The following is a 72,089-nucleotide window of genomic DNA, read 5'->3' on the forward strand; positions in this document are numbered from 1 at the left end:
AAATTTTTAAAAAGAAAAAAAGAAACCTTTTAAAATAAAAGGTTATAAAAAAGAACAATCATAAAGAAAGTAGAAGGTATATAATGAATTGAGACAAAAATAGATTATAGATAAAACTTGTTGGAATAATAAAGCAAGGGTTGCTTCTTGGAAAAAGTAAATCAGAAACATTGATAAAACTGTGGCAAATCTAGTAAGGGGAAGAGGAAATTAATTCCAATACTAGAAATGAGAAATGGAATGAGATTCTGAGAGGATAATATTCAACCCCAAGTGGAATTATTTTTGTTTCACGAAAGGAAGGTTTCTAATAGAAAAGTTGTGAATCCAGCCAAGCAAAACCTTGGGTTAGTGAAAGAAAGGGAAGGAAAGAAAGGAAAGGAAGGGAAAGGAAGGAAAAGAAGGGAAGGGAAGGGGAGGGAAGGGGAGGGGAGGGGAGGGAAGGAAGGAAGGAAGGAAGGAAGGAAGGAAGGAAGGAAGGAAGGAAGGAAGGAAAATGTCTCAATGGATGTTGTAAACTATCCAATAAAACAATTCTCTTTAAATTTTAAAGATAGAAATAGAAATTCATTAAGCCATATACTCATTACCTCTGATGGTAAAGCATTTCTAATTAAACCAAGAATAAGAAAGCCCATTTACACATCATTTAGAAGTCCTGGCCAATGCAATAAGATTACAAATAAAACTAAAAATATGCCATGTTATTGGTGAAAAGACAACATAGTGAAAACACTTTTTCAAAAAAACATTTTATTTCTATAATTGCTAATTTTACTTAAAATTTTTGGCAACATTAATAAAATAATAAATTTTATCTGAAAGAACAAGCAAAATAGACAAGGAAATTCACAAAGGGCAATAACAAAATAGTAATCTTGACAGATAGTCAATATATTTGTAAACAAAACAAAGTGACATTGCCTTAAAAAAATATAGAGGTATCAATAGAAAAACAGAGAAAGCTCTTGAAAGAACTCAACTCACTATTGTCTACTATTTGCAGGCACAGAAACTGACTCAAGCAAACTCAATTCTAAGAGAGAAGCAAAGCCCTTGATAATTATCTCTTCCCAACTTTTTGTGAAAACCTAGGAAATTTAGACTGATAGGGAAGAAGAGTGTGGAGACTTAAAGTGCATTTAGGAGGAGGAAAAAAAGGGGGGTGGGTTGGAGATTTCACTGTGTGATTTTAACAACACTGGTGAAGCTCAATATACCAAAGGAAGTGTCAAACAATTAAATGAGGTAGCAAGCCATGCAGGCCTAGGGGAAGAGCATTCCAAGGGAGAAAGCAGTTACAAAGTCTTTGGATTGGGAAGAAATGGAATTTGCTTGAGGAAAAGCAAGGCCAGTGTGTCAAAAATAGTGCACCAGTGGGGAAAATGGCAGAGTAGCACGACAGAGAATGGAAGAGAGGAGGTAGTCAGGGGCCATATCACTGGAACTTTAGTTGGCAATAAATAACAACTTGTACTCCTTAGGAGCATACTTCAGAGCAAACAACAGTAACAGGGTTGATAACACTAAGCAACCACAAACACAAAGAACTAAAACACTTCATATTTTTACCATAGAAACAGAATAAGGGAGATAAGTATGCAAAAGTCTGCACATCTATTTATATATAGAAGTTTCCACCTGAGATCAGCACACACACACACACACACACACACACACACACACTCTCTCTCTCTCTCTCTCTTTCTACACCTAAAGAAAGGGGTTCAAGCTGAAATTTTACCAAAGTGCTTTGGCCCAAGCAAACTAACTGGAAAGGCCTAGTAAAATATTCAAAGTGCAAATCAAGCAATTAAGCATTGAGCAAATAAATACAACAGAATCTACACTCAGGAAATTATCTAAAATATGGATGATATACTCACAACAACTTTGTTATCTGTAGTCCTTCCTCCTCAATTCTAAGAGGGATGCTAACCCCTTGATGATTATACCTTTCCAGCATTTTGTGAAAGCTTAGAAAATTTAACTAGATTGAGGAGAGGGAAAAAGGAGTGGGGAGAGATAAAGTACCTTTAAAGAGGAGGAGAAAGCAACAGAAAAAGGGAGATTTCTCCTGGCACAGGTCTACAGCCAGGATCCCAGATTCCTTGAGTGGTGCACAGAGGCTGCTAGGTACCTGGGCTGGAGATGGAGCGAGAAGGGATGGCACTAAAACATGCCTAGGGAGACTCAACTCCAGGAGCCCACAGAGGCAACCAAGGCTGCTGATGTTCAGGAACCAATACTTAGAGGGTACCCCAGTTCTGTGAAAGAGCCCTTGGAGATGGCAAGGAAAAAGGTTCCGGCAAGTATATTCACAGATTAGACAGTTGATAGATCAAATGAAGGATAATAACCCTATAACCTGATAATTACTGAAATAAATGAGACATTTCTGGCACATTGGAGTGCGTCAAGTAAGACCCAAACCAGTATTAGTTTGAAAAAAATGGGAAATTATACACACAAAGAATTAACTGTTAACTGTAATACATTCATGTCCAAGGCAAGATACAAAATTGCAAACTTCACATGTTCAAGTAGGGTAAGATACATGTAATTGGAAATGTGTTAGGAAAAGTCCTATAATGAGTTTAATCACTCTTAACTATTTTTATCCACTCACTATTCCTACTTTTCTTGGACAACCCCATTCCAGCTTAAGGGTAAGAGAACTAAACTTAGCCCAATTCATAAACTGGACAGATTCCATGTGTTTGGCCCTTTTCAGTTAAAACTATGGGTCCAGTACAGATCAAACTATGGATGTCAGGGATTTTTTTCCTTGGGAACCTTAACTTGCTTTACTGCTGTGACTGAGAGAGATATGGCTAGTCCATTCTGACTAAAGGCCAGCCAGATGGGAGAGGTGAGAGAACAAATCAAATTCCCCTTTTGATCAGTCAAAAGGAGGTCCCCTGGCACCAGGTCCCATTCTATTAATTATCTCTACTTCCCCATCTGAAGCCGACAATACACAGTACTGCTTGATGCCTGCAGGGGCCCCTCACCAAACACAGGCATTTTATTTTAATGGTTTGGCTTCCTTGGATGTCCTTGGGCTAGGTAAAGACAGTCTGAGACAGTGTTCCTTCTGCCTTGGCTCCAAGCCTGGAGTGAATGTGTGCCCCTTCCTCAACTGGGACAAGGAGCCACTGCTCTCAACTGACTGAATTCCCTGTTTCTGGTCCCCATTCACACCACAGGGTCTCCGTCAACTTCTCCACACCAAGGCTTTCAGAGCCAGGTTATTTTAGATCAGCACAACAGAGGCACTTCTGAGAGTTCAGCAGCAAACGGGACCATGCCATAACAAAGCCATTTCAGTCTGGCTATAGTTAATATTGAAATCTTCAAGGCATGGAAAAAGTTGAAAATAAAATTAAGTTGTTAAAAAAATTCTACAGATTATATGTATAGCAGAGCTTTCAAACTTACAAATAACACGAAATACCAAAATAATATAGGTTTTCACTTTTCTCTTTCTCTCTCTTCCCACCCCCATTCACACACACACACACACCCCTTTTATGTGTTAAGCCAGATAGTTATATGAAAATCAGGTAATATATTTTTAAATAATATCTCAAAATTCAGATCAAACAATATTGTACTTCATGAGTTTTTAGAAAAACCTCATAAATGATCCATTGGTTTCACTATATTTGATGTTATTGAATAATGTTATGATTTGGATTTTTGTTTTTAGTGGGGTTTTTAACTTTGAATGAAGTATTTGCTTCAGATTTACTGAAAGTAGAATTAATGGGTTTTTTTTGAAATTCTACTTTTAGACCTGGGGGGTGAAGGTTCAGAATCAGATGTGTTCACAGTAATGGATGCTAATTCCACTGATCCTGGTTCAAGAGGTCCTAGTGACACCTGGATAACAACTTTTGTTTCGGGAGGCAATCCTTCTAGTTGCTTAGGCTTCTTAAACATTTGATGACGCTGGGTCTTGTGCTCCATTTTCTCCTTGAAAGTTAAAAACTGTAACCGGCATTTGGAACACTGGTGAACAGTCTTTTCCCAGTGTCCTCTATAATGACACATGTATGGTGTTGCAGTTTTGAAAATTTTGAGACAAAATGGGCAAAGCAAATTCTTAGTGTTTTCGTGGTATGTTCTGAAATGTGTTTCTACATCAGCAAAGGCTGACGATCTGTAATTGCAGACCTGGCACACATAGGGCATTTCGCCAGGCTTATGATTGTCCTTCATGTGCTGTAAGAGAACCTGATCTGTTTCAAAAGACAACTCACAGATTTTACAGACTGCAGAGGGCTCCTGGAAAGTATGGACACTTTCAATGTGACATTGCAGCTGGAAGGGAGTGGGAAACTGGCGGTGGCAGTGCTGGCAGGTAGTATGGTTTTTCCAGCTGTCACCCCTCTGCCTTTCAAGTTCCAAATGGTGCTTCATGTGATTCATAAACTTGACATTTTTAAGAACTTTCAAGCAGCTGAGGCATTTAAAGGCTGTGTGAGTCTTCTGTTCTGGCTTCCCATCTCCTGCATGCTGTCCATAGTAAAAGTCACGAAGTAACACGATCAGATTTCCTTTCGTGGGATCAACAGTCTTGTTTTGACTTGCTAGACTCGAAAAGTCTGTTTTTGCCAGTCCATTTTCCCCAAAAGGACTTATAGGCTTGCACTGAACACTGTCCTTTGGAAAAGCTGTTGGACAAGGTCCTCCATTATGAACATGGCTTAATGAGGTATGAACACTGTCTGAGGGTGTGCTTTGCTGAGCTGTCATTGTATGAAAGATACCTGAAGGGGCCAGAGCTAAAGAGTGTCCCCCTATGATTCCATTACTGAGTTTAGGCCTTTGGGGATTTGTGCTATTTGTTTCAGAAGTGGAAAGTCGTTTTGTTACATGAGGACTTTTATTCATACCTCCTGTAGAAAGTGCTGCTCCTACTGGATGCTGCAATGAACTTGTGAAGGTAATCAAAGGAGGAGAACATAACTCTGAAGAGCTAATAGGCACGACTTGTGGTGAATTATTTTTATAATCAGGTTTAGACAAAGGCTCAATAATAATAGGACTATCTGTTGATCTTGATTCAGAGTCAGAAACTGGTAAGACAGTCATTGCTTCTGATGTAGGCATCACATGACTTACAGGCCGCAATTTGTGAGCATTATCTTTTCTGAAGTGACCAGACTGTTTTCTCCTTGAACACGAACCTGGGGTAACTCTGTTCAATATGTTTGAAACGACTGGTTTTGAATTTGAGGTCATCCCAACAAAGATCAGCTCAGCATCTTCATTTACATGTTCCACTCCAACAAAGATCAGTTCAGCATCTTCATCGTCTACTTGTTTGGTTTCCTCTATGCTTTTCTGTGGTTCTGGCTCTTGTTCTTCACATAACATACATGGTGGTTCCATTTTCTAAATTTTTTAATTCTTGAACGGTGTGGCCACAGGTTCCAGTGCTTTCTTTATATAAACTGCCACCTAAGTATAAACATACTACACATCAGTTAAGTACAGAAAAATACATTATTTATTTCTCTCCAAAACTCTAGGGTATTTATAAACATCCTTATTTTACAGATAAGGACACTGAGAGTCAAAGAGGATAAATGACAGCTTAAAAACCTATGATTACAAGTCTATACAACTCTAGAATCATAGCTTTACCCTATGCTGATTTTGGTCTCTTCTATTAAAAAAAGAAAACTCAAAACTCCAACAACTAATCACTAGGTGAAATCACATGCAAAGTATGAGTATTTTTACAAAAGCACCATTGTGCAGTGTTTAGAAACATGGGGTCTGGAGTCAAAGAAGATTAAGCTGGAATTCTAACCAGCTAATCGTTTTTGGAAATTTTGTAACTTTTAAATGTGCTTCTGTATCTTAAAGGCAAAAATCCTTATTTCTTAGACTTAAAGTAACAGCTCTTTTTAAAAAGCATCAGGACTTCCCTGGTGGCGCAGTGGTTAAGAATCCGCCTGCCAATGCAGGGGACACGGGTTCAAGCCCTGGTCCAGGAACATCCCACATGCCGCAGAGCAACTAAGCCCGTGCGCCACAACTACTGAGCCTGTGCTCTAGAGCCTGCGAGCCACAACTACTGAGCCCACGTGTCACAACTATTGAAGCCTGTGTGCCTAGAGCCCATGCTCTGCAACAAGAGAAGTTACTGCATTGAGAAGCCTGCACACCGCAACAAAGAGTAGCCCCCCCTCGACGCAACTAGAGAAAGCCGTGTAACAACAAAGACCCAACGTAGCCAAAAAAAAAAATAAAAATAAATAAATAAATTTATTTGAAAAAAAGAAAAAGCATCAAATATTCAATGGCATCTTGTTTTGTAGTAGAATTGGAAGAAAATTTATATTAAATGCACATATCTAAATTGATTCACACATACTGATTTCATATATGTTAATATAGAAAAGTGTCAGCTTCAAAGAATAGAATAAGAGTATCTACATATGGTCAACAAATAGCATAATTCAATGTCAAGCACTTAGCACAGGCCTAGCAAACTGGGAATGAACTCTCTTGATAATCTCACCCCAACTCAACACTGATGTCTCCTAAATTTCTCCCTCTAATCCTGACTTCCCCACTAAACTTAAATCCAACAGTGCTTTGTGCCTCACTCCACTGTCTCTTCACATAGCAGGCAAAGTAATGATGTTTAAACAAATTAGACTGCATCACTGCTCAGCTCAAAACCTTCCAATGCCTTTCTGGTTCACTCAGTAAAAGGCCAAGTCCTTCCAATGCCTATAAGACCACACTTCCAACCCTACATACTGTCCCCTGCAATTATCTCATACTCCTCTCCCCCATCCACTTCACTCTAACCACACTAACCTCCTTGCCATTTCTTGAACAAACTGAACACTTTACCTTAGAGTCCTTATATTTGTTGTCCCTCTAATATGAATGCCCATCATCCAGATACCTACATGGCTGGCCCCTCACCACCTTCAGGGCTCTGTTCCAAGCCTTCTTCTCAGAGAGGTTCTCAAATACTCCAACCAACCTCTAATTCACATTCCCAATTTTTCTTCCCTTCTCTTCCACCTATAAGCATTTATCACCACCTAATATATTATAAACATTATTTATCTTGATTATTTTCTATTGTCTATCAGTAAAATGTAAACTCCAAAGGGCAGGAATTGTCTTTTGTTGACTGCTGGATCACCAGCATGAAGAACATTGCCTAGCATAGCATAGGAGCTCAACAAATACAGAATTTGTTAAATGAATTAATAAATAGTAACTCTCATCAATATGAACCTTTATTTGTTGTAGAGCAGAGTGTGCTCCATTAATTCCATGTTTTCTATCAATTTACTCTGAGAACCTTGTCCGCATCAGAAATTCACATGTTGAAGCCCTAACCCCCAATGTGATGGTATTTGAAGATGGGGTCTTTGGGGGATAATTAGGTTTAGATAAGGTCATGAGGGCCCTCATGATTGGATTAGTGCCAAGAAGAGACATCACAGAGCTTGCTTCCTTTCTATTTCCCCCAACACCCCCCCAAATGTGAAGACACAGGAAGAAGGTGAAAGAGAGCCCTCAGTGGGGAACCAAATCAGCCAGCACCTTGATCTTGGACTTTCCAGCCTTCAAAACTGTGGGAATACATTTCTGTTGTTTTTAAAAAATAAAAATAAACTGGGTTCCAATAACATTGCTGAACTTTCACCTAACTGATCTTAGTAGAATTTTTAGCTGTTGACCATACTGATTAACTTTTCATCCAACCAATCATCCGAGATGAAAAGTTAATTAAGAGTGGAGAAAGAATGATACATAAAACAAATAAGTTAATGAATGCGTTCATTTAGAACAAGAGTAACAACAGACCATGGGAATTTTCTTATCACTTCTCCTCTAGTGTCCTTATTTCCTACAATTACCAGAATCTTGAGAATTCGGGGTAGGGAGGTTGGACATGCCAAGACATGCTAGATCTAAGGGATAAGTCCTCAAAAATCACTTCATTTCCCCCACCAACAAAGTTGCCAAGGGCTGTGCAAGGAGCCAATGAGACATTTCACTCCAAAAATAGCTGAGAGAATAGTGGGTGATGACCCACCTCCCAGGTTATTCCTGTGCATTTCAACAACGGCCCTTTAAATGGGTTTTGTTATAGCCACACACCAGATTTTTTCAGGCATCAGTCCCTCTTAAGTAACTTCCTAAGATTACGCCACTAGGACTCCTCTGGTACCTACCCTCACCATTTTCCCTTGCCCCTGACTCTTTTCACCCATTACTACTCCTCCAGGTTCTTGTCCCAACCCCGTCACTCTCTCCCCACCACAGCACTCAAGTCCCTTCTCCACCACTCCTTCTTCCCTCTACTCCATTAACCCCACACAATTGCTGCCTTAGAATTTAACATCCATTAAACACAGACCCCTGGGGGAAATGGGAGTTTCACAGGATCCTTAAAACTGCCATAAACATTTGGATTCTATCCTAGGGCAAGTGAGCAAAACAAAAGTAATTTTTTCATAAATATTTTTTAACAAATATTTTTTCACAAATAAGCTCAGGATGATAAAGGAATGCACAAATAAAGTCTAATCTAGCCTGGGAGTCTAGGAGGAGAACAACTATTAAGCCAAGGTTGTTCATTGTCAAAAAACATGACTATTTCTATAGAATGGACTGAGAGAAAAAGTAAGGATTTACAGACCCTCACCACCATTTCCACTCTTCTTTTTTTATTTTATTTTTGAGGTCGCCCTGACATAAACCCCTTCCTTCGCCTGAGGGCTTCTCTCTTTTAAAAATTTTATTTATTTATGGCTGTGTTGGGTCTTCATTGCTGCGCACAGGCTTTCTCTAGTTGCCATGAGTGGGTGCTACTCTTCGTTGCGGTGCACATGCTTTTCATTGCGGTGGCTTCTCTTGTTGCGGAGCATGGGCTCTAGGAGCGCCGGCTTCAGTAGTTGTGGCACGTGGGCTCAGGAGTTGTGGCTCGTGGGCTCTAGAGCACACGCTCAGTAGTTGTGGCGCACAGGCTTAGTTGCTCCGCGGCATGTGGGACCTTCCCGAACCAGGGTTCGAACCCATGTCCCCTGCATCGGCAGGTGGATTCTTAACCATTGTGCCACCAGGAAAGTCCCACCATTTCCACTCTTGCTACCTCTCTGACCTCTCCTCTCTCTACTCTAACATTCATTCACTCCAATCCAGCTACAGTGGTTTCCTTGCTGCTCCCTTCAAAGTCTCCACCTGAAATTCTTGTCTTCCAGATATCCCCATGGCTAACACTTCTACCTCCTTCAAGTCCATGTCCAAACCTACCTATTCCAAGAGACTTACTCTGACCACCTTATCTAAAATCACAACACTCCTACCTACCCAACATTCAATCCTATGACCCTACTCTATTATATTTTTCCTAATTTTATAACATCACCTTTTATTTCACAAGAGAATTTATATATTTATTATATTGACTATCTTTCTTCCTCCACTGAACTGTTAGTTCCTTCCACAGGAGAAATTCTGTTTTGTTTTTTAGTTTGTTTTTGTCTGTTTTGTTCACTGATTTCTCCCAAGGGCCAAGAGCAGTTCTGGCATACAATAAGCACTCAAATATTAATTAAAAGAAAGTAATTATCTAGAAGGGGATAAAAATAATTCAACAAAAGAAGGTAGGGTGAGCAAAAAGGTAGGAAATGTTCAAACTTGGGATATAACCAATTTTCTTCAAGTCTGGGAGCCACTGAGGTACACTGTTATACCAAATGTGAGAGCCCTGCAATCCTGGGATTCAGGAGGATGACTATGGCCAGATCTCATCATGGGGACCAACAGTTTGGGGAAGGCTTTTCTTAGAACAGGATGGTTAGAGTACTACATTTCACCCAGGCAGGCAGGAGAGAAATTCAGCCACTTTCCCTTTTCCTTCCTTTCCTCCCAAGAGCAGCATTTTAGAAGAATCCACAAAGGAGATATGAGCAGGGTAGGAGTTCAACCTAAAAGTGGCAAGTTCTGAGGCAATTCCTTTCACTAAGGCTAAGAATTTGGAGAGGGTTTGGAAGTATCAGGTGAGTGGAGAATGATTTAAAGAGAGGGGTTGTGGAGGACCATAAAAAAGACACCTTAAAAAAAAATGGGGCTTCCCTGGTGGCGCAGTGGTTGAGAGTTCGCCTGCCGATGCAGGGGACACGGGTTCGTGCCCCTGTCCGGGAAGATCCCACATGCCGCGGAGCGGCTGGGCCCGTGAGCCATGGCCACTGAGCCTGCGCGTCCGGAGCCTGTGCTCCACAACGGGAGAGGCCACAACAGTGAGAGGCCCGCATACCGCAAAAAAAAGAAAAAAAAAAGACACCTGCCTGCAGAAAAAGCATTTGACTAAATCTAGCACCTTTTCATGATGAAAAACAAACAAACAAACAAACAAACAAAAAACCCTCAACAATTAGGAACAGAAGAGAACTTTCTCAATTAAAGGGTACCTGTAAAACACCCACAGCTAGCATCATACTTAGTCGTGAAAGACTGAAAGCTTTCCCTCTAAGATTGGGAACAAGACAAGGATGTCTACTACTGCACTTTGACTCAATATTATACCGGAAGTTCTATAACCAGGACAATCAGGCAAGAAAAAGGAGTTAAAAAAAAAAAAAGAAGTAGTAGCAGCATTCAGAATGGAAAAGGAAAAAGTAAAACTATATTGGAGATGACATGATTTTGTATATACAAAATCCTGAGAAATCCACAAAACAAGTATTAGAATTAAAAGGTTGCAGAATACAAGATCAATATAAAAAGATAAATTATGTTTCTATATAGTAGCAATAAATGTTCTGAAAATGAAAGTAAATAAACACTTCCATTTACACCATTACAAAGAATACTTATCAGAAAGAGAAAGACAAATATCATTATGATATCACTTATATGTGGAATCTAAAATAAGACACAATTGAACTTATCTATGAAACAGAAACAGACTCACAGACACAGAGAACAGACTTGTGGTTGCCAAGGATTATGGGGAGGGATGGACTGGGAGTTTGGGATTAGCAGATGCAAACTATTACATATAGAACGGATAAACAACAAGATCCTACTGTATAGCACAGGGAACTATAATCAATATCTTGTGATAAACCATAATGGAAAAGAATATGAAAAAGAATGTATATGTACAACTGAATCACTCTGCTGTACAGCAGAAATTAACACAACACTGTAGATCAACTATACTTCAATAAAATAAATTTTTGAAAAAAAGAATACTTAGGAATAAATTTAATAGAAATGCAGCACTTTTTTATTCTGAAAACACTGAATTATACTAGATACATTGTTGAAGCAATTAAAGACCTAAATAAATGTAAAGACATCCCACATTCATGGATCAGAAGATTTAATATTGTTAAAATGGCAAGACTCCCACAACTGATCTATCAAAATCTTGGTTAGCCTTCTCACAGAATTGAAACTCATATGAAAATTCAAGGAACTCAGAATAACCAAAACAATCTTGAAAAAGAAAAACTGAAAGATTCAGACTTTCTGATTTCAAAACTTACTACAAAGCTATAGTAATCAAGAAATGTGGCACTGGCATAAGGATAGAAACAGATCAACGGAATAGATCAATGGAATAGAATTCAGAGTCCAGAAAAAAACCCATGCATTAATGGTGAAATGATTTTCAGCAAGATTACCAAAATAATCAGTGGGGAACAGATAAATCTTTTCAACAAATGTTGATGGAACAACTGGACATCCATATGTGAAAGAATGAATGAAGTTGGGCCCCTGCTCACACCATATATATAAAAAGTAACTCAAAATGGATTGTGAAACTAAAAGTAGAGCTAAAACTAAAAAAACTCTTTAAAGAAAATTGGAGTAAATGGTTTCTTAGAGAAGACACCAAAAGAATAAATGACAAAGGAAAAAATAACAGGACTTTATCAAATTGACAACTTTTGGACTTCAAAGGACACCGTCCTGAAAGTAAAAAGATAACCCACAGAATGGGAGAAAAATGTCTGTAAATCATATATGTGACTAGGAACACATATATATGTGATACATATACATTGATATGTTATAAGGGACACATATAGATACTAACATATGTGATAAAAGAATATATAAAGATCTTTTATAACAGAAGAATAAAAAAACAACGCAATTAAAAAATTGGCAGAGGACCTGAATAGAAAATTCTCCAAAGATGATATAAAATGGCTAGCAAGTATATGAAAAGATGTTCAACATACTAATCATCAGAGAAATGTGAATGTAAACCACAGTGAAAGATCACCTAACACCTATCAGGATGACTACTATAAGGAAGGAAGGAAGGAAGAAAGGGAGGGAGGGAGGGAGGGAAGGAAGGCAGGAGAAAGGAAGGGGAGGGGAGGGGAGGGAAACTGTTGGCAAGCATGTACAGAAACAGTATCCTTGTGTGCTATGGATGGATTGTAAATAGTGCAAATGCTGTGGAAAACAGTATAAAGGCTCTTCAAAAAGTTAAAAATAGAATTACCATATGATCCAGCAATTCCACTTTTGGATATAGATCCAAAAGAAATGAAAGTGGGGTCTCTAAGAGATATTTGCACATCCATGCTCACAGCAGCACTATTCACAATAACTAAGAGGTGGAAGCAACCTAAATGTCCATCAACTGATGAATGAATTTTTAAAATGTGATAATATACATACAATGGAACATTAGCCATAAAAAAGAAATTCTGCCACATGCTACAATATGCATGATCCTTGAAGACATCATACATCATGCTAAATGAAATAAGCCAGTCATAAAGACAAATACTATATGCTTCCACTTATGTGAAGTATCCAAAGCAGTCAAAGCAATAAAAAAGAAACAGAAAGTAGAATGGTGGATACTATGGCCTAACAGGAGAGGGAAAAGTTTGTTGTTTAATGGGATGGGTAGTTTCAATTTTGCAAGATGAAAAGGTCTAGAGATCTGTTTCAAAACAATGTAAATGGGGAATTCCCTGGCGGTCCAGTTGTTAGGCGCTTTCACTGCAGGGAGCCTGGGTTCGATCCCTGGTCGGGAACTATCCTGCAAGCCGTGCAGCGTGGCAAAAACAAAAAAACAAAAAAGAAAAAACCAATGTGAATATATTTAACACTTAAAAATGGTTAAGATGGGGCTTCCCTGGTGGTGCAGTGGCTAAGAATCTGCCTACCAATGCAGAAAACACGGTTCGAGCCCTGATCCGGGAAGATCCCACATGCTGCGGAGCAACTAAGCCCGTGTGCCACAGCTACTGAGCCTGCGCTCTAGAGCCCATGAGCCACAACTACTGAAGCCCACGTGCCTAGAGCCCGTGCTCCGCAACAAGAGAAGCCACTGCAATGAGAAGCCCACACACCACAACAGAGTAGCCCCATTAGCCGCAACTAGAGAAAGCACGTGCCCAGCAACAAAGACCCAATGCAGCCAAAAATAAAATAAATATAATAAATGAATTTTTAAAAAAATGGTTAAGATGGTAAAATTTATGTTATACGTTTTTTACAACAATAAAAAAAAATTTTTTTAAACAGGCAAAGGATTCAAAGAGACATTTCACCAAAGAAGATGCTATACAAATGGCCAATGAGCACAGGAAATACTGTTTAACATGATTAGGAAAATGTAAATCAATCACAATGAGATACCCTTCACACCCACTAGATTGGCTATAATCAAAAAGAGAAACAATAACAAGTGCTGCAGAGGATGTGGAGAAATTGGAATTCTCATATATTGCTGGTGCAATTGCTACAAAGTGGTACAACCACTTTGGAAAACAGTTTGCCAATACCTCAAAAATTAAATATAGAGTTACCATATGATCCAGCAACTTCATTCTTAGGTATATACCCATAAAAACTGAAAACATTAAGTTCACGCAAAAACAATGTTAACAGCAGCATTCCTCACAATAGCCACAAAGAGCACACAATCCAAATGTCCATTAACAGATGAATGGATAAACAAAACTGTGGCATATGCTTACAATGGAATACTATTCAGCCATAAAAACAAACAAAGCACTGCTGTGTACCTATGACATGGATGAACCTGAAAACATGCTAACTGAATAAAGCCAGACACCTAAGGTCACATATTGTATGTGAGAGAATTGTATGTAGAGGAGAATCAGGAAAGAGAAGCATCCTGTAATCTAAATGAAAAATTATTTTCAGGGAGGAGGAAATGAACTACTTGGCCTCTCCCGTTGCGGAGCACAGTCTCCGGACGCGTAGGCTCAGCGGCCATGGCTCACGGGCCTAGCCGCTCCGCGGCATGTGGGATCTTCCCGGACCGGGGCACGAACCCGTGTCCCCTGCATCGGCAGGCGGACTCTCAACCACTGTGCCACCAGGGAAGCCCGAAATGAACTACTTTGATAAATGCTGCCAATAAATCAAATAAAATAAAAACTAAAAATTGACCATTGAGTTAAACATTGTGGAATTCATTAGTGACCTTGACAAGAATGGATTTAAAGGAAAACGAGAGACTTGGAGATAACAAGTATGGCCAACTCTGTAGAAGTTTTCCTGTAACTAGCAAATATGAAATAAAACAAGCAGAAGGGGGATGTGCCATCAAAAGATGGATTTTTTAATGAGAGATGACATTATAATCAGCCTGTTTGCTGATGAGAACCACCCAGAGAAACAGAAAACTTAATCCGAAGAAGAGACTTGCTAGAATATCCTTGAACAAACAAGAACTGATTGGATCTAGTACACAAGAAGTGTACACAAGCCAAATAATTCACTCATAATAACAGACCTGAGACCATATGAAGAAAGGCTGGCATGGTGGATTAATGGGTATGGTAGCCAGCCTCCAAGATGGCTCCAAATGAATCCCGCCTCCTGGTATTCCCAATCCTGTGTAGCTCTCCCTCACACTATCACAGGGTTGACCTGTGAGACTAAGCAAAGACAGAAGTGAAGGTGTGTAATTTCTGAAAAAGACTCTGCACTTCATCTTGGGTGCAAATTCTTTCCTGAATCACTCGCTCTGGGGGAAGCCAGCAGCCATGACATGAGCAGCCCCATGGAGAGGCCCAGAGAGTGAGGAACTGAGGCCCCTTGCTAACAGCCAAGTGAGTGAAGTTAGATTCAACGAAAGTCATGGAGAGACCCTGAGGCAAAACCACCCAGCTAAGCCACTCCTGGATTCTAGACCATGAGATAATATGTTTTTTCAAGCTATTAAGTTGTGAGATAATGTGTACAACACAGACATTTTAAGTTACCATATCATTCACATGTCGTACTTGCAACTCTGAACTGTCTTACACAGAATAGCTCTCCTATAAATACAGCAAAATTTAAAAAACAAGCAAACGAAGAAAACAAAACAGGAATTCTCTGGCAGTTCAGTGGTTAGGACTTAGCACTCTGACTGCTGGCGCCCCAGGTTCGGTCCCTGGTTGGGGAACTAAAATCCCATAAGCCACGCGGCGCAGCCAAAACAAAACAAAACACGGCAAAATTGACATGCCATGAAGCTTGTATAGTCATATCAAACTTGTATAGTCAAGCCAAGGACTCAAAGTTGTACCAGCGATAGATAAGTAACTATACAACAGAGCTGTATGCACAAATTGCTGGGCATAAAGCTACCTATAGTCTTGTTTACTGACATGAAGTGAACGCAGATACCCCGCCCATCCAGTCACATTCAATTACTTCATGAAATAAAACCCTTAAGGAAAAGGGTACAGAAATGAACAAACTAATCCCATGGAATCATGTTAAATCACAACACATTTACTCCGAATGAACCACTTTATTTATTTATTTATTTGGCTGTGCCACGTAGCTTGTGGGATCCCAGTTCCTCGAACAGGGACTGAACCCGGGCTACTGCAGTGAAAGCCCAGAATCCTAACCCGGAGGCCACCAGGGGACTCCCATCACTTTATTATTTTAATACATTAGCTGAAACCTTAGGCCACGTGCATCAGCCCACGTTAGCCTCACTGTGTGGTAGAAGTCAGCTTTACACAGCTTAAAAATCCATGGTGTTCTTACTTTTTTCCACAGCAGGTAAAAGCCGGCCCCCAGTCCCCTGCCCCTTTTTTTTTTTTTTTTTTTTTTTTTTTTTTTTGCGGTACGCGGGCCTCTCACTGTTGTGGCCTCTCCCGTTGCGGAGCACAGGCTCCGGACGCGCAGGCTCAGCGGCCATGGCTCACGGGCCCAGCCGCTCCGCAGCATGTGGGATCTTCCCAGATCGGGGCACGAACCCACGTCCCCTGCATCGGCAGGCGGACTCTCAACCACTGCGCCACCAGGGAAGCCCCCCTGCCCCTTTTTAAGGCTGCAACTCAGAGGGCTCCAGAATGAGCTGAACCAATGAGTGCCCTGAAGTCATCACACACATACTGGGTCGGTTCCTACCCACGCAGGAGAACGCTCTCTGGGCAGCAACGTGTTAGCCCAGGAGAGAACAGGAAAAACGCTAAGGGTAAAAAAGATACCACTCTGGGGGGTTCTCTGGTGGTGCAGTGGTTAAGAATCCGCCTGCCAATGCAGGAGACACGGGTTCAAGCTCTGGTCCAGGAAGATCCCACATGCCACGGATCAACTAAGCCCGTGCACCACAGCTACTGAGTCTGTGCTCTAGAGCCCGAGAGCCACAGTTACTGAGCCCGTGTGCTGCAACTACTGAAGCCCGTGCACCCTAGAGCCCGTGCTCCACAACGAGAGGCCACCGCAATGAGAAGCCCGCGCACCACAACGAAGAGTAGCCCCCGCTCGCCACAACAAGAGAAAGCCCATGTGCAGCAACAAAGACCCAACACAGCCATAAATAGATAGATAGATAGATACCACTCTGGTCCTCATTAGAAAGACATCTGTCACCTTACCTCAGGCGCGCACTGAAAAACTGGGGGCTTGAGATTTTCCAGGCAGGAGCAGGTCGCATCCTAGAGACCAGCAGAGAGGAGGGTCAGGGTGAGTCACGTGTTATGGGTACATTCTATCCCCCAGGCCCTAGCTGGTCCTGCCCTGAGCATGTTTACCAGGTGTCTCACACTTAACCAGAGAACAGGATCTCGAACAAGCCTCTTCCTCCAACCTCCCCTCTCTCAGTAAAAAACACCTCATCTGCCACCTGCCCAAACCAAAAGCCTGGACCTCGGGCGCCCAGGGGGGCTCCCACAGGGGGCGGGGGCGGGCCGAGGCCCAGTCAACAAGAAAATAGCCCAGGCGCAGCGGCAGGGGAGAAGCCACTAGATCGATTTTTGTGTTTTTTTAAACTGCGCCCTCCTGACAGCGCCTGGGTCCACGGATCTCCAGAACCCCGCCGGGCCCGGGTCACAGAACTGCCCTGACATTGTTTTGTGTTGTAATGTATGAGGAGACCTCGGCGGGGGCCGGGGGCTTGACAGGCCCTTCCCCGGAGGCCGGCTCGGCGCACCCCTGGGGGAGGGAGGCTGACGGAGAGCGGCGCCCGCCCAGATTGGGGAAGGGAGAGGGTGAAAGGGATCTCAGGGCCTGGGCCTCACCCTCCCTCCTGAAGGCCCGCGGCCCCACACAGGCCGCCGGGGCCGTGCCAGGCCCGGCGCTCGTGAGGACCCGAGAAACCCTCCCCTCGGCCCTCAGGGACCGCTCCTGCCGCGCCACGGTCCCCGTCGGCAGCGTGGCCAGAACGGCCGGCAGCTCACCGGCCCCGAGGCGCTCCCCTGGCGAAGCCTGAGGCGACTACGCCTCCTCAGGCCTCCGGCGCCGCAGACGCCGCAACCGCCGCAACCGCTGCAACCGCCCACGCACCCGCTCGCGCGCCCGCTGTCACCTGTGATTGGCTGCCAGGTGCCGGCGCGAGGTCGGGCGCTGCGGTCTGATTGGCAGCGAGTCCGGGTGGGCGCATGCGCGCTCTCTAGCGCCCCCTCGGTGGCAACCGTTGGGGGCGGGGTCAGGCTGAACCTGTGTCTCAAAGGTCTTGGGCTGTCAAGACGCCGGAGTTCGCCAGGGCTCAGGGTAAAGAGCGGGCTCGCAGTCCCTCAGGGGAGTCCAGCCCTTGCAATCCTCAGGTGTGATCCCTATCCCGGCCCCTTGCTTAAGGAACTTGACCATGCAACTGGGTGTTGAAGCCCGTCCTCTTGGACTTGCATTTGGGGCCAATCCAGTGCAGCTTGCCACCTGTTTTTGTACAGCCTGCAGCGAGCTAAAAAAAGAGCTTTACAATTAAAAAAAATTTTTTTTTATTTTAGAGCTTTATATTTTTTAATGGCTGGGGAAAACCACAAAGATTATTATTTTGTGACAAGTGAAAATTATATGAAATTCAATTATCAGAGTCTTTAAAGTTGGAACGGGGATTTGCTTTTTCCTTTTGTTATCATCTATGGCTGCAAAGTAGATTAATTGCCAGAGATCATATTTGCAAGCCTAAAGTATTTATTATTTGGTCCTTTACAGAATCTTTTTTTTTAAATTAATTAATTAATTTATTTATGGCTATGTTGGGTCTTCGTTTCTGTGCGAGAGCTTTCTCTAGTTGTGGCAAGCGGGGGCCACTCTTCATCGCGGTGCGCGGGCCTATCGCGGCGTCTCTTGTTGCGGAGCACAGGCTCCAGACGCGCAGGCTCAGTAATTGTGGCTCACGGGCCCAGTTGCTCTGCAGCATATGGGATCTTCACAGACCAGGGCTCGAACCCATATCCGCTGCATTGGCAGGCAGATTCTCAACCACTGTGCCACCAGGGAAGCCCCTACAGAGTCTTTTTTAAGTGCCCTGTTCTGCTGGAATCTCCTAGTAATCGTTTGAAAAAAAAAATGTTTTTGGTTTAATCTATAATGCTATTTTCTTCTCTATTATATTCATTTTCCATTCTTTATTATTTCCTTCCTTCTTATCGCTATAGGTTTGTTCTGTTGCTCTCTACAACTTTTTGAGATAAATGCCTAACTCATTTATTTGTAACTCTGACCTCTCTTGTATGTAATGCTATAAATTTACCTTAATTTACTAAAGTACCGATTTAACTGTCCCACAATTTTTGCTTAATAATATGTTCATTATCATTCACTTCCAAGTATATCTTGATTTCCATGTATATCCTAATATCCTAATATTCTCTTCTTAAAACAAGGGTTATGTATTATATACTAATATATTTATTTTCCAAATCTATGGGATTTTATTTTATTTATGTATTTATTTATTTTTTAAATTTTTTAAAATTATAGATTTAAAAAAATTTTTATTTATTTATTTATTTATGGCTGTGTTGGGTCTTCGTTTCTGTGTGAGGGCTTTCTCTAGTTGCGGCGAGCAGGGGCCACTCTTCATCGCGGTGCACGGGCCTCTCACTATCGCGGCCTCTCTTGCTGTGGAGCACAGGCTCCAGATGCGCAGGCTCAGCAGTTGTAGCTCACGGGCCTAGTTGCTCTGTGGCATGTGGGATCTTCCCAGACCAGGGCTTGAACCTGTGTCCCCTGCATTGACAGGCAGACTCTCAACCACTGTGCCACCATGGAAGCCCCCTATTTTCCAAATCTATGGGATTTTAAAAGCTGTTTCTTTATCAGTTTCTCATTTTGTTGCACTATGGTCAGATCACACAGTCTAAATATTATTGATCCTTCGAAGATTTCCATTCAGTGAAGTATACCATAGTCAAAATGAAGAGGATGTAATGTAGAGAAAATATTTGCAATGTCTACAATGTGTATATGTGAAATGACCTCCTTTAGGCCTCACAATTACTCCAATACCTTTCAGTAAGCTACCATCAATTAAGCTCCAGGCTTTATTCAAATTTTACTGGTTTTTCCACAAATGTCCTTTTTCTGTTCCAGATTCCCATATAGGATACTGAATCACATTTAATTATAGCACCTCCTTAGCTTACTCTGGTCTATGGCAGTTTCTTAAACTTTCCTTGCTTTTCATGACTTTTGACAATTTTCAGGAATCCTTAAGTGTCGGGTATTTTGCCAAATGACTCTCGGTTTGAGTTTGATGTGTTTCTCCCGGTTACACGGGTTTATAGGTTTTTAGAACTATACCTCAGAGGTGACGTATCCTTCTCATCACTTCCCATCAGGATTACATACTATCGATATGACTTACCACTAGTTTCTCCACTGTAAAGTTACTTTTCTCCCCCAGCCATATTCTATTCTTTGGAAACAAGTCACTAAATCCAAACTACACTTAGGGAGGTGCAAGGAATCTCATTGAGGGGAAACATCTATGAGATACACAAATTATCGACTACACAAATTAATTGGAACTCATTTGTAAGGAAGATCTGTTTCTTCTAGCTTTACCTTTTAATTTTAAATTAATCAAATTGAATAAGATTAAAAATTTAATATCTCAGTCACACTAGCTACATTTCACCAGCTCCGTAGTCACATGTGTCATATTGGACAGAGCAGATATAGAACATTTCCATCTGAAATTTCCAGTGGTTAGGACTCCACACTTCCACGGCAGGAAGTACAGATTCGATCCCTGGTCATGGAGCTAAGATCCCGCAAGCCTCGCAGCATGGCCAAAAAGAAAATTCTACAAGATGAATACTCCAGGGGCTTCCCTGGTGGTGCAGTGGTTGGGAGTCTGCCTGCCAATGCAGGGGACACGGGTTTGAGCCCTGGTCTGGGAGGATCCCACATGCCGCGGAGCAACTGGGCCTGTGAGCTACAACTACTGAGCCTGTGACTCTGGAGCTTGTGCTCCGCACCAAGAGGGGCTGCGATAGTGAGAGGCCTGCGCACCGCAATGAGGAGTGGCCCCCGCTCGCCGCAACTGGAGAGAGTCCTCGCGCAGAGGCGAAGACCCAACACAGCTAAAAATAATAAATAAATTAAAAAAAAAAAAAAAAAAAAGATGAATACTCCAACCAAAAAATGGGCAAACCATATGAAGAGGTCACCTCACAGAAGAGAAAAATACACATTTATACCTGTGAAAAGCTGATCATCCTTATTAGGAAATAAATGTTACATTATATTTTAGGAAATAAATGTAACAATAACATTAAAAAAAATTCCATCACTGCAGAAACTTCTGTGGACAGCACTGACTTAGATCATTCTTCTTTTAAAACATAATGCACTTAAACATATGAATTTCTTCTAAGAACTGCTTTAGCTCTGTCCCATAAATTTTTCTGTTTTCAATATCATTCAGTTCAAATATTTTCATTTTTTCCATAGTAATTTCTCACAGGAGCTACAAGTTATTTAGAGTCAGAACCAGGACTAGGGTGAGCCTAGACCACAACATTGAAGAGGCTTGTGAAACACAGGCATGGCACGTTTGCGCTTTGGGCTCCTGGCAACCGTTACTCTGGCCCCAGCCCTGTTTGCTTCATTATATTGCTTCATTTCAAAACTTTGGGTTTTTTTCCTTAATTATCTTTCTGGTTGGTTGGTTTGTTTGTTGTTTTGTTTTGGTTTTGGCCATGCCTCAAGACTTGTGGGATCTTAGTTCCCTGACCAGGGATTGAACCCTAGCCCTCAGCAGTGAAAGCACTAAGTCCTAACCACTGGACCGCCAGGAATTCCGATATCTTTCTGTTATTGATTTGCAGCTCAATTTTCCTGCAATCAGTGGATAGTTACAAAAAGCCCTATAACTCATGTCACAATCGATGAACACGAGCTTGAGAACAAGATAAGAATGTTCACTATAACCACTGCAGTACAACAAAACACCTGGAATAGCCAAGATAATTTTCAACACCAAAGCTGGAGAACTTAAACTCCCAGATATCTGTGTTAGGGTTCTCCAGAGAAATGCAACCAATAGGATATAAAGGGGTATATGAGGAGGTATGTTATGGGAATTGGCTTATGTTAAGTCCCACCATATGCTGCCTGCAAACTGGAGAACCAGGAAAGCCAGTGATATAACTCAGTCCAAATCTGAAAGCCCAAGAACCAGGAGCCTTGATGTCCAAAGGAGAGATGGATGTCCCTTCCTTCCCCTTTGTTCTCTTAGGGATGAACCCACATCCCATCTTAGGGATCATCCACATTCTCTTGGGTGATGCCCACCCACATTGCTGAGGATTTATATTTTTGCTCAGTCTACTGATTCAAATGCTAATCTCTTCTGAAAACACCCTCACAGATATACCCAGAAATAATGTTTCACTAGCTATCTGAGCATCCCTTAGCCCAATCAAGTCGATAAAAAAAATTAACCATCACACAAACTTAGGCAGAGCCCCAGTAATTAAGAGCTATAATAATTGTGGCATTAGCACAAGACTAGAGCACTGGACAAATGGAATGGAGTCCAGAAATACATATACAGTCATCTACCTGATTTACACAGAGCTTCCACCGCAATACAGTGGCATGGTCTTTTTAGTAAATGGTGGTTGATTTGAATACACATATGAAAAAATTAAAGCTGATACTTTGATCTATCACACCATAAATAAAAAAAATACATTTGAGCTAGATCAGACCTAACTGTGAAAAGCTATACTGTAAAATTTCCAGAAGAAAACATGAGAGGAATATGTCCTTGGCAGACAATTTCTTAAACAGAACATTCCATGAAGCACCACTCTTTGTACATATGTACACCCATGAAATCACCATCGAGGCCAAAATAAGGTACATTTTCAGGGTCCCAGAAGTTCCCTAATGCCCTTCCCAGTTGACAGTCTATAGTTTTGTTTTTTAAGAGGAGGAGCAAGACTTGAATAGGCACTTAATAAAAGAGGGTAATATTCGAGTGGCCAATAAGCATGTGAAAAAAAAATTCTCAAAATCATTACTCATCAGGGAAATGCAGATGAAACTACAATGTGATACCACTACAAAGTCAAGAGGATAGCACTAATTGTTACTGAACAAAACTTGAGTCTGCTAGCCCGAGCGCAGTAAAGCAAATCTACTGACACCATGTTGTGATGAAGGAAAGTACTGTTTATTGCAAGCCATCCAAAATTGGACCAAGCAAGATCAGGCAGCTCATGCTCAAAAGACCCAAACTCTGGGATGGCTTTCAGGGAAGGGTTTTTAAATACAACGTGAGGGAGAGGGTGGCAGGGTGTGTGATTGGCTCATGCACAATTCTTATGACAATTGGTTGGTGGTGAGGTAACCAGGTTGTATTTCAGGAGTCAACATCATCAACCTTCTGGTTCCAGCTGGTCTGGGGTCTACATGCTGGTGGGCAGCATACAGTTAACTTCTTCTGTTTTCTGGGGGTTTTAGTTTCTGCAAAACAACTCAAGGATATGGCTCAGGATATTATCTGTAGCCCCTGAGGAGAAATTAAAGTTCCTTGACTTTGTTTTATGGCTAAACTATTATTGTTTTTTCTTGCTTGCTTGATTGTTTTCTTTTGTTTCTGCATTTTCTCACTTCTCTAGTTAAATTCGCTCTTTGGAACATGGGGAAGGCCTAGGACCTAAAGCTCTTCTACAAATAAGAGGCAGGGACATGGGGGTGGGGGATCTGTCCCTGGGAAGGCCCTGCAGGGTCCTGCTCAGTTATATACTGAAAAGGACTGACAGTACCAAGTATTGGAGCTGTAGAAATGGAATTCACAGTATTGTTGGTGGAAATACACATTGTTTCAATCACTTTGAAAAAGTGTTTGGCCGTGTCTACACACTAGAAAGCTAAATCTATGCAGTTTCAGAACTTCTCATATCTATATTTAGACATATAGATATAGATATCCTAAAGAAATTACTATGAAAGACAGACACACGCTCATAGCAGCTTTATGCAAAATAGCAAAATTATGAGCCTCAAAGTTCAGGAACAATAAAATGGATAAATAAACTGTGCCATATTCATTCAAGGGAATTCTACTCGGCAATGAGAAAGAATGTGCCACAGCGACACACAACAAGAATGTATCTCACTTATTTAAAAGAAAACAAAGACCAGACCAAAAAGAATCTATCGTGTGATTCTATTTACTTAAATTTAGAAACAGGAAAAACTAATCCCTGGTGGTTGAAGTCAGAAAAGTGGTTACTTTGGGAAGGAGAGGGTGGCTGGGAAGGAGCATGGAGACTTCGGAGTTACTTGACAGTGGAGAGATGAAACAGGTACAATCTCAGTCACTGCAAAGCCAGACAGGCACTGGCACTGCTTGCTGGCATCTAAGAGCCACTACGTACAGCTGGCCTAGCCTCAATTCAGCTTTTTGGGATTTCTGGAGGTGGGTAGAACATAATTTTCAGCCAGAACCCCTGCTGCAATACATCTGGAATATCTCATGCTCATAGCCATCCTCTTGGTAGTTTTTTCGGGTGACACTCGGGATTCAGTGTTGGTCACAATCATGGATGCTGCCTCTCTTGCTCCTGGTTGACCTGAAGTTCGGATCTTGACCTCTGTTTCAGGAGGCAACCCTTCCAGTTGCTCTGGCTTTTAAAATGGTTGATGATTCTTGGTTTGGTGCTCCATTTTCTCCTTCAAAGTCAAAAACTGTAGCCGGCACTTGGAACATTGAAAGACCCTCTTGTTCCAGTGCCTCCAAGCATGATTTACGTAGGATGCCGCCACTTTGAAAATTTTGAGGCAAAACAGACAAAGCAAACTGTTCGTGTTTTCATGCCATGTTCTGAAATGTGCTTCTACATCAGCAAAGGCTGACGATCTGTAATTGCAAACCTGGCACACATAGGGCATTTCACCAGGTTTATGATTGACCTTCATGTGCTGTAAGAGAACCTGATCTGTTTCGAAGGACAATTCACAGATTTTACAGACCGCAGAGGGCTCCTGGGAAGTGTGGACGCTTTCAATGTGACACTGCAGCTGGAAGGGGGTGGGAAACTGGCGGTGGCAGTACCGGCAGGTGGTGTGGATTTCCCAGCCGTCACCCCTCTGCTTCTCAAATTCCAAATGGTTCTTCACGTGGGTCATAAACTTGATATTTTTTAGGACTTTCAAGCAGCTGAGGCACTTGAAGGCTGTGTGGGTCTTCCATTCTGGCTGCCTGTCTCCTGGATGCCGTCCGTAGTAAAAATCATCAAGTAACATGACCAGATTTCCTTTCTTGGGATCAACAGTCTTGTTTTGACTTGCTAGACTTGAAAAGTCTTTTTTTGCCAGCCTTTCCAAGCTACATGCTCCATCTGGATCCATAACATTGTAACGTGCCTGGTTATATGCATGAGCCCATGGAAATGATGCCCCATTGTGAACATGGCTTGACGAGGTCGGGACACCTTCCGGGCTCATACTCGTGTTCTTTGTAGGAAGGATACCTGGAGAGACACCAGCTAAGTCCTGTTCCCCTGCCATTCCATGGCTGACTTTAGGTCTTTTGGGATTCCCACTGTATATATTCATATCTGAAGTGGGACGTCGCTTTGAGTCACGAGGACTTTTATCCTTGCCTCCTACTGAGAATGCAGCTCCAGGTAGACAATGAGGCCATGGAGAGAGCAAATCTGAGGAATTGTGAAGCACAACTTGCAGAGAGCTCATTTTATAATCAGGTTTAGACGAAGGCTCAAAAATAATAGGACTATCTATGTCTCCCCATTCAGATTGAAAAGCCGGTGAAGTGGCTGCTGCCTTTGACATCGGGGTCCTGCAATTTGCAGACTGCAATGTGCAAGTGGTATCTTGACTCACGTGACCCTTCTTTCTTGTTGAGGATGAGTCCCTGGTCACTCTGTTCAAAATGTTAGAAATGACCGGCTTTGAATTTGAAATCACTCTGACAGAGAGGGTTTCAGTATCTTCATTGACATGCTCCACTCCAACAAAGATCACCTCAGCATTGTCATCGTCCTCTTCTCTGGGTTTGGACCCTCCCATCTTCTTCTCTGGTCGTTCTGGTGCTTGTGCTTCCTCACACAGAAAGACGTGTGCCATTTTACAATCGCTTTTTGCTTAAAGTGGTCCCTTCTACTGCTTTCTTTTGGCAAACTCCCACCTAAAGGCAACCACATGACACGGTCAGTACAGTTGTCCCCCCAGATCCGAGTTTTTGCTCTCTGGGGTTTCAGTTAACTCTCGGTTGTTAACTGAAAATATTAAATGGAAAATTCCAGAAATAAATAAATAACTCATGGAAGTTTTAAATTGCACACCATTCTGAGGAGTGTGATGGGAGTCTCGCGCCGTACTGCTTCCTCCCACCTGGGACATTGGGTTATCAGATTGATTGTCAAGATATCACAATGCTCGTGTCCAAGTCATCCTTATTTTACTTAATAATGGCCCCAAAGCACAAGCAGAGTGATGCTGGTAATTCAGATATGACAGAGAGAATCCATAAAATGCTACCTTTAGGTAAAAAGGCAAAAGTTCTCCGTTTGATTAAAAAGAAAGAAAAAAAATTGTACGCTGATGTTGCTAAGGTCTATGGTAAGAATGAATCTTCTATCTGTGAAATTGTGAAGAAGGAAACAAATCCATATTCGTATTGCTGTCACATTTCAAACTGCAAAAGTTATGGCCTCAGTGCATGGTAAGTGCTTAGCTGAGATGGAAGAAACATTAAATTAGTACAATAATATTTTTGACACAGAGACCACATTCACAAAACTTTTATAACAGTGTATTGTTATAATTGTTCTATTTTGTTCTTAATTACTGTTGTCAATCTCTTACTGTGCTTTTATAAATTAAACTGCATCGTAGGTATGTTTGCATAGGAAAAAACATTGTGTATATAGGGTTTGATACTATCCATGGTAGCAGACATCCACTGAGGGTCTTGGAATGCATCACCTCTCCCCATCGTGGATAAGGGGGGACTATTGTATTTATTTCAAAAGACAAAATTGGTGCCTTATTTAATCATCAGCTGAAACATTGAGATAACTATTAACACCCTTATTTTATATGTGAGGAAACAGGCTCAAACCCAGTTATGTGACATGATAATTTTAAACTTACCTCTCTGGCCCCCAGCCCCCACTTTTGCCTTATCTCCCCAGGGTGGCCCCAATGCTCCCATTAAACTCTGATGGAGAGCTGACATGCACCCTTTTGCTTATAGATCTCCAATCTCACTCAGAAATGCCAACCAACATGAAACGTCCAAAAGAGCCCTAGGCTATTGCCCCGGGTGCCCCTCCCTCCCTCCACTCTGTGAGTCTGGAAGGCACCAGACCCTGTACACCGATCAAAAAAATTTTTTTTATTTTGGTTGCACTGCGTGGCATGCCGGATCTTAGTTCACCGACCAGGGATGGAACACTCGCCTCCTGCAGTGTAAGTCTTACTTAACCATTGGACCGTCAGGGAAGGCCCCGGATCAAAAATTTTTTTTTTAATTCCAGAAAGATCTTAAAAGCAAAACTTGAAGTTGTCTCATGCTGGCAACTATATATATAGCATTACACTGTACTTAGAACTATTTACACAGCATCAACATTGTATTAGGTATTATAATGAATCCAGAGATGATTTAAAGCATACGGGAGGATCTACTCAGTTTACATGCAAATACTACACCATTTTATATAAGGGACTCGGGTCATCCATGGCTTTTGGTATCCTCGGGTTGGGGAGTCCTGGATCCAATCTCCCACGGATACCGAGGAAGGACGGTACTTTCTCAGGACTTCTGTTGCTCCCCCTGCCTTGGATGCTCTTTCTCAGGTACCCGCATCCCAGCTCCTGACCTGCTTCAGGTCCACAGCTTCTCTGCAAGACTTCCCTGACCACGCTTTCAAAAATCACAACCTCCCCCAACTCACATGCTATATTCACCTCCGAAGCTATTTTTCAATAGCGTTTATCACCTGCCTAACACACAAGTATAAAATACATCTTGCTTCTTTTCTGTCTCCACCCACTAGTCTATGAGCTACATACATGAGGGCAGGGAGTTGTGTTTTGTTCACTGCTGTATTCTTTGTTTCTAGAGCAACATCTGGCATACCGTCAATGCTACATGTTTGCTACATAAATATAAACTGTTAGTAATATGATCATTTACCTGTACAACAGGCCCGAACCCACTAATGCCAGGCTCCCCAAGCACTTACACTTGATCTTAGCCAAAAGCTGAGAAGTGATTTTCCAAGCATTTAATTAAATCCAAATCCTAATGATTTAACACCATCATACAAGGGAGAAAATCAGCCTGTATGTAGTTGGGTGTGGGGAGGGGTGATTAGTGAAATAAAAGTTTTGTAACGTAGTTCTCTCCCTACAATAGATTTGCTGATAGCTTCCATGCCATTAACACGTTCATTGACACTAAGGGACATTCTAATGTTGACATTTGACCATTTCTGTTATCTTGCATTTCATTAGTAGCACTTCATAAGTTTGTTTGGCTGTAAATATATATATATACCAACTGTATATATATATATATATATATATATATATATATATATATATATATATATATATATATATATATCAACTGATGGCATCTTAGATTCAATGAAAAATTCTATTTCTTTTCATAAGCTGAATCCATCCTACTAAATTTACTTCACAAGTCACTAATGGGATGCTAGCTGCTTTCTATAGGCAAATGGTTTAAACAGGGATTGGCAAATTGGCTTGCCCCCTGTTTCTTTTTTTTTTTTTTTTGCCCAGCCACCAAGCTAAGAATGTTTTTTAAGGTTTTTTTTTTTAACTTTTAAGAATATATTTAATTTTTTTACTTTTTTTTTAATTTGGGGGAAAAAAACAAAGGAATATTTTGTGACATGTGAAAATTGTATGATATTCAAGTTTCAGTGTCCACAAATAAAGTTTACTGGAACACAGCCACGATCACTTGCTGTTGCTGGAGGCTGTTTTGCACTACTAGGGCAGAGTCAAGCCACTGCAAGAGACCACATGGCCCTTAATGCCTAGTTACTATCTAGCCCTTTACAGAGAAAGTTTGCAGACTCATGGCTTCAGAGAACAAAATGGAGCATACCAAACTCCGTAGCTCACCAGCTCCTGAAGTCCAGATGATTCAGTGCACTCTGAGCCCCAGCGAAGGGTGAAGCTGGAACGTCCTGGTCTCCATATCCAGGAGAGATTTCTCTCAAGTTCAGCAGCGTTACTTCCTGAGTCCTGTGTCCGTGGAACTCCTACCTGGCTCTCCTCTGTGACGCTGAATCAGGAGATTCCATGCCTTTTAAAGCCCATTATGATCCAATCCCTAGTATCCAAACAGGGCTCCAAATCACGTTCCTGGACCAGTTTATCCTGATTGGATATTCAGCTAGAAACCTTTCATCCAAATTGCCAGTGAAAGGAAAGAATGTGGGTGGGGCTTCAGGGCCAGGCCCAGAAGCTGCCTTCCTGGTCCTCATGGCAGGAGTCCCCACTCCTCTCTGTCGTCCACAGGCTCACCACCTCATCTCTAATTTACCTGCATTTTAAGCTACTGGGGGTAAGCAGGGGCAGGGGAATGTGGTCCACACAGATATTCCAACAGAACCCAGGCTGAGGTCAGGAACCTGAAAGGACAGAGGTCCTTTTCCAATGCCAGAAAATTCTCCATCTGCAGAGAGCAAAACCCTGCTCTCCTCCTGTCCCTGGGGGATCCAAGGGGCAGGGCTCACTCCCAAGTGGTCTGCACTTGAAGACTCAGCACCCATGGGACTCCCGGGGTCCTAATTGTAGGTCTTCAGGCTGAAGCCCAGGAGCTTTTTCTAAGCAGGGGCTCATTCTTTCTTAAACCAGTTCCAGGGGTGACAGCTCATACCCTGGTCTCCCTCCCTCTCCCCTCCTCCCTCCCTCCTCCTCCTTCACTCTCCCTTCCCTCCTCACCACCTAGATTATATCTGAAATTTTCCCTCCCACTGCCTTTACAGCCCTCTGCATACAGATTCTTGGGGATAGGGAGGGCTTCTAACAACTCCTCACTGGCAAGAATTATTTGTATTTCCACTCCTAATGCAACAGAGTCACTGAATTAGAACAAAAATGAAGTTCACTAATGAAAGCATACTAAAGTGCCATAACTTGATATAACATCAAAAATACCCTTCTGGGACTTCCCTGGCGGTCCAGTGGTTAAGACCTCGCGCTTCCACTTCAGGGGGTGCATGTTTGATCCCTGGTTGGGGAACTAAGATCCCACATGTCATGCAGAGCAGCAAAACAAACAAACAAAAACCTTTCTTATCAAATCAACATGCTGTACATCTTAAATTCACACCATATATGTCAATTATATCTCTCTGAAGCTGGAAAAATAAGTATAAATGATCTGACTATTAGAAAGAGCTCATTTTATACTTTTTAAAACGGATGGTGGTGAGTATCAAAACCCTATGCTATTTACATTCTTTTGGATATGTTTAAAAGCATGATATTAAAGGTTTTATTTCCTTTTTTTTTGGCCACGTTGCACGGCTTCCTGGTAGGATCTTAGTTCCCTGACCAGGGATTGAACCCGGGCCCTTGGCAGTGAAATCGCCACCAGTTTTATTTACTAAAAGGGCCTATTTTTATTGTACGTCAGAAGATACATCCTTTGCAGTGTTTACACTTATGATGAAAACATTTTTGATGTCAACTTAAAAATGTTTGCAAAAACTTAGGGGAAAAGAAGGAAAACTTTGACTATTTGATACGTTTATAAAGATTGCTCAAATCTGAGAATCACCTGGGACATTGTGAAACATACAGATTCCAGAGCTGCATCTCACACCTGGGAAACTCAAATTACCAGGGGCCTGGGAATCTGAATGTTCAATGTTTGCCCCATTTGATTCTGAAGTGAAGGGTGGCCCAAGGTATAAAATCCTCCAATACTTTGGGAAACATTGATCTCTCCTATGATTAAAATACCCACGAGTCCACTCCTTCAAGGGAGCCTGAGGATGGGTTGAGGGTCAGGAATTCATTTCTCTTTCATTTGACACACTGAGCACCTGCCTTGGGATGAGCATGTTATTGGTGACTCAACAAACCAATCAGGGACTTCCGTGGTGGTCCAGTGGTTAAGACTCCACACTCCCAATGCAGGGGTCCCAGGTTCGATCCCTGGTCAGGCAACTAGATCCCGCATGCCGAAACTAAAAAAAAAAAAAAAAAAAGAAACATCCCGCATGCTGCAACTAAGACCCGGCACAGCCAAGTAAATGAATGAATGAATGAATGAATGAATGAATATTAAAAAAATAATAAAAAATAAACCAATCAGAGGCTGGAGCTTGAGCTGGGTGCCTCCCCCTCCCCCCTCAGAGATTCTAGGACCCCACCTGGGATATGTAAGCAAAGCCCAGAGATCAGGATTCAGTTCGGACTGCACTTTTGAATCACCTGGATTGTATTTCTTAACCCTCAGTGAATCTAAGGAATCACCTACGCGGTCTTGTGAAAATGCACATTCTGGTCCAGCAGTTCTGGGTAGAGCCTAAGAGTCTGAGTTTCTCACAAGCTCCAGGTGATGCCCAGGCCACTTGGCCAAGGACCAAATATTAAACAGTAAATACTAGGGAGCTGTTGAAAAGAATTTATGTCCTGGTTGATGCTGCCCATCTTACTCCAAACCAACAGAATCAGTATCTTCAGAAATGGGACCAGGGAGTCTGTATTATTAAAGGTCCCAGGTCTTTCTAAGGAGCAGGTGGGGTACAAATCCCCTGCTTCAGATGATGACAGCACCTGTGCAGCATTCACCAGGTGAATCACCCCTACCATCACCACCTGTTTTGGGCTTCACTGTGTCCTGCAAAATTCATATGTCGAAGTCCTAACCCCCAGCACTTCAGAATGTAACCGTACTTGGAGATAATACCTTTAAAGAGGTGATTAAGTTAAAACGAGGTTATTAGGGTGGCTCCTAATCCGATCTGATGGGTCTCTGTATAAAAAGAGGGAGGGGCATTCCCTGGTGGTCCAGTGGTTAGGGCTCCATGCTTTCACTGCCGAGGGCCTGGGTTCAATCCCTGGTTGGGGAACCAAGATCCCAGAAGCCGCACAGCGTGGCAGAAAGGGAATTGGGACACACAAGACCTCAGGGATGCTTGGACATAGAGGAACACAAGGACACAACAAGAGCACTCTCTCCATCTGCACGCGAAAGAGAGAGGCCTCAGGAGAAGCCACCCTGCCAACACCTTGATCTTGGACTTCTAGCCTCCAGAACTGGGAGAAAATAATTTCCTGTTGTTTAAGCTCTCCCCCACCTCCAGTCTGTGGTATTTGTTGTGGCCGCCCTAGCACTCTTACACTCTTCAGATCAGGAGCCCATGGAGAGGGCTCACCTCAGGTATAGGTAGGAGGTATGCAGGTGATAGCTCAGCTCCCAGGTGACTGCCGGCCATCAACAAATGCCCAACCACCCTGATTTTCCAGGAAGCAGCCTGTTCCTCTTGTGGATTACTTTCTGAAGACCACTGCTGCTAGGGGCCCCACTCAATTCTCTTTCTGGCCCCAACTCTTTTACTTCTCTCTCTAGACTGTGATGGACAGAACCTTGAGGACAGAGTGAGTCCCATTCTCATACCATCCTGAATGTGAGGGGAAGTATCTGTTTTGGCCAAGAAAAGGAAGAAAAACAAACCACAGCTGTAGAACAGAATACTCTGGGACGTCCCTGGCGGTCCAGTGATAAGACTCTGTGCTTCCACAGCAGGGGACGTGAGTTCGATCCCTGGTCCAGGACCTAAGATCCCACATGCCGCACGGCGGGGCAGGAAAAAAAAAAGGAAATGATCTGTTCTAACCTTTCCTTCCATGGACAGCCCCATGGCCAAGTCCAACCCAGGCCCAGTGCTGTGGAGACAGCTCCCTGGGACTTGTGGTCATGATAGTGGAGTGATATGTGGTCAGCCTGATTATCTACCAACAGGGCTGGGCATCTCACACCATCTTAGAACTTTGTACCCAGGAGGAGATCAGGCCCTCAGGACCACAGGCTGTGCCTCCTGACATGCAGACCAGGACTGTGTGAAAACTGGACTCTACTTTACAATGCGGCCCAGGAAGCACACCTGTTCCTTAGGACGCTAATCCAGATGGCCAGCCTCTACCCCTTCCTCCGCCGCCAGGGGAGAGCTTGGCTCTACCATTGTTCTCCAAGCTTTTTCCTCTTCCACTCTCCCTGGGAGAGCTTTATCTCAAGAGATTAGGGCTTTCATAATCAGTGGCAGAGCCTTCGGCTTCCTGCTGCTTCTGCTCTCAGCTCTCAGCTCTGAGTTAAATGTACGAGTGTGGCAGAGAGGGACCAAAAGGCAAGGGACCGGGACACTAAAAAATTCAATCAGTGGTGACTTATACCACCTGCTTACCCAAAGCAAGGTGATGTTAATTTCCAGGGCATTCCTAGATGAAAATTTCGGTGGCCCGTGCTAGCCACAAAAAGGGTTTAGTGGGAGCCCCCAACTCTAAAGGGTACCCCTAATGAAGGGGACTTGTTCACAGAAAAGTGCTCTGATGGGCAAGGGGAATTAGTTAAAACCTTAGCTCTGCCAGGTTGGCAGAGAACCAGGATTTGGGGGAAATTCTGTCTTTACCACATGGATTAAGGTAAAAACTCCAAATTACAGATGAATCGTGCCAAGGAGAAAAATGTCAAGTTACATCTAACGCTGAAATCCTGAAATCAGATGTGACTTTTTTTTTTTTTGACAATTGAGAATGGGTTTGGGTCAGCCTTTGAATAAAAATCATGTACAAGTTTTTATTAATTTAAAAACAAAACAAAACTTGCGGGGATATTAGTGGCATAAAAGCACAGTTAGACAGTGGATCCAGGGAAAATGTATTGTCCCTTAGAAAATCCTTTTTTTTTTGGCCGAGCTCTGTGGCTTGAAGGATCTTAGTTCCCCAACCAGGGATTGAACCCCTGCCCCCTGCAGTGGAAACACAAAGTCCTAACCACTGGGCCACCAGGGAATTCTCAGAAACTACTTTTCAATTAAAAATCATACTTATGCAGAGTTAACAATAAAATCTGACCACGCAAAAGAGCATTCACCCACTGTACAGCAAGTCTCACTCCTGCCCCAGACCACAGGTATCTGTCTCTGTTCCCAAAATAAACTGTTGTTGAGAATTTCTCAAGTGTCCTTCCTTGCATGTTTTCCTCATCCACAAGCACACACCCCTCTTCCCCTGCTTTTATGTAAATGGTGTATATTATTTGCATACTCCGCAAATTTAAGTTGTGTTTTATTAACAATTTTACTGAGTAATTTTAACTTGGATGGGGAGAAATCGATCAGGGAGTTGGATGATTATTCTCATTTGATTTCAAATGATCAGAAGCAAACAAGAATGCATCTTCTGTGGAGGATGTGAGGGAAGGACCACAAAGGGAGGCATGAGATGCTTTGTGAACACAAAGGCACGGGCGCCCCAAATTCAAAGTTCGAAGCAACTTACAGATAAATGTCAGAGAGTGCTCTTTGGACATATCTGTGTTTTCTGGTTGTATGTTTCTGCTAGAAAAGATCCCAAGCCTTTTCCAATGTTGGCTTAAAATGCCACTAGGTCCTATCTTTACCCTGAAAAAGAACTGAGTCACTGAAAACCTCACCGGAAGCGGGAGATATTGTTGGGAATAATAATACCAATAACAGCAATTAATGTTTATTTAGCACTGACGATGAGCCGGGCCCCGTTCCTGGAGATCTATGTCTTTTATTACATTAAATCAAAGTTATGGGACTTCCCTGGTGGCATATTGGTTAAGAATCTGCCTGCCAATGGAGGGGACACCGGTTCGATCCCTGGTCTGGGAAGATCCCACATGCTGCGTCACAACTACTGAGTCTGCGCTCTAGAGCCCACAAGCCACAAGTGCTAAGCTCGCAAGCCTAGAGCCCGTGCTCCACAACAAGAGAAGCCACCACAATGAGAAGCCTGCACACTGCATTGAAGAGTAGCTGCAACTAGAGAAATCCCGCGCACAATGACGAAGACGCAACGAATCCAAAAATTAATTAATTTTAAAGAAAGCTATGAGAAGGAATGTATATATTATTATTATATCTAATTATTACAATATGATATACTATAGTACAGATTTTTTTTCATGGAAAGGCATTTTCTTTTAAATACTGCAGTGTGTACATGTCAATTCCAAACTCCTAATCTATCCCTCCCCCCAATCCTTCCCCCCGGTAACCATAAGCTCGTTCTCCAAGTCTGTGAGTCTCTTTCTGTTTTGTGAATAAGTGCATTTGTATCTTTTTTTTTTATATTCTGCATATAAGCGATATCATATGATATTTGTCTTTCTCTCTCTGACTTATTTCACTTAGTATGATAATCTCCAGGTCCATCCATGTTGCTGCAAATGGCATTATTTTATTCTTTTTAATGGCCGAGTAATATTCCATTGTATATATGTACTACATCTTCTTTATCCACTTCTCTGTTGATGGACTTTTAAGTTGTTTCCATGTCTTGGTTATTGTAAACAGCTCTGCAATAAACATTAGGGTGCATGTATCCTTTAGAACCACGTTTTTCACTGGATATATGCCCAAGAATGGGATTGCTGGATCATAAGGTAGCTCTATTTTTAGGTTTTTGGGTTTTTTTTAGCATCTTTATTGGAGTATAATCGCTTTACAATGTTGTGTTAGTTTCTGCTGTATAACAAAGTGAATCAGCTATATGTATACATATATCCCCATATCCCCTCCCTCTTGAGCCTCCCTCCCACCCTCCCTATCCCACCCCTCTAGGGGGTCACAAAGCACAGAGCTGATCTCTCTGTGCTATGCAGCTGCTTCCCACTAGCTATCTATTTTACATTTGGTAGTGTATATATGTCAATGCTGCTTTCTCACTTCGTCCCAGCTTACCCTTCTCCCTCCCCTGTCCTAAAGTCCATTCTCTATGTCTGTGTCTTTATTCCTGTCCTGCCCCTAGGTTCATCAGAACCATTTTTTTAGATTCCATATATATGTGTTTGCATATGGTATTTGTTTTCCTCTTTCTGACCTACTTCACTCTGTATGACAGACTCTAGTTCCATCCACCTCACTACAAATAACTCGATTTCGTTTCTTTTTATGGCTCAGTAATATTCCATTGTATATATGTACCACATCTTCTTTATCCATTCATCTGTCAGTGGACACTTAGGTTGCTTCCATGTCCTGGCTATTGTAAATAGAGCTGCAATGAACATTGTGGTACATGACTCTTTTTAAATTATGGTTTTCTCAGGGTATATGCCCAGTAGTGGGATTGCTGGGTCATATGGTAGTTCTATTTTTAGTTTTTTAAGGACCTCCATACTGTTCTCCATAGTGGCTGTATTAATTTACATTCCCACCAACAGTGCAAGAGGGTTCCCTTTTCTCCACACCCTCTCCAGCATTTATTGTTTGCAGATTTTTTGATGATGGCCATTCTGACTGGTGTGAGGTGATACCTCATTGTAGTTTTGATTTGCATTTCTCTAACAATTAGGGATATTGAGAATCTTTTCATGTGCCTCTTGGCCATCTGAGATGTTAAGAAACTTGTTCATGATCCCAAAATAAATCGCATCCCAGGCCTGGACCTTGGCAATGGGTCTATAGATCCTGAGCTCTTAATCCCTCACATGCATCTCTCTTTCAATAAAGTCTCAAGTGTCCGGGGTCTGCCAGACATGATGCCAGGTTCTGGAGCACAGAAGTAAATGGTAATTACCTCCTTGGATTGTTATGACTATTAAATAAAATAATGCCTGCAAATAATTTTGTACTATTGTGAAACCCAGCCTTCAAGATGGCCCTTGGTGATCCCTGCACCCTTATCTTCACACCCTTGTATCGTGACCTCTCACAAGGAGCAGGGCACCAGCAGGATACTGTGGAATGCTAGTGTGTGATTTCCAAGATGAGATCACAATGGACTTTCTGCCTTGCTCTCTTGAATCACCGGCTCTGGCAGAAGCCAGCCAGCAGCCATGTCATGGGAACACTCCGGCAGCCCTCTGGGGAAGTCCACGTGGGAGGCACTGAGGCCTCCAGCCAAAAGCCAAGGGAGACAGCCATCCTGGGGGAGGATTCTCCAGCACAAGTCAAGTCTGTCAAGTCTTCAGACGAATAAGCCGATTAAGCCAGTATTTTGAGTCGATCCTCATAAGACTCTGAGCCAGAAACACCCGGCTAAGCCACAATAACTGTGCAACAGGAAACAGTTATTGTTTTAAGCCCCTACGTTTTGAGATCATTTATTTTGTAGCCACATCATTGGCCATGGGGGGTAAACTCAACCTCCAGCCGCTCTCTCCTCCCTGGAGGTCAGTGGGCTGGGACTGATTGTTTCAACCCTCTAATCACAGGATTGGCCCCACTGACAACCACCTCCCAGCCTTAGGCGCTTTCCTGAAGTCACCTCATTAACATAACAAAAGACACCTTGATCACTCTCAACACTTAGGTAATGCCAAAGGTTCTAGGAGGCAGTCAGATTTCATCTCTGTCCTGAACCGTTTTGGTCCATTTAAGAGGTTGCGTGGAAGCACTTCTCTACCCGTCAACTAAAACACTGGGGGAACTGAGCTGGAAGAAAGAAGCAAGTGGAGCTGGATCTTCACCAACGAGTTAAGTGAGGAAAATATGGGTCCATCTCCTCAAAGGAAGATAAGATATTGAATAGCCTGTGGACAAGAACAAAGCCATGCAGGTGCCCAACGGGGCCATGAGTGTGGGGAGTATGTAGAGGTCGGACCCCGGGCCCCACCGGGCACTTGTGCTTCTCACACGAGCCCCACTCTGGCACTTTTGGGTCCACATGGCACCCACCCTGCATTTCTGCAGTTCAAAGTTTCCCATGACACAGACTCAGCGTCTCCAACTCCCCTCCAACTTTGTGTCAGCTGCAGAGTCTAGGCTATTTCTCTCAGAACCAAGTTGTATAAGCCTCCTTATTAGTACCTCATTGTTGTTTTGCATTTCTCTAATAATTAGTGATGTTGGGCATCTTTTCATGTACCTATCGGCCATCTGTATGTCTTCTTTGGAGAAATGTCTATTTAGGTCTTCTGCCCATTTTTCGATTGGGTTTTTTTTTTTTGGTTATTGAATTGTAGGAGCTGTTTGTATATTTGGGAAATTAAGCCCTTGTTGTTCGCATCATTTGCAAATATTTTCTCCCAGTCCGTAGGCTGTCTTTTCATTTTGTTTACGGTTTCCTTTGCTGTGCAAAAGTTTTGCTATGCAATAAGTTTGATTAGGTCCCATTTGTTTTTGTTTTTATTTCTATTGCTTTGGGAGACTGACCTAAGAAAACATTGGTACGAGACTTATGTCAGAGAATGTTTTGTGTGGCCTTTTTTTTTTGGCCGTGCTGCACAGTTTGCAGTATCTTAGTTCCCAGACCAGGGATGGAATCCAGGCCAAGGGCGCTGAGTCCTAATCACTGGACTGCCAGGGAACTCCCATGTCAGGCCTTCTCTTGGTCTTGTTTCTGCCCGTGGCTATTTCCCTGTGTTAGATTGCTCTCTGGCTCTTTTCTATTCAGCTTCAGCCCTCTCACATCCTATCCCTCAGCTGCCCTAACCCCCCTGCCTGTCCGACTGTGCAGCTGGGGCTGCTCCTGGGTAAATGGGTACTTCCAATCATCCCACCCTATGTGCCATACTCTCCCTGCCTGCTTCCCAACAGCTGGAGACCCCACTCCCCCCCCACACACACAGGGCCTCCATCCACATGGCCCCCAGCAGTCATTACCTCCCCATGCCCCATCCTTACGGATGAGCTTCCTCTCCAGCCAAACTTGACTTTCAGAACCTCACTGCATTGATACCTTATGCCTCTTTGAACATGTTGATGACAAAATCTAAATTCTAAACAAAGACTCTTGTAAGATTTCTTTCTCAAGTGTGGTCTCTGGACCAAATAAAGTCCCAAGTGCAGGGCACCCTGCTTGAGAAGCAAGAGGCAGTGTTCACTTTTGTTTTTCTTCCTTTACTTGCACCGGGCAGCTAATAATCACCACTGTCCTATATGGGGCCATCCATGACCGGGGCAAGTGCCTTCCATAGGTTAGCCCTGTGGGTGACCTCACTGCAACATCATGAGGCCAGTGTTATTATCTGTTTTGTGGCTGAGGAATCTGGCACTGAGATCACACGATCTCTGCCTCTGTTCTTCCTCGTGGAGAACCTGCTCGTCCTGTATACTTTTCCTCATATCCCAGAGGTGCCAGCTCCCGTTCCGGAAAATATGCTCTGTAACTTAGGGATGCTTGAGGATGCTGAGACTGGGTGCGCACTGGGGAAAAGTAAGAGAGATCTTTTCCTGGCTCCCTTTTTCCCAGCACACCATCACTTATACAGATTTCTGCATTCTCTCTTCTTTCAGAAATGGCAAAGCATGTCCACAAGCTGAGGGGTCCATTTCTTGTTCTTTCTTATGGGGCATAGGGTAGGGGGCTGGAAGGGGTGGGGCAGAAGAAAAGAGGGTGCCTGCTAGGGGAAGAAGATAGAGAAGGGCCAGTGGCTGTGCGGCAGGATAAGGGATTGCTGACAGCTGGCCACACCAGATAGGCGGTGGAGGATGGCTCACGGTCAGGGACATGCAGACGAGCCCTGCCCTGGCCTTGGTGTGTGGCCTTCTCCTCAAGTCGTGTGTGGGAAGCCAGGTAAGGTAGCCCAGGGCCACGGGCGGACTCCACTGTATGATATGTCCCTTTTTTTTTTTTTGTCAATTTATTTATTTACTTAGTTTTGGCTGCGTTGGATCTTTGTTGCTGCGCGCGGACTCTCTAGTTGCGGCGAGCGGGGGCTGCTTTTCATTGTGGTGTATGGGCTTCTCACTGCGGTGGCTTCTCTGTTTCGGGGCATGGGCTCTAGGCACGCAGGCATCAGTAGCTGTAGCGTGCAGGCTCAGTAGTTGTGGCGCATGGGCTTAGTTGCTCTGCGGCATGCAGGATCTTCCCGGACCAGGGCTCGAACCCGTGTCCCCTGCATTGGTAGGCGGATTCTTAACCATTGCGCCCCCAGGGAAGCCCATGTCCCTTTCATTTGGATGGGCTGTCTTGGGGGGTCCCACGGAGTGGCCCCACCACACCCCCAAACCAAATTTGACATTCACCTGCTCTACCCAAGTGCTCCCAAGACCTGGAGTGGGTTTGTTCTCTCTTGGGACCCAGAATCCAGGGCATCTCACTGGCTCAGAGCTGGCTTATCACCTCCTTGACAGGGAAGAAGGGGGGTCTTCCCGGAAGAAGGGCATTCTCACCCTGGTGTGACCTACCTCCGCACAGAACGATGAACTCTTTTCAATGTGGGAAACGAATAGTAAACAAATGTTATTTGTCTACGAGAGCTTACTAGTATTTTGCTAGCAGGAATTAAGATGTTTTTACAGGACACAACTAATTGGATTCAAGGGGCTGGACGCAGTGGGAAGGCGGGTATGGGCTGGTGAGTCCCAGAGGCTCCAGATGGTCTGTGGGTGGATTTTCCCCCCAGGGCTCAGGGCCTGACTTTGCACATTGAAGCCCTATCCTGGCACCATCCAGGGCCAGGGATGGAGGCTCTGTATCTGCTGGATCCACTGGGGAGGGTGCTAGAGTCCAGGGCCTGGGTGGAGTTGGCAGCGAGTGTCCCTTGGAAGAATGTTCCCTCCAGTGGTGCTCACTGTTGGACACTTAGTTCATTCCAGGCCCTGAGGATGCACCTTGTGTGCAATGATAGACTGAACAGCCGCAGAAGTAAGTGAGGAGCTAACAGATGATCCAGAAACAAGACCAAAGGGAGGGAGAAATGGTGCTGTTAACTCTTGGGGCCGAACCTCGTCCAACCTAGGGTGCCTGGGCCTCACACATGCTGACTTCTTATTTAATCACTAACAGGAGATTACTGAGGTTTAAATGGGAGAATTACAGTCACAGATCACAGCGAACACCAGGTGATTGACACTGAGGTTCCCTTTATTTCTGACCATTTCTTTATAACCATCCACGTAGGGATAACGCCATCTACTTCTCAAGCTTGAATCCCCCTCTAGAAATTCAGATTCACATTTCTAACTCTACAAGATGCATCTCCCTGAAGATCCCATCAACCCCCCAAGTCACCATCCCCCCGGCCCGCTCTGAATCATCTTTCCTTTTCCCGCTAACAATGAACAACTGTCTGAAACTATAGCTTGTGTCTCTTCGAGATGCGCTGACGTCTGAGCAGCAGTGTCCGCGTGCCCGGGACAAAGCCTGCGGCTCGTGCACTGGGCTAGGTGGCCATGTAACAGGGGCACAGGTTGGGCTCTGGGTTGTAGATGGCCCCGTCGCCACAGTGCGGACAGGGGTTGGCGCTGAGCCAGACCACACTGGGCCGCCTCAACTCCTGCAGCACCTGCTTGAGCCGGGCATGCAGGTGCGCCAGGAGGCCCAGGTTGGGGGTGCCGCGCATGTCCTCATAGCTCTCCAAGGGCGCAGGGTACAGCACGTGGTTCAGCTTGCTCAGCCCCGCGGTGTGGCGCAGCAGGCTCTCCAGCACAGCCATCGAGATGGGGTTGCCGCAGAAGCTGAAGGTGATGAGCTGGGAGCAGTGGCTCAGGGCGGGCAGGAGGGCGCTGAACTGGGAGTCCATGATGCCACACTCATCCAGGTCCAGGTCCTGGAGGGTGGCCGAGGCCTTCTCGATCAGGACCCGAAGGGGCTCGGAGCTTATGCTGGTCAGGTTGACCCCGCTAAGGTCCAGATACTTCAGCTGGCTGACACTCGGGCACTGCGACAGATGCATCAGGTCTGCCTCCGAAATCACGCAGCTGGTAATCGACAAGGTCTCCAGGGGGTTCTTCAGACACCTGGAGAGAGACAGAGCAGTCAGTCCTGGGAGGATGGAGGTGGTGGGTGGAGGAATGTGGGGTGGCCCAGGCCTCAAGGGAAGAGAGGCCCATTTCACCAGATCCCAGTCTTCCGGAGGATGCTGCATGGTCAAAGGAGAGGTGTCAGGTCAGCCCAAGGTTGAGCGGGGTCCTTCCCCATCCCTTATCTGCCGTGTGACGGGGTCAAGGGAAGGAATCCTCAAGTGCTCCCTGTGCTCACCCGTCAAGTGGGGGACGACATACTCCTGCCAGGTGTTGTGAGCACAGGTAAGGTAACAATGGCAGGTGCCCACCGGGGAGCCTGACCCCATGCTAACCCTGGTCACTGTATCAGCCACAAACCATCCCTCACTTTCCACAACTCTTTTTTTGTTGTTGTCCTTGTTGCATGAACACGTTTATTCCTAGTGCTTTGAGTTTGCAGTTGCCAGAAAGGAACTCAATCCAACTCTTTCACACAAATAAATCGGGCTGCATTCTCTAATCTTTCATCATTGTGTTCCAGGTAAAGCTATGATTCTATTTTAAGAATGAAGAACAAATTTCTAGAAGAAATAATTTGAAGAATTCCTATATAATCAGAAGCCTTAGAAGCAAATAATAATTGTAATTTGGACTCGAGATTGGAGCCACTTCAATAATGATATTCATTTGATTTTTTGTTTCTCTTCTTTGGACTATTTAGGAGCAATAACTGCTTAATGTCCTGATGGACTCCACAATTCTTCACTCCTGCTCCCTCCCTGTCATCTCCAGAATAACCCATTTCCCACATCACACCTCACCTGGAGCCTAAAGCAACCAGGGACAGACAGGAAAGTGGGATAGGTGGGAGGGAGAGGCTCACGTGGACCAGCTGCTCAGCACAGAGCTTCTGATTTGAAACCTCACGTTGGATGGGCTTTCCCCTGGTTAATGTCCTCCTGCTTAGTTATTTTCCATCATCTCAGCTTAGACATCACTCTCTCAGGAAGAATTCCCAAAGCACCCTCACCTGGCCCAAAGCCCCCATGATGCAGATTCCCAGCAAAGAGCCCGCTTTGACAGGCATCTAACTGAAGCCACACCTCTGATCCTAACCTGGGAGGGTATGTGACAAGATGCTGGGGGATGGAGTGGTGGCATCGTGTGGACCTGAGTGGCCTGTGCACCCTGGCACCATCCATGGCAGGCAGACAGTAGACAGACACCCCACGGGTAACGAAACGAGAGAGGCCTGCCCTGGTCTGCAGAGAGACAGTGCCACGCCTCACCTGAGCACCTGGTCCAGGCGGCCCTCAAGGAAGGAGATGGAGTCCAGGTAGAGTTCCTGCAGGTGCTGCAGGCTGGGAAACTGGGCGCTGAGCTGGCTGACGCAGTACTTCTCCTTGTCGGGGGCGGCATGCGGCGTCATGTGGATGTGGGAGAGGAGCAGCCGGTGTAGGTTGACCATCTGGCCCAGGTACGGTGCGAACCTGCCCAGGGTGGCCAGCTTCCAGGTGCAGTTCACCTCCAGGCCCTGGACAGAGTCGAGCTGCACCAACTTCAGGATCTTCCTGATGTTCTGCATCGACATGGTGAAGACCCTCAGCTTCTGACAGCACAGGAGGAGTGAGCCCCTCCTCTGCTCGACCTTCTTCAGGAGGTAGCTGAGGGACGCGTCGGGGGTGCCCTCCTTGAGGTACAGGTCTATGAGCACCTCCACGGGGGCCCAGGTCTGCTTCGGCCACGCCCTTGCACCTTCCACCTGGCACCTCTTCCTCACGGGCTGGGCCACCTCAGGCTCCAACAGCGAGCACACACCAGCCCTGGTGCCGGACCACACGGTCCAGAAGTCCTGGTGGGCATTCAGGCGCAAATCCAGCACCTGCAACTTCCACCGCCTGTGGGACAATGGGAGACACGCTGAGCTGTGCGGAGACCCACAGGGACCAGGACCGCACGGCTCAGAACCCAGGCAAGGGTGCTACACCCCAGACACCAGCTGCTCCTCGAGCTTCCGGGGCCCCTCCTGGTCCCCACTTTAAATGCCATGAGGAGGGGGTGGGCCCATGTACCTTTTGTCACTTCTGCACCTTAAGTAGCCCTGCACACCCGAAAGCCTATTCCCAGAGTGGCCCAGACACGGCCCCAAGGCCTCCCCGTGGCCCCGCACTGCCCGATGCCAGCTGCGTCTTGCTCAGACCCCCAGGCCCCACCCGCCTGCCAGGTTGCCCTCACCTGGGGCGGACCTCCTGGGCAAGCAGGACGTCCAGGCCATCGATGGCAGCTTTGAAGGTCTCCAGGTGAGGCTTGTGCTCCTTCATCAGGGCCCCCAGTGGGAGGCAGGGGAAGGGCCAGGCCTGCACCATCGCCTTCAGGGCCTGGCTGCGCATCCCAGCAAAGGCCGCGGAGAACAGGGGTGGGAAGAGCTCAGCGGGCAGCTCCTCCAGAGCGGCAATGGCCAAGGCCTCATCCCTCAGCAGGCTCTGGCTGGCCAGTTCCAGGAGTTTCGGCGGGGACTGGATGTCCATCCTAAAGAGTCTTCTCCAGAATGAGTACTGGAGGGACACCAGAGAGCAAGGAGTGGGTCCTTCTCGGGCCAAGGACCGGCGACCCTACCGTCCCTCCACCCTCTAGGGGACCCAATGCAGGGCCAAAGACACCCCTCTGGCCACAAAGCCACAGCTCTGGCCCTGCCGGCGCCAGGCCCCAATGAGGGGACAAGGTGACCTCTCGCCCCATCCCATATCCACCCACTGCTGCATTTAATCCCAGCCCCTCTGACAGGTGGGTACCTAGAAGCCTGACAGCTGACCCCACCCTCTCGGGAGAAAAGCTTCTGATTATCACTCAAGGACTGAAATCAACAGGAATAAGGAGTTTAGCCCAACATGGCCTCTTCCTAAACTCCAACAAATAATCCAGATGGGAAAGATGGAGGAGCACCACACAGTGGGTACTGTTACCCCATTTAAAAATCTTTAAATCAGGGCTTCCCGGGTGGCGCAGTGGTTGAGAGTCTGCCTGCCGATGCAGGGAACACGGGTTCGTGCCCCGGTCCGGGAAGATCCCACGTGCTGCAGAGCGGCTGGGCCCGTGAGCCATGGCTGCTGGGCCTGCGCGTCCGGAGCCTGTGCTCCGCAGCAGGAGAGGCAACAACAGTGAGAGGCCCATGTACCGCAAAAAAAAAAAAAAAAATTTAAATCAGAAACCATAAAGCAGCATGAAAGTATCTGATAGCATGTGATGTTAGAGATTAAGAAAAGAAAAAAACAAACTGATTCCAAGATGTACCTACAAGTATTATTATTACGATTTAGTTCAGAGGAGCAAAGGGCTCACATTTAGAACAAAGCCTCCACTCTTTAAAATATTCTATGGAATTTTTTTTATTCCATGGAATTAAAAAAAAACCTTTTCATTTCTAAAACGGAAACACACCAAAAAAGCCCTTTAAACTAGTAAAAATCACAAAACCATAAATGATATGAACTATAATTACTGGTCACAAAACAAATATGTAAAATGTCATCCAAAAATTCCAGCTAATTATATGTCTTACATCAAAAAAAGAAAAAAAATCTATTTGGTTAAGAAATACTGTAACTGTCTATAAGAGTGGCACAAACCAGAGCAGAAATCAAAACGTTTGGGATTAAGGCAAAACTTCACGTAGAAGCAAAAGCAAAGCCTGCTACTGCAAATGTGTACAGAAGGCTAAGAAAAATTCTCTACAGGACCTTGGCCTGCATGGCCTGTCCTGTGGAGACCCTGGGGCAGTGGTCAGGGCCCGAGGCCCCAGACGCCAGGGCGGGTATGGTGCAAGGGGCAATATGCTCAGGCCTCTGAGACCCTCCTCTGGCTCCTGAGAAGCCATGATAGGCCTTCCTGGTCACACTTTTCAGATGCCAGCTGAAATTTCCATTTCCAATAGAAAGTGGAAACTTATTACTGGAAATCCATCCGGCTAACGCTGATCTGACTTTCTCGTTACACACAAGTGATAGGATCCTCTGTCCACTCATGAAAGCACAAGATAAAAGAAGAAAACCAACCTGAAAGTATACTTTTTGGGGGAGTATGGGCCACATCAGAATTACCCAAATGTCTGAGTTAAGACAGCTTTGTGCAGACCTAGTGGTGTCACCACAAAAGAAAAAGAAATATAACAAAATTCCTGAGAATCACACAGTCACTTATACGTAAACTAAAACCGCAAAATGTGTGCCCGTTCATGGGGGAACAGAGGTAACACTGAGGGATGGTGGGTCCTCCAGATTTTGAGGGTTGAGGCTTCCCCAAAGGAGGTCAGGTCAAAATTACAACTAGGAGCTGGCTGGGAAGAGGGAGGGGCTGGGCGTTTGTAATGAGACCAAGGAAATTACCCAAGACGAGGTAAAGTGTGTTTTGTTTGGAGGAATTCAGAGACTTTTGTCAGGATGGGCTTAAGAAATTGCCAGCAGGAGTGGCTATGGGGGGACCTGGTGGATCCCTTAAACCCAAGGCAAACCCAAGACTCAATCTTCCTCCCTCTGTCCCTGGAGGCAAAGGGTGTTTCCTCCCAGAAGCGGGATATGCAAATTGGCTTGAGAAGATGAAATGTAGGCATGTGGGCTAGGAGAGCCCGGAACCATGCTGGTGGCCAAACCTGGGACACACCTTATTCAGCCTGAAAGCCACTGAGGGGGTCAGAGCTGTGGGCTCTTTGGGCTCTTGGAGGCAGGGAGGGAAATAAACGTGGGCTAAGCACACATATCGGTGTCAGCAAAGCGCTGCAACCAGTAGAGGACTTGCCCTGAGGCTCAGGCATCCTCTTCCACATCCCAGCCCAGGCTCTGTCCAGCAGCTTCAACCCTCATCATGACCTTCAAAGGCCCCTTCCCAGTGTTTGCAGATAACTTAACATTTCCTCAATCCTAGGAAACAAGTAATTCAAAGCAGCTTCAAAAAGCCCCCCGACCCCTCCCCTAAGGCTTTCACTTACAGGGCTTCTGATGGGAGAGCACCATTAGGCCCACAAACAAAATTCAGCTTTTCTCTTGCTCTGTGTTAAGCATAGCTATGCTAACACCGAACTTCTCCTCAGGGGATGTGAAGCTCTGTTCGGTATTGAAGGGTTTGGGGGCGATAACCCTGCTGGGCTGGCTCACACGTTGGTTCTGTTGAGGTTTCAGAATAAAGGCTGATGGAACCTCTCCACCCCCTGCATTGTGACGCCCCGACAATTCTATTCTGTGGGCAAGGCAGCAGCATTCTCTGAAGGATGCTCTCTGGTTTGGTAATTTCCCAGAGACTGCTTTCTCCAAATTTCTACCGTCCCTATCAGCAGTTTGCCTAAAACAGGGTTAAGCTGGAATGTGTTCTATGGACATTCAACTCCCAGACCATCACCTTGACTGATCAGCTGCAGGAAGTCGAGATTAGTAAGTTAAGCAGAATGTTCCTGATTCTGGAGCAACCACTGCGTGGTGCTCGCACTTTTCACCTAGCACCTCAAATAACCTTCAGAGAAAAGCTGAAATTCAGTTTGTTTCCTCTTCAGCCTGGTGAGCCGGGGACTTGGCCAGGGGTGGACACTGCCATGCTCCACGCAGGGAGTAAACAGAAGACCCGCTCGAGGGAGGCGTGTGGATGGATCTGCCCCACAGAGCGTTAGGAAGAGATGACTGACTTCACGTGGACCTCGGGGAAACAGGAAAAGGCAGACGTCCAAGCCTGGGATGTTTCCATGGGAACACAGCATCCAGGAGATCCAAGGAGGCAGGAGCGACCACTGCCTTCGAATGATGTAAAAATGGGAAGTATAAGCCGAACATTCTTCCCCAGCGAGGCAGGGGACACTCCTCTGTCCACCTCCACCTCCATGCAGAGCCTGTTTGTCCGGAGGCAGAAGGACCAGGGGCACATCTGCAGGAAGACCTGTCCTTCCTGCCCAGTGTCAGGACTGGCCCAGGACGACTCCCAAGGCCCAGGCATGAGTCAATTTGGGGGACGTTTCTACCACGTCCTGGTCACCTGTTCTCATGCTGCACAGGCCAGAGCAGCCTCTAAGCTCCTGGTGTGGGGGGGTGTCCTGTCCCCCTTCCCGTCTCCAGTCACACAATTTCTACTGGGATCGCAAGGCATCTGCCCCCAGGGCCTTCCTGGGGTCTTTAGAATGCATCTGTGTCCCCAGGTTCCTGCTCCTGGCCTGTGCTGACGAGGCAGCCCCCTCTTTCTGCATCCCTGGCAAGTCAGCCCACCTCTCCCAGAGCCTGGGGTGTGGCCACGATGCGGGGAGGGTGGGGGACCAGACATCCTGCCACTGGCATCAACAGAAATCACGGATTTCTCCCCAGTTCTTCTGACATAACAAGTGTAGAAGAAGGTAAAGAAAAGCCCAGCTACTTTTCTGGATTCAAAGAAGCACCAGAAATGCTGGAAGATGACCCTTCCTGGCTTCCAGAGGAAGACCCCAACCTTGCTGGTCTTTAGAGGCGCCAGGCTGACAGAGGCCCTGGGTGCCAGGCCGATGGTGGCTTCTCCTCCTTCGGCTCTCTTGACCCAGACTCGAGCAGACAAGATCCTACCCAGGATCTGGCACGTCTCCTTTCCCTCTGCAGTCAGATCTCCTCTTGCCCTGGAATATTTTGCCCTCTGGGCCTTTTGAAAAATCGAAGGTCTCTGTCAGCCCTCTCTGCCTCTTCCTGCACTTGGCAAGATGTGGTTCCACTTCAGATCCAATGACATCTAGACCGAAAGAAGCAAGTCTCCCCACTTCTTCCTCCCCAGTGAGGACATGTCTGACATCCAGGTCACCCGGGTCCAGCCAGTTAATCCTGAGGGAGGTGCTTCTAGAGGCAAGTAGGGGTGCAGTAGGCTGAGGGCCCACTCGAGGCTGGTTGGGCGGGGGATGGCCCAGGACCAGGGGGGAGGAGGGAAATGGCAGCAGAGCCGGGGGCCTGGTTTCCTGGCTCTCAGAGCTGTGTCCCTTATATGCTGAAGCCATGTCTAGGACCACTAAGGGCACTTGGGGACTGGGAGTGTCCCCAGGATCTGACTCTGTTTGCCTTGGCCTGGGGGAGGTGCCAGTGGCTGTCCCCCCCGCCAACTCCAAGGGACAGAGAGGGAACACTGACCCTAGACACAAAGATGAGAGAGGTTCAGAGAGAAGGGGAGGCCCCAGTCTTGGCATCTGGCCCCGGAGAGGATGCTTCTCAGGACTTTGCATGGTCAACCTCGTTATTGCCTGAGATGATGGGAACTGTGCTTTTGGAAAGAGGAGAGAAGAGGGGTCCGGTGTTGCATCCGTCATCCAACTGACCCTAAATCTCCAACACCAAGCCACAAGGTCACTGCGGCTCAGAGTGACACCAGGTGCGTTGGGCTGTCCAGCCCTTTGCACTGGACTTTTTTCCACTGTAGGAGGGTCAGTGAGCCTCAGGACTCGGGGAGCACTGGCTCCACCTTTGAGGGGACAGCCCACCCTGTGCCGAGGGCTGGCAGGAGGCACCAGGCAGAGGGGACGCGCTCACAGGGAGGTCTCCCGCCCAGCTGGTCCCCTCGCCCCCATACCCAGACTCTCCCTCTATCGGCAACCCTTGATTTACTCATAACGTTTACAGAATGCCTGGGGCAGACCATCCACTGCTGTTCTGGGTGACGGGGAGGGACAGCCCAGTGAAAACGTCATGGTCTTCTTCTAGTTAGATGTACATACTAGAGAGATGATGTACAATATGGTAAGTATAACTGACACTGCTGTAGGTTATGTATGAAAGTCACTGAGAGAGTAAATCTTAAGAGTTCTCATCACAGGGGAAAAATGTGTTTTCTATATAATTTTGTATCCATATGAGATGATGGATGTTCACTAGACTTACTGCGGTCATCACTGCATGATGGATGTAAGTCAACTCATGACGCTGCACCCTTTAAACTTGTACAGGGCTGTATGTCAATTCTATCTCAGTAAGACTGGAAGAAATAAAATGTCATGGTCTTCCACTCAGGGCGTCTCTGAGGCACGGACCTTGCATTCGACTGAGCAGACAAATGAAAAACAAGCAAGTCAAAAAAGTAATGACAGGTGGACCTGGTCTGCACAGTGGGGCAGGGTCACCAAGGCGACCATGCATGCTGAAACCGCAAAGCCAACCTTCATAATCTAAGGCAAAATATGACTTTTCCTGCAGCCATTACATATTTTTTCAAAACGTTAAGAACCCTCTTAACACGATCCATTGTAATGTTTAGAAAGTAAAAATAGTAAAGCTATTTTTTTTAGTACACTGTGATTTTAAGCAGTGAGAAAAAGTGTTTTGCTTCTTTGCGAAAAACTCATCAAGAATCCTCTCAACACTGCTTTCCTGCTTCCCATCACATAACTTTCAATCGGGGCTGAGTGTCCTTCCTACGCCCGGGCAACCTGTCACTCTGCCTAATTTTTTAAAATTAATTAATTAATTTATTTTTGGCTGCACTGGGTTTTCGTTGCTGCACGCGGGCTTTCTCTAGTTGCATCGAGTGGGGGCTACTTTTCGTTGTGGTGCGCGGGCTTCTCATTGCGGTGTCACTCTGCTTTCTAAGCCTGGATCTGCTTCCAACATTTCACCCTTTGTGTTTTCAGGGCCTGACATTATCTCCGAGTTCCTTTACTGTGAAGATGTTTGCTGGCATCACTGCCTCTGGGACATCTTCATTTTTTTGTCACAACTATGCTCTTCATTGAAGCTTCTCTGGGAGATGGGGACCGGGAGCCTGAAGCTGGATTCTGAATCCGAATGACAAGTCAGTCAACAATTCCTCGTGTTTGGTAGAGCTTAAATCACCAAAGCGTTTCACTCTCCTAGTCTTGGGTTCTCCCTCAAGATCTGAAATGTCGGCAGGGGCCTTAGATTGCTTTTTCCTTTCCCTGTGCAGTGGCTGAGGCTCAAAAGGGTGAGTCCCTTGCACCTGTGTCACAGAGCCAGCCACGAGAGGGTGACACGGGAACGAGGCCCCTGGCTCCTGGTCCAGGGCTCGCTAAGCCATCACCATGCCAACCCAGTGGGAGTGTGCCCCGGGAAGTCGCCTGTGGATGGAAACAGCCCGCTCTGTTCGTGGACAGTGGACAAGGTCAGGGACGAGAGCTGAGGACAGAAGCCTCCATTCAGGGGACATCACCCACCACAGTCCAGGAACTCAGCAGGCCTGTGGGTCCTGCCAGGTCTTCCAGGAAGATGGGGGGAGGGGCGATACATCAGGGAGAAATCCAGAAAGGCCTGCACTCACTGGTACCTTGGCTCAGCAGCCGTACCCTGGAAGCTCAGGCTCCAGGAAACCTCCCAGCACTGCTTGGCCTCGGCAGGAGGAAGTAAGCAGATTCGCTGATAGGGTGTCACCTGAAGGATTTGGGAAGCAGCTGTGCACAGAGGCCCCTCCCACATGTGAGGCAGGGGCTAAGAAAGGTGTGGGGGGCCCAGCCTGGCGCCATAGCTGCAGGAGAAGAGCTTGTGGGGGGTCTCCGCCATGGCCTGGGCTCTGCTCATGGTCTGTCTGCACAGGTGAGAGGCACTAAGGAGGGGACCGTCTGGCAGCCCAGGGCTTACCCCCTTTTCTCCCTCCACCCTGAACATCTCTGGAGTGATGACCTTGACCTCTCCCCTTTGCACATCCTGCTCCTCTCAGGGTCCTGAGCCCAGTCTGTCCTGACACAGCCACTCAGTGTCTGTGGCTCTGGGACAGAGAGGCCACATTTCCTGCTCTGGAGGCAGCAGTGATACTGGGGGTTACAGCCCGGTGTGCTGGTATCAACAGCACCCATATGCTGCCCAGCACCCCCAGTGCACGGGTTCGTCCTCGCCCCTGGGGTCTCTCTCCATCCTCCAGCTCCAGGTCTGCCTCCCTGGCCTCCTTGGGCTGCAGCTGGAGGACTCGTTGTGCCCTCTGGGTGCTTTCTTTCCAGGACCGCCCCTAGGCCCAGGGGTCCCAGCCCACTGCTTAGAGAGACCAAAACCTCCCTGGGCTCACCCACCCTGCCCCTGCCCGACACCACAAAGGAGTCAAGTCTCTGGGGGCTGATGCCAGTCCTGCTCCTTCACCCCAAGCACAGGTTCTGAATGTAACTGTGGCTTTGGGAATGGGACCCCAACACACTGCAGCTGCTTCTTCTAAGAAGGCAGCAGGATGAAAACTCTCTTGGGAAAATGACTTGGAAAAATAAAGGCTGCTTATCCTCCTCCCGCTGTGAGGGCTTCAGGATGCAGATCGCATGCAGCTCCACGACTACCAGCACTGAGGGGGCAACAGGACTTCCTGGGGCATGAGGAGGTGCAGGGGACCAGTTTACCTTAAGATGTCTTCCGCCGCGCTGGTCCAGCTCACAGTGACCTGAGGTCCTCCGACACCTGGTCTCCCTGGTTTCCTACCGTCTCAAGTCACCCGTCTCCACCCAAGTCTGGGAATAAGAAACCAAATTCTCCAAAAAGCAAGGACACGGTGTGTTAACACGTGTATTTACGAAGCCACAGTGAGAACTCTGCTGGGTGAACTGAAAAACGGAGGCCCGACCCTGCCGTTTCAGTGAGAATCTCTTCGTATCTCCAAACCCGAGAAATTTCTCATCGGCTGAAGCAGCAGATAATCGAAGGAAAGACCTGATGCTCGCGTCAAAGGGACCTTCCTCTAAGGGCAATGACCGCCGTCCTGCAGCCCCAGTTCTGCCCCTTTCTCTGGCCCCCACACCCTGGCACCTCCCGAGGGGACCCCATTTCCAGCACAAACTGGCGGCCGATGAGCTCTGGCCATCCCCGCAGACCCGGGGTTCCCTGGATTATGACGTCCCCCACGCAGCGCTGCGGCCTCTTCACGGGGCCCGGGGCCCGGGGAGGCCTAAGGCGGCCGCCACACCCCATGTGGCCTCCGCTCCAGCCCCAGGTCGTGATGGCTCGTTTTCGGGTGGAGAACAGGAGCGGGGTCCCGCAGGGGGCCCCGGGGATTAGCTCAAGGTCACCCAGCGGGAACGTGGGGGCACCAGGACGGGAACTTACGTTTAGTGCTGCAGCGCCACGCCACAGGGTGCCCCGCTTGGACTCCACGGACAAATAACCGCAAACTCAGCAGCGCCCCGCCTGGCAACCACGCGGCCCGACCAATCCTGGTTTCTGTTTCCTCCTGGGGCAAATCTCACGAGATCCTGGGATCGCGAGTGGGGTCTTCCAGGGAGTCTAGAAGGGGTTCATTTTAATAGGCGGTGAGGGAGTGGGGAGAGGGGGAGGGGTGGCGTCTGTGGCCATGCCTACTGGATGGCCGGGGGGGGGGTGAGAGTGGGGATGGGGTGGGTGAGGGGTGGGATGGGGGAAAGGTAGGGTTGGAGGGATGGGGAGGAGATGGGGGGACGGGTGAAGTGGGGGTAGGAGATGGGATGGAATGGAAGTGAGGTGGGGGAGGGAGGAATCGTGGAATGGGGGATGGGAATGGGGGAATGGGGTAGGATGGAGAACGGGGTGAGGTGGGGATGGGGTGGGGGTAGGTGGGGGTGTGGGGAGGGGTGGGCGTGGGCTGGGGTGAAGGGGCCCTTGAGATCCGGAGGGAGGGTTCGAGGCTTAGAACCCCCCCACCTCCACCTCTGGGCCTGTTCTTTCGCAACCCCTTCCTCTCTGCGGGGCGTGGGGTGCCAGGGCCGGCTCCGGGGCCCCGTGGGCGAGGGTTCTCGCCCCACTCCCACCTTCCTCTTGTAGATAAGATGTCCCTGCCCTTGGCCAGTCCAGTGCCCCCTACTCTCTCAACTTTACCACTTATGTGACCCCTGGGGCAGCGGAGACCCCAACCAGGGTTTGACTTGATCGTCCTCTCTCCAGATCGTGCTTCTCAGCCACCGCCCCCCCCCCATTTGATTTTCCAGTTTTTTTCAGAAGCCAAACAGTTGCTGCGTCTGGTCTCTTCACCTCCGTCTGACTTCCGCAGCCCCTCCGATGGCCTCAGCTTGTGCTGGTCCTGAGTGCAGGGTTCTCCTCTTTTCACCAACGGACCCCTTCGGACAAAGTCAGGAAGGAGCCTGGAAAAGGAAAGTGTGTGCGGGACCCTCCCAAGCGGTGCCCCTCAACCCTGGGGATATCGCGACCGGCCCACCAGGGGGCACTGGAGACATGGAATCCAGGAAGGTTTTGGCACCTCCTTCCTCCCAGCCCATCTAGGGGAGAAAGTCGGGCTTCTGGAGAGATGGTGAGAGCCAGTTAGGTGAGGATTCTTGCCTGGAGGGGTTAAGAGCAAAGCGGAACTCCAGCCCTGTCACTCACGCTGGCCTGGGGGACCTCCTTTGGGTCCTTTGAATTCAGCTTCCTCACTCAAGCCCAATAAGTACTTGGCCTCCTCAGACTGTGAGGCTGTGTCCTTGTCATCCAGGTGACCCTAAATCTTTAACCACAGGCCACCAGAAGGTAGTGGTGGCCAAGAACACCAATAACAGGCAGGGCAGTAGTGATGGCTATCTTTCGTGGCTCAACCCTGCCATTCCCCCAGACATCCCCCGTGCCTGTGAGCTAACAGAGTTTAAGGTGTCCAGCTACACCCATAGATGGATGGATGGATGAATGAATACATAGGTACATACAAATGAGGGCATTGTGTTGATCTTCCTGGACCTGGGATTGTTACCTGGAACAGGGCTGGTAAAAACTCAATTTTTTCACTTTGGAACTGGAGACTCAGCCTCCCCCTCCTTCCTCTTGTCCAGACTCATTCAACAAACATTTGTCCTTGAGAGGCTGCTGATGCAACATTCAAGGAGATAGTGCTCATAAGTTTTAGGGTGGAACCAGAAAAAAACCAAAACAAAACCAAAACAAGAAGACCATTGTTTTAAAGTGGCAGGTTGTAACTAATTCTCTGAGAGGGCAAAGGATGCATCGGTGGGACCTGAAATGGAAAGGGGATCCCTTTGAAGATTGCCGATCATTATTTTCATGATTCGATGGCTGATTTAAGGCCTGATTTCAGGTTGACACACTGAAAAGATGACATCGGAGATATTTGAAAGCAAAGGTCACAGGATTGCTTATATTGTATGATACAGTCCTATTCATGTACAAGTAAACATGAAAGTAACATTCATTCATTTCATTGCTTCAAGCAATGCTCACAATGTTTACCATGTTCCTGGGGCTAGACTAGGCCTGGAGTAGAAGAAGCAGTGAAAGTTACAGGGACCCCCCCCCCACCTCCTGGAATACATGTAATTCTTTTTCCTGAACATTGTAGATAAGCATGTCAAGATGTCCAGAAGATGGTCACTAAAATGATAACACTGGCCATGGTAAAATAATTTTCTTTATTTGGGTTTTTTTTTTGCTTGTTTTTTGTGTTTTTGTTTTGTTTTGTTTTTTGGCCTCGCCGCACGGCACATGGGATCTTAGTTCCCCGCCAACCAGGGATCGAACCACAGCCCCTGCAGTGGAAGCATGGAGTTCTAACCACTAGACCGCCAGGGAATTCCCAACTTTTCTATATTTGGGAGTAAACTTTTCCATCATAAATGTTTTCTTTGACCAGTGATTTATTTTGGAGATATGAAGAAATTGAAGAAATTTCTTCATATTTGAAGAAATATGAAGAATATGAATATTCTTCAATATTCTTCAAATATGCAGAAATTTCTTCATATCTTCATATGAAGATATGAAGAAATTCAGTCACCCTACACAGCCTCTAGTCCCCTAATCTTGCATCTAGTCTGCTGCAAGATTAAGCTAACAAGGAAGGTCTTGGAGAGAATCCAGGATGGCTGGTCTGCGTTCCTAAGGCCGTATGTCCTGATTTGGGGGAACCACCACTTTTGAAAATCCTTTTGGGGGACTCTCCTGGCGGTACAGTGGTTAAGACTTCGCCTTCCAATGCAGGGGGTATGGGTTTGATCCCTGGTTGGGGAGCTAAGATCCCACATGCCTCGTGGCCAAAAAACCAAAACATAAAACGGAAGCAGTATTGCAACAAATTCAATAAAGACTTTAAAAATGGTCTACATCAAAAAAAAAAAAAAAAAAGAGAGAGAAAGAAAATCCTTTTGGGGTAGCTATGAATGAGCTCAGAGGGAAAGGCAGGAGCCTTCAGGTAGAGGGCAGCATCCTTCCATCCCAGACTCAAACTCAGGCCTCCCGCAGGCAATGGCCTTGCAGATGCAGAGGGCAGGAAGCTCCTCCCCAGGTGTGTGTGTGTGGTGGAAGGGGGAGATCAGGTGTGTGGGGAGGGAACTCATCAGAAGGCCAGGTGCTCCATGTCCCTCAGAACCAGCTTCAGAACAACTTCTGGGGAAGAAGACATCTTCCCCCCTGCCCCTTCCTGGGTGGGCCAGGGCATCTGCCCGCTCCCCTGCGTGCCAAGCCTCAGGGCTTGGAGCAAAGGAGGGACTGAGAAGCATCCAGTCCTTTGAGGGTCTGGATAGAACAAGAGCAGAGGAAGGAGGAGTTTGCCCCTTTCGTGTCTCGCTGTTGAGCTGGGACATCTCATCTCATTTTCCTCTGTCCTCAGCAACTCCGGTATCAGGTCTTAGGACTTGGTCTGAATCACACCAACAGCTTTCCTGGGTCTGCAACTTGCAGACTGTGGGACTTAGTCTTATCTTTAATAACAGACATTATTATTTTAACCAGTGTGTAAAATAAAAATGCACAAACATGTTCAAAACACACTTAAGCAATAGTCATGAATCAAAAATGATTGCTTCCCCCAAACATCTTTCTCCTTTTCCCTCAATCCCCAAGGCAAGCCTTTAGCTTTTCCCACCATTGGCCATAGAGTCACCTCTCTTGGGCTCCTGAAATGTCTGTCACTTGGTATGAAGAGCTGCCTCACAGGCATAACCTGGTACCAAGGCTGTGGTGGGGTGGGCTAAATAGTCCTGGGGTGAGGGTCCAGGACACCTGGTGTGGCAGGTGACACATCCCATCGTGGAGGGAGTTAATGGACAAAGGGAAATGAGGTTAGGGGGGATGGAAGGGATCGGGGGCCTGGTGCTGAACTTGCTGGGGAAGGAGAGAGGAGGGGAGGGCAACGCAAGAGGGATTTCCAGCCCCCACTCTGATGCCTCCCAGGGGCTTGGTTGACACCGTCTGCAGCCACCAGGGGGCAGCAAGGGCCAGGATTTGGGGAAGGTACTTGAGGCTTACACTGTCCTGTATGAAGTTTCAAGAGGGGCTCCCCACGGACCACTTCTTATGTCCCAAAGCATTTGTACGCCAACAAACTTCAAAAGTGCTAATAAATGGCCCAGGGCTCAGACTCAGAGCACTGCAGAGACAGAGGCTGGGGGGAACGTGAGGACCCTCCAAACTGAGAGGGATAAGGGGTTGGGGGGTGGGGGAGGGATGGGTTGGGAGCTTGGGAGCAGCAGATGCAAACTATTATATATAAGATGGATAAACATCAAGGACCTATGTATGGTATAGCACAGGGAACTGTATTCAATATCCTCTGATAAACCATAATGGAAAAGAATATGAAAAAATGTATATAGAGTATAACTGAATCACTTTATTGAACAGCAGAAATTCACACAGCATTGTAAATCAAGCACACTTCAATAAAAATTTTCAGTTTCTTTGTTCTTTTCTTTCTCTTTTTTCTTTTTTCACAGCGCTATGCTGCATGCAGGATTGGAGTTCCCTGACCAGGGATCAAACCTGCACCCCCTGCAGTGGAAGTGCAGAGTGTTGACCACTGGACTGCCATGGAAGTCCCTTCAATAAAATGTTTTTTAAAAAGAGGGAGTTGAGGGGATACTGGTCCCCAGCTCTGCCTCTGACTCCCGGAAAGCGGGGCAGTTGGATCTTTCAGCCACCTGGGCTCAGGGCCTCTCCTTTGTCCCAAGAGCACAGAGGGGACCTTCTGGGATTCCTCCCCCAGGAACCATGATGACTCTCACACCAGGAGAGACAGGAAATCCCGGGCTGGATTCCTTTCCCACATCCTGTCATGGACTCCGTCTGTCCTCACACACCATGTGAAGGAGTTAAGTCTCCAGCAATCTCTGCTGTCCAGGGATGCAGAAGAATCTAGAACAAACCATGTCAGAGGGGGTGAGCAGAAGGGGTGAGGAGGGTCAGGTGCAGGAAGCAGATTTGCATGGAGGCCCCTCCCTCCTCTGAGGGTTTAGGGGATAAGAGAGGTCGGGGGGCCCAGACCCAGGGCTGGGGCTCAGAAGGCAGCGTCTGGGGCGTCTCCACCATGGCCTGGGCTCTGCTCCTTGTCACCCCCCTCACTCAGGGCACAGGTGAGGCCTCCAGGGAAGGGACCCCAGGGACATCTGACTGATCCTTTGTCCTCAGGGTGACCTGGGCCCCACACGGAACTGACCAGAGTGTGTTTCTCCTCTTTCCAGGGTCCTGGGCCCAGTCTGGCCTGACTCAGCTTCCCTCAGTGTCCGGGAATCCGGGACAGACAGTCACCATCTCTTGTGCTGGAACCAGCAGTGAGAGCGGGGGTAGCAGTTATGTTAGCTCTTAGAAACAGCGCCCAGGCACAGCTCCCAAAACCCTGATTTATGATGTCAGTAAGTGGCCCTCAGGGACACCTGATTGCTCCTCTGGCTCCAAGTCTGGGAACGTGGCCTCCCTGACCATCTCTGGCCTCCAGGCTGAGGACGAGGCTGATTCTTACTGTAGCTCAGATACAAGTAGTAGCGCTTTGCACAGTGGTCCAAGTTCATGCGGAAGTGAGACCAAAACGTCCCTGAGCTCACAGGCTCCCTATTGCTCTGGAGATGCTTCTCCTCCCTGAGGTGCCAGCCTCATGCAGCTCGGCCGTGAGAGGTCAGTGGTCTCTGAGCTCCTCCCTCTGCCTACGGTGAAGGTGGTGGGAAATATGCTCTTGGGGTTATTGTCTTGGGATGGTACCTGCTTCCTCATCCTGTGTGATGTGCCACTCTTTCCAGCTCTTCCACAGCAGTGTGATGGTTAATTTTATGTGTCTATTTGCCTGAGATAAGAGATGCCCATACAGCGGTTAAAACATTATTTCTTGGTGTCTGTGAGGATGTCTCAGGAGGAGGATATTGGCATTTGAGTCCACAGACTGAGTAGAGAAGATCACTGGTGTGGTGCAGTGGGCACTGTCCTTGAGTTGAGGGCCTGAATAGAACAAAAAGGGGGAGGAAGGGGACGTGTGCTCTCTCCTCGGCATCAGAGGCATCACCTTCTCCTGACCCAGAACATTGGCACTGCTGCTTCTTCAGCTTTCAATCTCGGACCAGGACTTACATCCTTGACCCCGATTCACAGGCCTCTGGACTCACACTGAATTATATCACTGGCTTTCCTGGTTCCTCAGCTTGCTGAGAGATTGTGAGACACCTTCAACTTCCATAATGGTGTGAATCAATTCCTATAATAAATTATATATATATTTTCCTGTTTCTCTGGAGCCATGTGACTAATCCCGATTTTGGTACCCGGAGTGCTTCAAGAAAAATAGAATTTTAAGGATGATTTTTCTCAATTGATTCTGAGGTTTCTGGAATTGGCTGTCTAATCTGGTTCTACTGAATGGTGCTAATGGCTATTTCCGTTAGTACAGAGAGCACAGCTAGTGTATGTCATGAACTGTTCATTGGAATGAGAAAAATGCCTGCCTTGGATTCTTCTAAGCAACCACTTGTAAGAATCCAGGAGCTAAGTGACCCTGTATATGATATTTTGGAACGTTTTGGGAACCCAACAGAATATCATGACGTTGGTATCTGCTCGGAATGTTGCTGGATAGAGTAGGGAGAGAAAAAGATGAGCTTAGCGATTCAAAATCCCCTCCTAAGGGCCGCACAAGTGACCTGCGAGCTTCCCGGAGTGCCCTGGAGGAGAGCCTCATCTCCTGCAGCACCTGGACTGAAATAGCTGAAAATCCAACCCAGACCCTCCTCCTTCAATTGGCTAAATTCCAGCAAAGTTGAGTCCCAGCCTTGTAGTGAAGAAGGTGGTTGGGAAAGAACTGGATGCTGCAGGTTGGGTGGGGATGTGTGGGAGGACCTGAGGGACCTGGGGACATTGAGCCCCTCAATTCTCATGTGTCTTCTTTGCCCGTGGAAGACGCCTCCCCACCCCCAGCGGTAGAGGTCTTTCCACCTCTGTCTGGGGCGATTGACCTCGTATTGCCCAAGGAAAAGGTCACGGCCACCCTGAGGAAGCTGCCACGTGAGGCTGTGCTGATTCTCCTCAGGACCCCCCGCCCCCATTGCCCTTCTTTGCTTCTGGACCAACAATTAGACTCGGGTTCCAGCAGTTTCCTAGGATGAGAATAGAGTGTGAGCCTCGAGAGGGGCACTGCACTCCACGAACTGCTTGGTTCTCCTAATTCACACAGACAGAAATCCCCAGAACACGTTGGGAAGGGATTCGAGGGTGGGGGGCAGTGTAGAGAGGAACATCAAGCTGGATCAGCTGGATTTGTGATCTGGGCTCACTCCACAGAGACTCTGCGTTTCATGTTCCCTGCAGCTTGGGGAGGTAGAAAGAGCCTCAGCAGTTTGGGGGTTGGTTGGCGGAAGCAAAATCCAAGATGGCCCCTAGTGAGTGAACTAGAGAAGCCAGCCCTGCCTGGAGACAAAGGGATTCAAAAGGTAATGAGATTGGAGAATCCTTGAATGGCTCTGTGCTCACTCTTCTCCAAGCCAGAAGTTCTAGTGGGAACTGCAGCCCCTCAGCTGCAAATCCTAAACGCAACGGGAGGAGCTGGATCCTGGGTGGCTGGGGCCAAGGGGTGGCCCTCCCCTACCAAGGGCAAGGCTACCGTCATGGCCAGTGGAGTCAAAGCAGCAATGAGAAGAGTCTGACGTGTGCAGATCTCTGTCATTGGCTTGTTATTTGTGGTGTTTCTGGAACTGAAAAATGTAGAGGCCTGCTAAATTCCTACTTGGTCAATAAAAATTCTAGGTCAAGTAAAAAAATTATAAAAATTTTTTCAAATTATAAAAATTCCCCCCAAACTCCCATTTTGGGCCCACTGAGAAGACTCTCAGGACTCAGTAGGGAGTCAAGCTCATGGCTGTGATTTCCTTCAGTGAGAGGAGACAATGGAAAATGAGCAAAGGGCAATGGTGGATGAGGTCAAGTCCGAGGAAACCAGGAGATTCTTCCTGGATGCCTTTCCGAGGGACGGGCTTTCATCCCCAGCGTCAAATGGTGACAATGTGTGTGAAGAATTGTATCACAGGGAGACTCATCAGACCAAAAAGTCTGTTACCAGAGGCTGGTTTCCTAGGCATCTCCTGTCTGGCATCTGCCAACATTCCAGACACTTGAGGGTTTTAGCAAAGCATTTTTTTTTTTTTTGCGGGACGCGGGCCTCTCACTGTTGTAGCCTCTCCCGTTGTGGAGCACAGGCTCCGGATGCGCAGGCTCAGCGGCCATGGCTCACGGGCCCAGCCGCTCCGTGACATGTAGGATTCTTCCGGACCGGGGCACGAACCCGTGTGCCCTGCATCGGCAGGCGGACCCTCAACCACTGCGCCACCAGGGAAGCCCCTTAGCAAAGCATTTTTAAAGGCCAGGAGAGAGGTGGTCGCAGGGTGCATGATCAGCTTGTGCACAGTTCTCTGATTGGCTGACGGTGAAGCAGCACGGTGGAGTCACAGGGCTTAACATTATCAGTCCTTAGGCTCCTGGGGGCCTGGGGCTATGTGCTCATGGTCACCAAGTAGTTCCTCCGTCTGGTGGTCCTTGCGGGGATTTCACATCTGCAAAACAACTCAGGAAATTTGCATCAAATAGTATTATCCAGGTACTTCAGAGAAGAGCTAAAGCAGAGGATATTGGGGATGGCCTGTCCCTGGAAGGCTCCATAGGGGTCTCGTTCGGTTACACACACACACACACACACACACACACACACACACACGCACACGCACACACACACACAGCACCATCACTCCTGGGTGCCCCCGCCCCATTGTACCTGGGAAGGATGCGGGGTTTGCTCTATGGGGACCGGGTACTCCATCTGCATCACCCGCGGGGCCCTGTACCCACAGGCAGGAGCATAAACCCTGGAATGCAAAAGGAAATTACACCAATTGTCAGCTTTGCTCATAATCAGGAACTAGACATTTCAGGTACTGAGACAGTGATAATGTTGGGAAAGATCAGTCAGTCCACCCTGATTCTCTGTCTAGAAAACACACAAAACACACTGGGTCCAGCGTTTCTGTGGACAGAGGAGCCTGACCTCAGCGAGACACCAGCTGTGGAGTGAGGACCTCCCGCTGAGGACAGAGGAGAATCCTCACTTGCACCACGTGGCCCATAGACCTGCCTGAGGAGAGGTCCCTGCGGCTGAGCCCTGAGGTGAACTCTGACCCAGCCCCTCCTCCCAGCCCCTTAAACCCTGGCATCTTCCCTCATTTCCATTAGGGCTCCCTCCATCCTGACGGGCTCTAACTCCTTCTTACATTATTCCTTTTTTTGAACGCTTTTGAGAATTCAGCTTCATCTCATGGGCCCATATTTCTCATCAGTGTACCTATGGGGGTGGAGTTATTTATCTGTGTAGGTTCCCCTGCCCTGAGCTGAGATCTCCTCAAGGTCACTCACCCTGAGACAAGGTCATGCTGAGACAAGATTAGAGACCCTGCAGGGGTGGGTCTGAGTCACTTGGGGAGGCAGGTGACAATTCCATCCTGATGAGGCTGCAGGACAAAGGACAGGGGCATGCAGGGGACGAGGAGGGACAGGGTGGCTGGTGCTGAGCTGGGGGGAGGAGGAGGAGGAAGAAGTGGTGGTGGGGGGGGTACCAGGGCTCCTCCTCTGAGCCCTGCAGAGGCAGGAGACAGGGGGCCAGGGGTCCCATCTTGCTGAGGGGACAGGTGAGGGAGAGGGATGCACGCCCCCAGCTCTCCTGTGGTGCCGGGAGGAGACGGGATGGAATCTCTAAGTCCCCCTAGCCCCTCGGACCCCTGTCCTCACCTTCTACCCGCAAAACCCAAAGAGTGATTATCGGAATTATTGGCCAATGACATCTTGACTCAAATAGTGGATAACGGGGACATCCCTGGATGGCCCCATTTCCTGGGCCCTGTAATGGTCAGTTTCCTGACTACGGACAATGTATCACAGAGTTTTCATCTTCTCAGAAGAGCCCTGCTGTACAGGGATGCAGAGACTCTAGGGTCCAGGGCCAGTCTGGGACCTGGGGTTGGGGGCTGGGGGTCAAGGACCTGCTCGTGGATTCGATGTGCAGATGCTTCAGAACAAAGAGGTGGGGGCGGGGATGGGACAAGGCTGCAGCTGGGGCTCCACCCAGCCACCCAACAAACAGCAGGTGTTTCCCCTGGTGGGCCTGTCTCTTTTCCAAACATAGAGACCTTGGAGATAGGCATCCAGCAGAGGGCGCTGCGGAATGTCCCCTGCAGTGTGGTTCCCAGAGACACAGTCCTGTCCCAGCAGAGACCCTGAAGGTCCAGGAGCTCATTGCCTGAGGGACTTCAGCTGGTCTTTCTCTCCCTGCAAACCAGCTACAAACAATTCATGCTCCTGTATATACATGTCATGTATGTGTCAAAATGTTTAAATCCCTGAGCTATATTCTCCCCCAGGGATGCAGAAAATCTAGTCTCCAGGGCCAGGTCAGAGGGGGTGAGGAGCATCAGGTGCAGGAAGCTGATCTGCATGGAGGCCCCTCCCTCCTCTGTGAGGGGAGAGGATAAGAGAGGTCTGGGGGCCCAGACCCAGGGCTGGGGCTCAGAAGGCAGCATGTGGGGCGTCTCCACCATGGCCTAGGCTCTGCTCTTTGTCACCCTCCTCACTCAGGGCACAGGTGAGGCCTCCAGGGAAGGGACCCCAGAGACATCTGGCTGATCCTTTGCGTCTTTGTTCTCAAGGTGACCTGGGCTCCAGAACAGGATTTACCAGAGTGTGTTTCTCCTCTTTCCAGGGTCCTGGGCCCAGTCTGGCCTGACTCAGCCTCCCTCATTGTCCGGGAATCCGGGACAGACGGTCACCATCTCCTGTGCTGGAACCAGCAGTGACATAGGGAAATATAACCAAGTTGGCTGGTACCAACAGCTCCCAGGCATGGCCCCCAAAACCCTGATTTATGAGGTCAATAAACGGCCCTCAGGGATCCCTGATCGCTTCTCTGGATCCAAGTCAGGGAACACGGCCTCCCTGATCATCCCTGAGCTCCAGGCTGAGGACGAGGCTGATTATTACTGCAGCTCATATACAAGTAGTAGCACTGTGCTCGGTGGTCCCAGTTCATGGGGAAGTGAGACTAAAAGGTCTTCTGAGCTCATTCATCCCTTCACTCCTAAACTGAGGCTTTCATTTGTTTTTGTTATTATTTTGTAGTAATTACAAACTTAAATAAAAATTTAAAGGTCTGTAAGGAAGTCTTGCAGAACCTTTCCCCAGATTCACTATTGTTTAATACTTTGCAAGATTCGCCTTTCTCATATCCCGTTTTCTCTCATTCTCTCTCTGCCTTTGTATGTCTATACGCACACACATCCATATGCACACACAGCACACACTCAGGAACACAAAACATTTATTTTCTGAATCATGTGAGTGTAATTTGTATCTATCAGTAACCAAGCCTTCATATTCTTTCTACCATAGGCTTCACAATCCATAACATACATCATTTTAAGGTGATTGATCCAGTGGTTTTTAATGTATTCACAAGTTTGAACATCCACTAACACTCAGTCTTCCAGGATATTTTCATCCCTGGAAAAGGAACACCTCATCTGTCACCAGGCAATCCCTTTTCCATGTTACTCCAGCCCTCCAAACATTAGTGTACTTCCTGCCTGTTCCAGATTTTTCACACAAATGCCATGATACCCTATGTGGCCCTTTGTGTCTGGCTTCTCTCGTTTTTTAAAATGTTTTCAATGTTCTTTCCCCTTGAAGCACATATGAGTACTTGATTCCTTCTTATGGCCGAATAATACTGCATCGTCAGCATCGACCTCCTGGTTTAAACATCTGGGTGGACCCAAGCATAAGCACCAGAACTGGGCCATGACCAAGTCTCCTGATTGCCAGAAATTTCCCAGTTTTACCACTGAAACTGCCCTGTCCTGACTGGGACCTCATTGTGGGTCAAATCAGCGTGGATCGTCGCTGAGATGGTTAAGTTTATGTGTCAATTTGACTGGTCACAGGGGACTCAGATGAAGCATCATTTCTGGATGGGTCCGGGCAGGTGTTCCTGGATGAGATGAGCATTTGAATCTGGGGACTCAGTAAATACATTGTCCTCCCCAGTGTGGATGGGCATCTCCCAATCTGTTGAGGATCTGTGTAGAGCAAAAGGAAAAGGCAGGAGGATTTCACGTCTGTGTTCTCTTCTCACTGTAAGAGCTGGGACATTTTACCTCAAATTCTCCAGCCCTCAGACTGGAATTTACATCACTGGCTCCCCTGGTTCCCAAATCTTTGGACACAGACTGAATTACATCACCAGCGTTCCCAGCTTTCAGGCTGAAGACATCGGCTCCTGGGAGTTCCGTGCTCAATAATCAATAATAATCTCTCTCTCTCTCAGTATATATATATATATATATATATATATATATATTACTTACATAAAATTCTTTGTTATCTATATGTATATATTTCCTTTGTTTTGTTTCCCTAGAGAACCCTGACTAATACAATCCTCTTACCAGGAAGTTCAATCTTCTCCTAATGTTCTCATCATCACTATTTTTTCTAAGCTTTTACCTGTTACCTTCTTTCTTTACTTATAAACACATAGGTCAGTATCATCATGCTTGAATCACCTTGGCTTGAACAGGGTCATACAGGGACCCCCAGCAGCTGGGTCACAGCACAGGGGGAAGGGGTCTCAGTTACTGGACACTGAACCATGTCCTGAGTCAGGGTCCCTTGTGTGTAAGGCTGGTGAGACGCTGCAGCTGCCCGACAGGTGTGTGTCCTGGTGGAGACGACAGAGGTGGCACAGAGGCCACTGTTCCGGGATTCTCTGCGGCACCTGTGGGGAGACTTGCTCCCTGAGTGTAAGGACACCAGCTGGATCTTTACCAAGAGTCAGCTGTGCACAGGGGGTTGGGAGCCACCATGACCTCTCTGAGTGTCTGCTGTAAAGGTGGGATACAATCTCCTGATGTGAAATTAGTTGCTGTTTTTACAACGGGGATAATTCCCAACAAAACACCATGGTAGGTGTGACGAGCAGAGGATGCTTCAGTAGGAGATTCTGGAGGCACCACTGTCCTGGTGTGCAGTGTGTGGAGTCTCAGGCTGTAGTGGCAGCTTCCCGTGATGCTTCAAATAATCTAACTATATATGAATATAATTTTACAATGATGCGAGAAAAGCCACTTTGGGTGGAGGTAACGTGAAATGGCTTAGCTTTCTCTACGGTCAGGATATCTGCCATTGTTGTTATTATTCACCGCAACAAGGGATCAGCATCGCTGGGCTGTTACCTTTATGTGTCCATTGAATTTCTGGGTTAGGTGTCATTAAACTTTTCTGGCTATTTTATCTTTCTTTTCTTAAACTGTTAGTATTTAATGAATCCCATATTTATTTTGCAAAAAGGTAAGAATCCAGTAATTGATTTTAGTGATTCTTAATAGGTATATGCTTTTACTTAATTGTCTATTACTCCTATTATGTGTTAGTAGTAATTTTCCTCCTTTAGTGGCAGTCATTCTTATTATATTTCCATCATGTCTTATTGAGTGGGTGCAAACATCTCAGGAATTTTTTTTTTTTTTTTTGCTGTACGCGGGCCTCTCACTGTTGTGGCCTCTCCCGTCGCGGAGCACAGGCTCTGGATGCGCAGGCTCAGCAGCCATGGCTCACGGGCCCAGCCACTCCAGGGCATGTGGGTTCTTCCTGGACCGGGGCACGAACCCATGTCCCCTGCATCGGCAGGCAGACTCCCAACCACTGCGCCACCAGGGAAGCCCCATCTCAGGAATTTTTAATTCACCTGTGACACCCGAATCATGGGGGGCCCTGAGTTGCTGCTTGTATGAACAAACGTGCAGCAGAGGCAAGACAGCTCCCGTGACCCCGGGGTTTTCTTCTTGCAGGAAGCACTGGACACCTGGAGTGATCACAGGAGGCCTGTCCACAGCTGTCCCCAGATATAAAATCCAAACCGCGGGGTTCCGACCTGGTATCAGATGCCTGACTGATTGACTTGTGAGAAGTTCCTGAACCAGTCCCCGCTTTATTATAATCTCAAAAAAAGACATCGTTAAACGAATGTCTACATAGTACAGCACATACCTCTGTGAAACACACGCCAACGATTGTCTCAAATCCAGAGCTAACACCTCCCCGCACACTTTTCCTTTCCCGTCCCCAGAGGCCCCCCTTCACCCACCCCAAGCTTGGCCAGGGCCTCACCTCCTTAGCTCCTGGAATGTGGTCGTGTGATGTGAACAGTGACACTAAAAACCTTCATCAAAGTATTGGTGTTTCATAAACTCCTAGTCCATTGCCTGAGGGGTCATGTCCATTTCCATCCAGAAAGGACCCGTCATCCTGAGTGTAATATTTACTGCAAACTCAGCTCTTTCTGGGAAAACACCCTTGGGGAAGTGTGTCTGTGATGAAGAGCCTTGACCTCAGGAAGGTGCCAGGCTCTGAGGTGAGGGCGTCTCAAAGGCACAAAGGGGAAGACAGGGAATGTCTGTGTCCCCATGACCCCCGCACCCAAGGATAGGACCCAGAGCTGGACCCCCAGGCCCCGCCGGACCCGGTCCCTCCTCCAGAGCCTCAGCTCCACAATCTGCCCCTTGATTCCCTGGGTCATCCTCTGTCTGGACGGAGCTCTCTCTGTGTCTCACATTATCCTTTTTTATGTATTTGAGGATTCAGGCATTTCTCAGGGGCCTGTTTCTCTCCTCGGCATCCTTAACGAGATAGGATTAACTTATATCTCAGGTTCCCTCGGTCCTGAGCCCACTTCCATCTCCCATTACCAACCCTGTGACAAGGCCCTCCTGGGACGAGCAAGGTGACCCCGAGGGGGGCATCTGGGCCTCCTGATTTTGCAGGTGACGTACCTCATTCTGGAGGAAGTCGAGGGAAGGTGAGGCTTGTCTGCAGGGATGGGGGCCTAGCACTGAGCTGGGGAGGGGGAGACCTGGGTGTCCAGCCCAACTCGGCTGTCTCCCTGGGCTCAGCTCTCACCACTGAGGCCACCGGGGGGCAGCAGGGCCCGGATTTGGGGGAGGTTGTCTGTGTTGTCATTCTGTCCTGTCCAAAATCTCAGCAGCTGCTCCCGAGCCAGGCCTAAGGAGGTCACGAGGGAGGGGTGTCCAATATCTCCCGTGTCCCATAATCACTCTACTGGACATGCAGGGAGCATCTCCAACCTCAAACCACCATAGAGTAGCGGAGAGAGTGATGCCTGAGCACCTTAGCCTAGGGGACTAGGGAGGGCATGAGGGACAAGGAGAGGGTCCCCGGCTCTGCCTGAGTCCCTGGAAGAGGGGTCACGGGATGTCCTCTCCTCCCCAGCATAGATGCCCTGCTCCCCCGCTCCTTGCAAAAGGAGGGGAGTCCTAGGATCCCTCTACATCCACCACGACCCCCCAGAGGAGGAGAGGACACAGCCATCTGGGCTCCGGGTCCTGGCCTCCGTCACCTTCTCAGTCTGTCCTGAATCAGAAAATATATGATAAGCTGTTTTAATCTCTCAGGCATCTCTGCTGTCCAGGGATGCAGACGTTACCAGAATCAAGGGCTAGAGCAGAGGTGGTGAGGACAGGGAGGTGCAGGAAGCAGATTTGCATGGAGGCCCCTCCCTCCTCTGGGGTGGAGGGTATAAGAGAGGTCTGGGGGCCCAGGCCCAGGGCTGGGGCTCAGAAGGCAGCGTCTGCGGCGTCTCCACCATGGCCTGGGCTCTGCTCCTTGTCACCCTCCTCACTCAGGGCACAGGTGAGGCCTCCAGGAAAGGGACCCCAGGGACATCTGGCTGATCCTTTGCGTCTTTGTCCTCAGGGTGACCTGGGCCCCAGCATGGAACTGACCAGAGTGTGTTTCTCCTCTTTCCAGGGTCCTGGGCCCAGTCTGGCCTGACTCAGCCTCCCTCAGTGTCCGGGAATCCGGGACAGACGGTCACCATCTCCTGTGCTGGAACCAGCAGTGACATAGGGAAATATAACCAAGTTGGCTGGTACCAACAGCTCCCAGGCATGGCCCCCAAAACCCTGATTTATGAGGTCAATAAACGGCCCTCAGGGATCCCTGATCGCTTCTCTGGCTCCAAGTCTGGGAACACAGCCTCCCTGACCATCTCTGGGCTCCAGGCTGAGGACGAGGCTGATTATTACTGTAGCTCAGGTACAAGTAGTAGCACTTTGCACAGTGGTCCAAGGTCATGGGGAAGTGAGACCAAAACCTCCTTTTAGCTCCCTCCAGCCCCTTCACTCTTAAATACAGGCTTTCATTTGTTGCTTGTTTGTTATTATTTTATTTGCCAAGAATTACAAACTTAAATGAATTTGAAGATTTCATAAAGGACTGCTTCATACCTTTTCCCCAGATCCATCATTTTTAACTATTGTCATCTTCGCTTTTCATTATATCAGCTTATCCTTCAGTTTATTTCTCTCTGCCTATATATATATGTATGTGTGTGTATGTGTGTGTGTGTGTGTATGTATGTACTGGGACGTGTATACATATATAAACATCCATAGATATAATACTCAACACACCCACACACGTAAACAAAACATTCATTTTCTGAACCACTGGATATAGGTTTCATCCATCAGCATCTAAGACTTAATACATTTCTTTTAGAGAGTTCACCTGAAATCACAGTCATCATTTAAGGTGTAGAATCAGGGTTTTTAATGTATTGACAAGTTAGTCCATCCATGATCACTCCAGAGTCCAGATGCTTTCTGCCCCTCAAGACACACCTCATCCACCTGCAGTCACTCCCTGTCTCCCTCGGACCTTTGTGCCAGGATCCCCCCCACATATGCTAATGTTTCAAGGCTCATTCCTGTGGAAGCATATTCACTACTTCCCCCTTCTTACAGCCGAATAATACTGCATTATAAGGATGTACTTCATCTGACGGATCAAGAAATCAATTCACAGATTCACATTCATTTTTTCTCTCTCCTGTCACAACTCATTACAGAGTGATCCTTTCGGGGCCTAGGGAATGAAAATTCTAGGTTCATCTCACTTCCCGAGATGAAATGAAAACATGACATTCCCCTCAGGGATGTCTTCTGGAGGCAGTCAAGGCTTCATCTTCTCTCCGTCTCAGAGCCTCCTAAGGATCCCGGATGGGGGCATCTCCCCTTCACTCTATGTGTTGTTTGCATGTGTCCTGGATGAGCTGGATGGGCAGGGAGGGAGCATGGGCTCAGCTGCATCAAACAGCCTGAGACGGTCTTTGTCCCGACGAAGACTCTCTTTTTCTTTCCACTTTCTTTGTTCAAACGTTCCAGGTGCCTGTTTCTACCATCTGCAAGGCTTCAAGGGCAGGTTTTCATCTTACACTTGCAGTTTTTCGTGAAAATTTCCTCCCTATCTGAGTCCTGGTCTATGTAGCTAAGGAGAGGAAAAGTAGTCATGTCTCTTTCAGTGTATGTTGCACAATTCCTTTTAGTATGAAATGCAGCATTCCTGAAGAAGAATGTGTGAAATGCACACTCACAATTTAAGGAGGAATAATAAACAGAAACCACATAACCCCAGATGAAATCTACCCCCCAAACACATCTGTCTACCCCATTCCCCGATTAGCTGGTTTGCTGACTTCAGGGTTAATCATTCCATGGCCTTTCTTTACATTCCTGTCCCAGCCTTCCTAGGTATGCATCCCCCAAACAACATAGTCTGAAACAGCGGGTACAAGCATGCAACCCGCTGAGTGAGGAAAGGGTAGTGTGTCTACAGGTGAGGCCCCAAGAGACATGGACCCTAACAGAGGCTCAGCTTGGTCCTGGGCGGGGCTCCCCTGGATTTCCTGGAGCCCGTCCTGAAGACGGCAGACAGGGTCCCAGAGGAAAGACAAGGAGCCCTAGAGTCGGGCATCTGGCCTTGTGACATGTGGGTGGGTCCTGGATTTCTAAGGGGAATATTATCAGGGGATCAGTTGTCCCACGTTTCCTGCTATTCAGCGGGACGTGGACTCCAGGAGTTGTCTGAGATCAGTTCACTGGGAGGAAGTGAGAGAGATTGTTTCTGGCTGATCAAGACCCTAGAAAATTGTTCATGTCAAGATAATCCTAGCCAGCCATAAAGTACAAATCAGAATCCGGGCGACACACATCCAACTTTACAGGATGGTGTCAGGTGTGTCAGCACCTGGATGATGTCAGCTTCCTTGTAGGTGAATATCTCTGCCGGTTGCCCATTGGAGAAAGGCCTCCATGGGAGATGGCCATTCCAGAGAGGTGGGCAGAGGCTACAAAACTCTGGAGGCACACAGGCTTCTCCTCCTGACCCCAACAGAGTCAGCTCTGCCATGCCCCCTCATCCAGGACATGTGGTTCACCCTCACCCTAGAACAAATCTGTCAGTGGGGTTAGTGGGCAGTGGTCTACCAGCCTCACGACTAAAAGGAGAGAGAATCTGGAGATCTACCTGCATCTGTAAGGACTCACACTCATTATAATTGTTAAGTTATCTCAGCTCATCGCGACCATACTCACCACCGATCACGACCTAAGGAATGACAGGTCTACTCAGCACCACTGCAGACCTGGGACTGTCCTTTCTCAGGAGGAAGTCAGCTAACACTTGTTGACATGCATCTTGGCTTCCATATTTGTGCTTTTCTGTACTCCTATGTTCTTTGGACTCTTCCTAAACTCTGATATATGCCTCTAACTGTCAGTACTGTTTGACTTGGGTTTGAGAGAAACAATCGTAGTTGTGCATTCTTTTTGCATCACCCACAATAACCAGAGTGAAGAACTCTGGGACAGGCGTTTGTGTTGTGAGGTTGGGGAGAGGGAGAGAGAGGGAGAAATACTGTGGTAGAATCTGCGGGGAACTGGTTTTTCTTTTTTTATTTTGACTGCACCAATTGGCATGTGGGATCTTAGTTCCCCGAACAGGGATGGAAACCGTGCCCCCTGCATTGGAAGCATTGCATCTCAACCACTGGACCACCCGGGAAGTCCTGGAACTATTTCTTAGCTGACACTTTCCTAACATATCAATAGTCAATCAAACTGAAGAGGGGTCTCAAAAATTGTTCACACCTCAAGATTTCATTACAATGAAACTTGATGTGGTTGTCCTCACATTTCTACACCCTGAGGCTTGTCAAGATTCTGGATGTGAGGGTTTCTCTGTGTCTCTCTGTCTCCTCTCCTTTGGGAACTCCAATTATTTGTGTATTAGGTCAATTGAAGTCCCACAATTTGTAGATACTACTTCATTCTTTTAAATTCACATTCCCCCCTTATGTTGAACAAGGGACTGTTTCCATTGCATGACTTCAAGTCAGAAATCTTTCATTATCCAATGCTCTGTCATTAATCCCATCTGCTGT

General features: G+C 46.9%; 3 protein-coding genes across 3 annotated transcripts; all 3 read right to left on the reverse strand.

Moving 5' to 3' along the window:
- Positions 1 to 3,682: 3,682 nt before the first annotated feature.
- On the reverse strand, positions 3,683 to 17,753 carry LOC308626666 (zinc finger protein 280B-like). The gene is made up of 3 exons (XM_081252021.1): positions 17,685 to 17,753; positions 16,884 to 16,943; positions 3,683 to 5,469 (listed from the first exon to the last, which is right to left on the reverse strand). The coding sequence occupies exon 3, from the start codon at positions 5,398 to 5,400 to the stop codon at positions 3,766 to 3,768; it is 1,635 nt and encodes a 544-aa protein (XP_081108147.1). The 5' UTR covers positions 5,401 to 5,469; positions 16,884 to 16,943; positions 17,685 to 17,753; the 3' UTR covers positions 3,683 to 3,765.
- A 6,385-nt stretch (positions 17,754 to 24,138) lies between these two features.
- Positions 24,139 to 28,944, reverse strand: LOC308626833 (zinc finger protein 280A-like; the record flags this gene model as incomplete). The annotated part of the gene is given in 3 exon segments (XM_081252334.1): positions 24,139 to 24,378; positions 24,382 to 25,897; positions 28,876 to 28,944. Coding segments are annotated over 2 exon segments (1,695 nt in total). The 5' UTR covers positions 25,837 to 25,897; positions 28,876 to 28,944.
- A 12,124-nt stretch (positions 28,945 to 41,068) lies between these two features.
- PRAME (PRAME nuclear receptor transcriptional regulator) lies at positions 41,069 to 44,158 on the reverse strand (the record flags this gene model as incomplete). Its single annotated transcript, XM_081252617.1, has 3 exons — positions 41,069 to 41,645; positions 42,920 to 43,528; positions 43,866 to 44,158. 3 exons carry the CDS (start codon positions 44,156 to 44,158, stop codon positions 41,069 to 41,071), a joined length of 1,479 nt encoding a protein of 492 aa, XP_081108743.1.
- Between the last annotated feature and the right edge of the window lie 27,931 nt (positions 44,159 to 72,089).

The sequence above is a fragment of the Mesoplodon bidens genome, assembly GCF_964165515.1.
Source record: "Mesoplodon bidens genome assembly, chromosome: 13".
NCBI lineage: Eukaryota > Metazoa > Chordata > Mammalia > Artiodactyla > Ziphiidae > Mesoplodon > Mesoplodon bidens.

Excerpts from the sequence above, each read along its gene's own strand:
- LOC308626666 (XM_081252021.1), bottom strand. The coding sequence starts at position 5,400 with ATGGAACCACCATGTATGTTATGTGAAGAACAAGAGCCAGAACCACAG.